This window comes from Diuraphis noxia, unplaced genomic scaffold, assembly GCF_037042655.1.
Source record: "Diuraphis noxia isolate RWA-SAM2 unplaced genomic scaffold, SU_Dnox_SAM2 contig0003, whole genome shotgun sequence".
Taxonomy (NCBI): Eukaryota; Metazoa; Arthropoda; class Insecta; order Hemiptera; family Aphididae; genus Diuraphis; species Diuraphis noxia.
This window is the reverse complement of record NW_028301713.1, coordinates 70,258,252-70,330,340: the sequence shown is the minus strand read 5'-3', so window position 1 is coordinate 70,330,340 and position 72,089 is coordinate 70,258,252. Positions and strand designations below refer to the sequence as shown.

The 72,089-nt window shown below is 28.3% G+C and overlaps 6 protein-coding genes across 12 annotated transcripts; 3 read left to right on the top strand and 3 right to left on the bottom strand.

Annotated features, from left to right (window-relative positions):
- Positions 1-2,161: 2,161 nt before the first annotated feature.
- LOC107164591 (solute carrier family 35 member F3) lies at positions 2,162-15,051 on the bottom strand. Of its 4 annotated transcripts, XM_089222727.1 has the most exons (13): positions 14,732-15,049; positions 14,374-14,533; positions 13,680-13,718; positions 11,591-11,737; positions 11,111-11,214; positions 10,756-10,905; positions 8,535-8,882; positions 6,629-6,763; positions 5,400-5,589; positions 5,244-5,333; positions 4,780-4,909; positions 4,633-4,662; positions 2,162-3,825 (listed from the first exon to the last, which is right to left on the bottom strand). In XM_089222727.1, exons 4-13 carry the CDS (start codon positions 11,724-11,726, stop codon positions 3,714-3,716), a joined length of 1,425 nt encoding a protein of 474 aa, XP_089078853.1. In that variant the 5' UTR covers positions 11,727-11,737; positions 13,680-13,718; positions 14,374-14,533; positions 14,732-15,049; the 3' UTR covers positions 2,162-3,713. The 4 variants fall into 4 exon arrangements, with proteins under 4 accessions (XP_089078853.1, XP_089078854.1, XP_089078852.1 ...); XM_089222728.1 differs by lacking the exon at positions 13,680-13,718 and having other exon boundaries at positions 5,244-5,330; positions 14,732-15,051; XM_089222726.1 differs by lacking the exon at positions 13,680-13,718 and having other exon boundaries at positions 14,732-15,047.
- Positions 15,052-29,194: 14,143 nt separating this feature from the next.
- On the top strand, positions 29,195-32,244 carry LOC107164604 (transmembrane protein 115). The gene is made up of 3 exons (XM_015512478.2): positions 29,195-30,120; positions 30,175-30,351; positions 31,677-32,244. Exons 1-3 carry the CDS (start codon positions 29,414-29,416, stop codon positions 31,846-31,848), a joined length of 1,056 nt encoding a protein of 351 aa, XP_015367964.1. The 5' UTR covers positions 29,195-29,413; the 3' UTR covers positions 31,849-32,244.
- Positions 32,245-32,547: 303 nt separating this feature from the next.
- Positions 32,548-41,234, top strand: LOC107164597 (protein scarlet-like). Of its 2 annotated transcripts, none has more exons than XM_015512468.2 (15): positions 32,548-32,697; positions 32,758-32,956; positions 33,715-33,763; positions 33,841-33,890; positions 37,806-37,939; positions 38,027-38,418; positions 38,479-38,638; positions 39,085-39,116; positions 39,178-39,283; positions 39,362-39,586; positions 39,654-39,777; positions 39,906-40,011; positions 40,256-40,356; positions 40,611-40,832; positions 40,976-41,234. In XM_015512468.2, the coding sequence occupies exons 1-14, from the start codon at positions 32,689-32,691 to the stop codon at positions 40,784-40,786; spliced, it is 1,863 nt and encodes a 620-aa protein (XP_015367954.2). In that variant the 5' UTR covers positions 32,548-32,688; the 3' UTR covers positions 40,787-40,832; positions 40,976-41,234. The 2 variants fall into 2 exon arrangements, with proteins under 2 accessions (XP_015367954.2, XP_015367953.2); XM_015512467.2 differs by having other exon boundaries at positions 40,973-41,234.
- A 925-nt stretch (positions 41,235-42,159) lies between these two features.
- On the bottom strand, positions 42,160-45,407 carry LOC107164598 (uncharacterized). 3 transcript variants are annotated; one of them, XM_015512470.2, is made up of 4 exons: positions 45,265-45,407; positions 45,051-45,169; positions 44,578-44,876; positions 42,160-43,696 (listed from the first exon to the last, which is right to left on the bottom strand). In XM_015512470.2, the coding sequence occupies exons 2-4, from the start codon at positions 45,166-45,168 to the stop codon at positions 43,385-43,387; spliced, it is 729 nt and encodes a 242-aa protein (XP_015367956.2). In that variant the 5' UTR covers position 45,169; positions 45,265-45,407; the 3' UTR covers positions 42,160-43,384. The 3 variants fall into 3 exon arrangements, with proteins under 3 accessions (XP_015367956.2, XP_015367957.2, XP_015367955.2); XM_015512471.2 differs by having other exon boundaries at positions 44,578-44,873; XM_015512469.2 differs by lacking the exon at positions 45,265-45,407 and having other exon boundaries at positions 45,051-45,201.
- LOC107164599 (nicolin-1-like) lies at positions 43,840-44,565 on the top strand. Its single transcript, XM_015512472.2, has 2 exons — positions 43,840-44,148; positions 44,223-44,565. Exons 1-2 carry the CDS (start codon positions 43,840-43,842, stop codon positions 44,412-44,414), a joined length of 501 nt encoding a protein of 166 aa, XP_015367958.1. The 3' UTR covers positions 44,415-44,565.
- A 16,338-nt stretch (positions 45,408-61,745) lies between the features above and the next one.
- On the bottom strand, positions 61,746-67,913 carry LOC149057717 (uncharacterized). The gene is made up of 4 exons (XM_089223479.1): positions 67,781-67,913; positions 63,532-63,716; positions 63,159-63,261; positions 61,746-62,562 (listed from the first exon to the last, which is right to left on the bottom strand). Exons 1-4 carry the CDS (start codon positions 67,911-67,913, stop codon positions 62,222-62,224), a joined length of 762 nt encoding a protein of 253 aa, XP_089079605.1. The 3' UTR covers positions 61,746-62,221.
- Between the last annotated feature and the right edge of the window lie 4,176 nt (positions 67,914-72,089).

The window sequence follows — 72,089 nt, the reverse complement described above, 5'->3', positions numbered from 1 at the left end:
AAAGTAACTCGTTATTTATTAAGTTTATATCAATTAAAATAAATTAAGTTAAAAATTAAGTTTATGAAAATTAAATTTTAAAAAGTTAAGTTAAAAGTTAAAATTAACTTAACTTTTAACTTTTTAACGCGTTTATGCCCAGGCTTGGATAATCGTTCCAATATCCATATCCACGTATTTCTTGATAATATTACTGCTGTTAACATAAATTATAGGTACCTACCTATTGATAATGTATGTTGTATATTTTATCAATTATTTGTATTCCGTTTATAATACTGATTTTGATGATTTTCTTAATACACTTTCTCAAAACTTTTTCTTTAATAGTAGTTGTACTATATCTGTTGATGAGATTATCGATTTTCTTGGTTCATTAAATGATAAAGGTGGTACAGAACCTCATATTACATATTTATTTACCTATCCCACTGTTGTTTTTAAAGTTGTGTCGGTATACTCTTGTCAAGCCTTTAAATTAATTATTTAATTTATCTCTCTCAACTGCAATTTTTCCTCAATACTGGAAAAAATCATATATTTCTCTTATACATAAATCTGATATTGAAGATAATAGCAGAAATTATAGATCAATATCTAAATTATCAATCTTACCTGCAACCTACCTTATCATATAACCTTTCGAAACTATTTTTTCAAAAAAAAAATTTAATTTATCATCTTATATCATAAGTTTGTCACAGCTAGTATGTCCAGTATGAGTTTCTACATAAGCACTTTATCCAAACTAATTTATCAACATTTTATTGTCTATTGTCTTGATCAAGATTTTCAAGTTGACATAATTTATACTAATTTTCAAAAGACATTTGATATAGTCAAATCATTCTTCATTGTTTCTAAAATTAAGGTTCTTAATGGGAACTTTTTACATTTTTTAATTTTATATCTGTCTAATAGAACTCAAATAGTTAAAAATCTTTTCACTATTCTTATGAATTTTTGGCTTCTTCAAGGTCCCACAAGGATCTCATTTATGACCACTTCTCATCATAATTATTATTAATGGTCTTCCTCTTATTTTAGATAGCCCATTGAACATTTCAATGTTAGCTGATAATATTAAAATCGTACATGGCAAATGAATCACAGTTGTTTGTAATACTACCTATAACTTATGAATTATTAATGTATATGAGCCATATAATATGACTAACAAATAACTAACTACACCTAACCACCACGGGAAAAAAAAACGCAGGAAAAATAAAACATTATAATTTAATTTTAACTTGGCTGGTTTAAACATGAAATTCACTCTATAGTTATTCTTATTATAATCACTTTTTTAAACTAAATTAGGTTTTTCTTTTATCACTATAATTTAATCTTTTTTTATTCATCTACTATTATCTCTCTTGTTATTAAATACTAAGTACATTTACGCTACGACATTCTTCCTTAGTGTTAATTAAGAAAGTAACTTCTAGTAATATCGCTCGTGATTTCCTTATACCGTAGATTATTTTTTGTTACTAGATGTAGTGTGGCAAATACTTTAAATATTTTATAAATTAAAAAGAAAAATGTATAGTATTTCACTACGATGATAGTAGTCAGATGTAAATCTAAAAAATCAAAAGATTTTAAAAACCCTTTTGCAATGTTATTTATTTAATCTATTCAACTATCTAGTTGATTGTGATGACTCAAAAGTACTTTTTCAGAAGAGTGATTTTAAAAGAAATGCATAATTTAGTTGTATGTTATTCTAAACCAATTTAAAAGTCCACCAATAAAAAAAAATTAACTTTTTACTGTTGAACTAATATTTATTGCGTTCTTAAATCTAATTGGTTTTATAAAGGGGGAAAAATATTGAACTAGATAGTCATAATGATCTACTTATGGATCTTAGGCATACCTACTCATATAGCTAAAAGTTTGTTATAATACTTGTAAGACAAGGTAACGGTATAGGCACTTCATTATTTCAAACTTTTTAAGCTAAATAAAAAAGCTGTTAGGTAGACAAAAAGTGTATAAAATGTCTTAATTTACTTACTAAGTATACTTATACGAAATTACTAAAATAATTAATTTGAAATATATTATATATGCAAACATTTGTTTTTTTTATAGAGTTATAACTTATAAGAGTGAACTGTAAAGGATGAGGCATTCGAAATAAAAACAAATATTTTAATATAATGGTTTGCTCGTGGACGGATATATTGTCGTCTTTATATAATCCACAAGGTGTTTCCTGCAATCTGTTATAAATTTGCGCCATCATGGAATAAGTATACATTTTGTAATACATTACAAATTACGATTGGAGTGATTAAATAAAACGTATATAAATTATAATATGTATCTATATAATACGAATACGCGAGTTTATTTCATTTTTTTATGTATATTAAACAAGAAACAATAAAAGAAATTTGTAAATTTATATTCAATTCTGTTTTTGGTTGACGAACATTATCTACATACCTAATAATAATGATAATAATAACAATTGTACATTATAATATAGTATATATAATATATATTATACAATATACTCAAAACACGAACATATTTTACAAAAATATCAACGAAAAACATGTAATATTAAAAATTATAATATTACTAGCAGACTAGTAATATTATGCACGGATATGTGTTAAAGTTATGTCTCCTTTAAGGTGTAGTGCTTGAATTGGAAAAATAATAAAATTGAAGAGGGCGCGTTTCTTGATTACCTACGTATAAAGTTTAAATAATGGGTGTTCAAAAAAAAAATTACCTATTTCACGCCAAACACATTATCTTATATTATATAATAATATGATTTTCTTATTAGTTAATGATGAAACAATCGAATCAGCAGTGCTCGACTTGACAAAATTAAAGTAGGGAGACTCTGTTAACTTTTAAAAAAAGAGCGTCCCCACCACTTGTCAAACGTTACAAAGCCGTGGGGGCTATGCCCCCACACCCCCTTATACACCTCTTTGAATCATATAGGAAATATTTATGAATAATTAAATAAAAAAAAAAAAATTATGTAAATATTATATTTTTAACTTATAAAATCAAATACAACAAACTCAAGAACAATTGAAACAAAACAAAAAAAAAAAACTATTTATTTATATATGTTATCACTTAACACGTACATTTTGATAAAAATTAAAAATTCAGAATGATGGCAATGATGGCATGATTTAGCGTCCCATGCGTTACCCTTAAAAATAAAAGTAGGGGTACGCTGAAATTTCTGAATAATTAGTTAGGGTACTCCGTTCCCCTGCGCCCCCCCCCCCCAAGTCGAGCACTGCGAATCAGGTATTTTAGTAATTAATATAACACCAAGTTAAAGTAAATTTTTTTGGTTCCCGCACAGCCTATATAGGACCTGAGTTTAGGAAGGACAGAAGGTTATGTAGAATAATATAAATTTATAATCTCTCTGATAATCACAATGAAATTATAAGATACGTGTTTTGACCATTGGCTTTTGAAAAAAAATAAGTGGTAGTTTGCCCCTCCTCTCCCCTATTCATTCAAGCACTGTCTCTAAGGAATATTATTTACATATATAATAAAGAAGTAAAACGGCTAAGAAATGAAATCGTAATATTCGCAATACGACGACAGTTATTATTATTATTATCATTATCATTGATAATACAACGTTTGTCGATCGCGACGAATAACGATGTCGACGTCCGTGGTGCGTGAGCGGCAATGGCAGTAGTCGGTCACCTGACCCGACCGGACGGAGATCGCAAATGCGACCTGATGTACCCGGTCCGGTAGTCAATTTCCACTTTTGGTGGGTTGGGTGGCAGTCCCCGGTTCTTCCGGCTCCACCTGTGGGTACAACAACAGACAGAACGTACATATATACGTTACACATCCGGCGGCGCAATCGAAAGGGTTCTAATTACATTTTCAATCGATCTTTTGCACTCGCACCAGTGATCTAAACAATCTTTGGTATATATTTTATTTTTTTACATTTATTTTTACATCACCAAAAACCACATGCAATTACCGTTCTAAATCGCCATGCAAAGTGTATATAATATAATATATATATATAACGCCCACACGGGGTACAAAAAGAAGAGGTTGCGCGTAACAGGATAGAAGCGATCTCGTGATTATATATTATTATCATTATTAATAATATCATCATTACACATATATTCTATAATATGTATTATTTGTACTATATAATATATTTGACTACATTAATCATTAATGTTATTGTATTATAATATAAAAATATACAAATTATTGTTGTCGTTATATTAATATTAATGTATCACACACGCACAAGCATACCAACACGAAACACGCGCCGACCTTCTGCAGTGTAATTTAGGCGTATAATCAAATAAAGGTCGGCCGATTAAATAAATAAACATATAATAATATACGGAATATCGTCTATTTTTTACGCTGTTAGCCAACCGCTTCTTTTCTTTTTTTTTAACCCTACTACTGCAGCATCTATCACAAGGCCTTCCCCGCAAGCTACAATTCATCTTATTAATAGATTATTATTATTAATATTATATTATTATATATTATATTATGTATATATTGGTCCACTCTTTCAACAATTTCCACAAAAAAATTCATGCTTTTTTTTTTGGTTCACGCTACACTCACCTAGCGCTATGACTCAGTAGTATTATATTCCTGAAAATAATTGTTAAAAACATAATAGGTGAGTGTTTCGTCCGATTTGTTTGCCAGCGCTGTAGTAAGTAATGCCTAAATCGCTCGCATTGAATCTTATATTTATGTGCAATTTACCTGAGCAATCGAAAAATGTATTCTGGCCAGTTGTTAGGAAACATGACCAATAAGAAACCGATCGATATAAGTATGATGCCAGCCAGTTTCATACCGTAAAACTGTACATCGTGTATGGTTATGTCAATGGCTGAAACAGTAAAATAGGCCAAGTAAAAATGGCCATGTGAACAAAAAAAAAGTCGTTGTTTACATTTTTTTTTACTAAAAATAATTTTGATAAACTTATAATGTATAATAAAAATATATATACGTATGAATATACATATTATATATATATTTTATTATAAGTAAATCTCGTCAATTACATTATATTGTAGGTACTTCGTGCGTATATTAAAATGTATTTTTAATACAGAATTTAATATGCTTTATAAGCACGAAACATGTCAAACTTGGTGTAATTACTTCTACAAACATTGTATTATAAGTATTTCATGATTTAGTCTGATGGAAAAATTTACCTGCAGACACGGGAACCGCGGTGATTAGTCCGAACGTAATGAAAATGTCGTAAGTGAACGCAACACTCAAATTTCCAAGTAAGTTTGCTACTGAAAATGGAAATGTATATAAAATAATAAGACAACATAACGCAGATACAGATATTTTTTTAGTACCCAATGACAGCGTGCTGGCTGATAATAATATCATCCAAGGTAGTCGATCCCAATGAAGTATTTCTACTTCGGAAAAGTACAAAACTAAACACACTGGCCAGAGGAGCGCCGCGTTTAACAGGCCTATGAGCGAAAAAAATAGCGACACTTGACCGTAAGTGGCGTCGCCGATCATTTTTTTGAACATGACCTGTTAAATACAATAATTATATAATCACTGACTTATTCTAATAATTTCTCGTTTATGTGCATTGTTCATGATTTCGACATTATTTTTGAAAGTTTAGTCGTCAGTCAACATCTTATTTAAATTACAAACGTTTCCTTCACATACCAGCGTTTATTCAACTAATAATTATAACTCAAGTTAGTACCTAATACTATATTTTTTTTTGTTATATACCTAGTTAAATATAACATTTTAACGTAGGTAGCTTAATATTTCACACACCGCAAAAAATAATCTATAACCTGATCAAATGGCCTAGATAAATAGAAATATACACTCATATATATGTATATGTATAAAATACTTAGTCGGGTGGCACTGTTGAGTGCCACAAACCCAAACTCCTGTCAATAACCATTCATAAAATGTACTCATTGCACTTATTGTGTCGTATAGATTGTATAGATTGTTAGTAATATTTTAATAAAATAAAGAAGAAAAAATGATATATATGCATGTATATACCTCCTATAATACATATAAATATATAATACTATCATTTATATTCATGTGGAATAGTAGTACCAGAGCTGGATTAAACGATTAGCAAAAAAGTAAATTGTCTATTGTCCAATATAATATTATTTAGCCTAAAAAATAATATAAAATATTTATGAGGCAACTTTAAAAAAATAAATATTTATATTTATTTTATGCCATTTTTCAATTTGTGTTGTTATACTCTGTCACTAATAATCCAGGTATTATTAGGTATTTTATTACATTGGCCGATTTCTGGTTTCATAATAGTAATCAAGGAAGATGCCTTTTATACAATTTAATCAAATTATATTATCGAAGAAGTATCTAGTGTATTTATAATTTATGTACCCGCCCAACAAATTATATTTCACAAAATCTCAAATTGTTTATATTAGCAATGGTTTAGCTTAATCCAAAAACGTCCGTTGGATTCTATACCTACAGAAATATACAGAATGAACACACGTAGAAGTAGTTTGTTAATTTTAGTAGTAGTGTTTGTGCCAGAGGTACTCACTTTATATACTGCTGACCCGGCGGCCGCTAAAGCCGCTAACAGAACCCCGGTCATGGTTTTCTTTTTGTTCGTAATGCCGGCGTCCATGTAGGCGAGTAAAGCCACCCCTGTGCTGCACAAGATGACAGCCACGATCTGCAAACGATCATTGCTGAAAACGGCACAGGTCGCACGATATTGACGTGGTCCCATAATGTGCGTCGTTTAATACTATATGCTAAAATCCCTGAACTTTTTAAACACTACATATTTTAATATAGCGTTCCAATCAATAAAAGCATTATAATATTGTATCTACGTAATCGCAGTTGATTGCATGCATAACGATATATTTTTGTTAGGTATAGTAGGTAAACGATTATATTTGTAAACAGGTCTGTTTGTTATTAGGAAATTACTGTACACTTAAGAGTTTAGGTACAGGGTAACTCCATTGGTGCAAATAAGTTGGAGTATCGGGAAAAATTCCCGCTTCCCTAATTGATAAAAATGTTAAATCTATTTAATCTAAATCATGCGGATGTGTGCACGCATTACTAAAAAAATAAATGTATAACAACATGTTCATAATATATAATATATAGAATATACAGTATGTACGTCAATGTATAGTGTAAAATACACTTTAAAGTATATTAATGACATTAATTATGATCTAAAATATACATATTATAGCTACTTGAAATAATAATGATAAAATTAATATTATTCAGTCAATTATTATGGATCGACGAAATTATATTTTTATTATTTTGCATCTTGTCATGGATATACTTATTTAAAAGAAGTTGTTTAGCCCAAATAGTAAGTTGTATTTTATATTTTATTGTATTAACCTATCGTTGTTTCAATTAGCCAATTTATGCCAATGAACAGTGACGCAACTAGACCTTTTTTTGCGGAACATGGGACCATAACCCCCCCACTCCCATTGGCTATGCTAGTTCCTACGAGCAGCAATGGTTTCCCTCGTTATTCCATAAAAATATCGAAAACGTGGCCGTGGAGTCCAAATCTTTATATTTAAGAATGTATAAGGACATAATACACCGTTTTATATAATTAGTAGGTACTATATACTGTATTATAATGTTTTTTATAATATAATATATAGTATAAGTTCAGTATACTGTATTCAGCGCTCGAATTGGTTAAGTACATGAAAGAAAATTATCTATATATTTATACTCATAATTAAGTATTATATATGTACAATGTAAAATAAACAATTTATGTATTTTTCGGTTATAGAATTCTTGAATTTTTCTGTTGCCAAGTATAAGTACGAGTACCTACACGAGACATGTAACAGATAATCTAACCTTGTAAGTCCTATAAAGAATTAAAGCTAGTTAAATATTATGCAAGTTTTTTAGGAATGAACTAAAAAATATACCTACATATTGAACATAATATTATGATTAAATATTAAGCTCCTATATATTTTTTCCATTCTAATTTAATCAGGCTCATAATAGTATAGATAAATAAATTATTATGTGCCTAAAGAAGTATCTTAATAAATTTACGTAATATGCCACGTGATTAAAATTTTTTTGTACAATGACATTAGTCCGGACCACCCATTGTAAATAAAACATTTTGTGAACTATTTCCGTATAGAAGACGAGTGGTTTTTCGCCTATCACGTATCTTCGTGAAAATACTGTGGAAACTTATACCAACCTCCTATTTATTTGTTTATCTTTTTACAGTTATTCCTGTGTCGCTATAATATCTACACCTCCCTTAAATGCAGCACCTTGATCACGCAAAACAACGACAACGGTTGTACCTACTACCATCTCCCATCGCCTCCCACCCCATCACTGCTGCCGAATCCCACCAACCCAGACCACCGTGGTTTGCGATAATGGTGGGAGTATGGGAGCCTCGACACACTCACCCGGACGCCGACGAACTGATCGTGGAGTATGACCCATGAGAGCAGGTACACGCAACACACGTTGATGGCGAACAAGGCCAAGGCGTCGGTGGCCACGAGTATGCTGAGCGCGTGTATGTACAGGTAGTTGGTGAACACCCAGAGCATGCAGAACATGCAGCACCGAGTCAGGAAGTGTGCGGCGGTGAACCCGCGGTCCCGAAAGTTTCGGACACTCTCTCCAAGAATGTCGGTGGGTGTCTGGTAGTTGGGGCTACCCAGCTGACAGAAAAAGTACAGCGGGAAGAATAGCACGGTCCAGTTCGTGCAAAACCATGTGGTGAAGAATGGCGCATTGTACGTCATCAGCTGTAACGCGTCCACCCAACGGTACAACGTCATGATATAATATGTGTATAATATTTATTACATAAAAATAATATTTATTATTCTAATAACGTGTAATGATATGAACGTGTATGTGTGCGTATATTAGTATGTTCGTATATAACCGACAGAGGTCATCGATGCTTTTATAGGTACATAGTCAATTTCGATCCAGTGGCATCAAACCATATCTCCCAAGCGAGCACACTCGCATTGCTTCTGGTCTGGCAACACAATATGTGTATTCGAAAAATGTAAAAAGTGCGCAAATGTATTTTCTTAATGCGGGCTTAATAATGACTTTGTGATAAACTGATAAATTATTGATTTTAATAAGTAATACAGAACAAATTAATCCAGTTTATAACTTATGGCTAATAATGAACACGACTACATCTGAATTGGTTCCCATACCTGAAAATTTATATCAAAATCGGTTTCCGTCATTCCAGGTAACACACATCCTAATATTGGTTTCCGATAAAGACTTTCGAAAAGGCAATACTATTTAATATTATTTTAATATATTTACCATAATTATAAATACATATGAAACTGAGAAGTGCAGAAAAACTACAGAACCTTAAGTCTAAAGAAATATTTATAAAACATAAATGGACAAATATAAAAATAATGAAATAAAATATGACTATAAAATTTATAAAAATATCTGTTAATTTTTACATCAATAATACATACAACTTAAAAAAAGATAAATCGACGAATTAAAAAAAAGACACTATTTTTATTTTTATTTATTACGTACATTGTAATTAAAAATAAAAAATAAAAATAGACAAATAAGATATTATTTAGATTATTATTTATTTTACACTTAATAATAAAAAATGAAAATCACATTTAGACAAAAGTTAAAATTTTTAACACCCCGAGAACCAATTCGGACATTTCAGAACCAATTTGGACACACCGATGAACACAGTACTCTACAGTGAGGTGGATATAGTTTTTCATAATAGAATAAACTATAGGATTCCCAATTGCTTTTTTTGCAGGAATTTTGAATAAAAAGGTCACCTACCTAGATTTGGGTAGCAATCCATGTAAACCATCTCAACAAATACCTATATAAAGATTCATTAAACACTTTATGGTCCTAACCGTTTCAGAGTGAGTGCGGGGCATGTGCTCCTTATGGTTTGATTTAAAATAATTATATAATAAATTTGATTCGTATTCTCTATTATCTGAAATCCTCCGGCCCAAAAAGCTATTAATCTTTAAAAACATAATAGGAATAAGTATAATTTACTATCGAATAAAAATAACTGTGATTTTCATGAAAGGTTTTTTCGATTGGTGCCTACGTATTTATAAAAATAACCGTACATTTAAAAATATAACAATATATTTAGGATATTTCATTTCAGTAAACAAATTGTATAAAATCCGTATTAATCGGTTAAATAAAAAAATATATAATATGTCAATGAACAATGATAAACTTGCGGATAAAGTGTGTAGAACAGCACACGCACGCCGCCGCCGCTAAACAATATTATAAAGTCTCGTTTTCGACCGCTCGTGTAATATTCCCATTAAAAATACATTATAATATATGATATAATGGCGTGTAAAATAGTAATTTCCGAATTTCATTCTTCTACCGTCAGCGAGCATTAATCCTGACCTTGTGTATAAACAATACAGTCTAAGAATAATCTAGTTCTTAGACACTTCGTCCTTACGTCCTCGCTTATCCATGTGGCTATATGTAAGTATATAATATGTGTTCGGAACGGCATAATATGCGCGCGCGAGTGAGTGTGTGTGTGTGTGTGTGTGTGTGTGTCAATTTCATGAAATTGATAACATTTGTGTTATATGTACATACCGTTTGTTGGTGTATGGACGAAAAATTAAACCCGCTGCCTGTAAGCACTGGATATTTGGTCGGATGGTACATATACAGGTATTTAATAGCGTGCGTGGCACCAACCCAAGACGCGGTGACGAAAAATGTGACGCACAAACCGTAGTAAACCTGAAGACATACGTAAGTATATTATACACAATACAATATACCTTAAGTAAAGAGAAAATTGGTATGTATTTTTCAATCGGCTTATTTCTACAATCCAGGAAATTGATTATTTTTTGAAATCTAACTACTAATTATAATTTTTGTGTTGCCTGGATTTAAAGAAAAATAAACAAATCGTGCTGTACTATGCGTGCAAAATACAAACCTTCCTCGCATGTTTCGAACAGCATTTGTTCTTCAGCCTCTTGAAAATACCCAACTGCCTCCGCTGGCACTGTTCCACTTGTTCCACATCTTCGGGCTGACACACTAGAAAAACGATACCAAACAAGACCAGAATTTAAGTCATAAACACATATCCACAGTACACACACACACGACATTAAGATAAATGTCGGACGACGGGTTGTATTTTGTTTGAGGCGTGCAGAAATGTTCATTCCTGAAGATGAGGCACATATTATATTGTTTAATTGTTTGTTATCTGCCTCAAACACAGTTGAACACATTAAAGGAACGTACGCGATTTGTTTGTTTAAATTTCACTCGAATAAGCCAAATGATAGGATTTCGCTCCACTGCGTGTTAATCGAATTCTTAGCATATTAATTATTTGTACACCCTGCACACCTCGGCTACCAAATTCACCCGTTGTAAGATCAACACAGCACAATCAGACACGTACGAGACTCGCTTCTGGACAGCACGTGCGAGAAAGGACCATACGGTCTGTGGTCTGACGTCAACACGGCGTTACTTTGCGAAAGTCTTGGCTTCCGTGGGTTGAATATTGTGGGCACATCGCTGTTTTCGACCTTCATCACTCAAATATCTAGAAAATCAATACATTTTGATTTAGTTAGGTCATGAACTGTTAGGTTATGTCCAAGAGATATAATTTATTCATTCGGCTCGGTCATTTTGTAAATTTTTAATATTATGCACAATCGATAGTATACCTAATTCGATTTTAAATCCCAATCCACTAAACAGTCAACGCATCTGCATAATAATCACGATAGTAGTTAATAATTGAAATAAACAGTATTCAACAAGTTGATAAAAATATTGATTACCTACGTCATTTTTACGTCTGAAATGTCGAAATACGAATAATATTTCGCTGAAATTTTGTACTGACAAATAAGTTATTTTTAAATTTAATCCAAAAATCATTTTTAAATTAAATTCTGTTACGAAAAAAGCTTATAATATATTCTAATAACTTCTACCTATTTAAAATTGACATCATATATATGAATTCGTTTTTAAATTTAAGTTTGAAACACAAAGTAACAACAATAAATATAATGGTTTAAACAAATATTTATTGCACTTAAATATTGTACTTGGAGACCGTCCAAACGTATATGTATATTATGCTATACCTACCTACATTAAACATTTCATCTCCATTCCTAAATGAGACCTATCTTACTATCTTTTAAAAACAATATTTCTAACGTTATAACATTGGTCAATTAAATTTGAAAGTTAATTTTTTTTACTAATAATTTTTTTTTACTAACAATGTATTTTTTTGTTATATCATTATTTTTTATTTATTATTAATTATTAAATCTGTGAGATGTTATAGTGATGTTTGTAATACAGTTTTAATTTTCCTTGATCCTAGAAAGGTGGTTTTCTATTTTATTGATTTTTTTTTTATTTTGGTCTTTTTAATTTCTATTGGTAAATGTAAAAATAATTTTCGTAAACAAATATTATGTGACGTAACATTGGCATTGAGGTACTGCACTACTCCTGTTATATTTATTTCTAGGTATTAATTGACTTTATAATAATTATTATAAAATCAATTCTATTAGTTCTATTAGTTATTATTTATTTTAATAGTTATGATTTATCAGTATAAATATTTCTATTTCTATACTTTTTTATATATCTTCACTTTTAAAAATTAGAGAGTATTATTTTTTATTTAATCTTATCATTGTGATAAATTTGGTTATCAATTTTTCGATAGATACACATTATTAAAAAATATTCATGTTTGGTCATGTACTCATGTTTAACTTATTAATTCCTATATCCGCACGGCTTTATAATGTATAAATGTTTTATTTAATTCATTATTGGGTACTGTTTGTAGTCTAAATTTAAGGTTTATGTTTATATGATTCAGAAATATCCTTAAGAGTTATTAAATTGTTCCTATTTAGGTACAATAATTTTATTTATAATTAATATATGATTATACAGGGCATTTTAAAATGACATATTTTATACTCATAAAGTCATAAGTTATAATCTTATAACTTATTGTATGAATATTTTCTTTAATTGTTGTTATTTTACAACTATGTAAAAGTCAGTTTACTAATAATAACACTAGACGATGGTCTTTATAAAATATTGTAAGAATATTGAGAATTTGAGAACCTTAATACATATTATAACTGCAAATAATGTATTCCTAATAATTTACTGCGGAGTACGAAGTATACCTAGTTTCTTACCAACTACTATAAATCAGGAGTGAGTATAAATCAATAATTTGTTAAGATATATAAATATAGATAAATAGTAGTGAAAAAACGCATTTAAAATAAAAACAACGCATATAATAAACTTTAAAAACATGCATTGAGAATGTAAAAAAATGTATTTCATATTTCACACTTCAGGAGTTGTCTTATATAAAAAATATGCCAAAAATATTTTACCACTTGTTATAAAGACGCGTAACGTAAATAACTAAACATTTTATAAATTTGGTAATGAATTTATTCAAAAAATATCAAAATTACCTTTCAAAAAATCGACGAATTTCAAATTAAACGTAATTCCTATATCAAAATAAATCTTAATTATTATAATATCTAATATAATCGTATATTATGATAATTTGTTTATTAAATAGGTATTTACAAAGTTACTAATAATTTCTGAATAAAAAAATTATTAAAAATTATTGTGATTGAATACGACGGTCACTACGATAAATTGGTGTTTAAAAGACCACCTTCATTAAGGTGAACAAATTATTACAAAGTATGAAAAACAGCAAAATATAAATTCAATAAATGTTTTATTTGTATTATTATTGAAGTATCAGGATTCAGGAGATAATATGATGCTCAATTATTAAATTATATTCTAAGATACATTTTGATTGAAACTTAGGTACCTATATACACTTAAATATTAAAAGATTTATGTATCACTGCAAACATTGAAAAAAAATGCATTACCTACTTAATAAAGTGTCGGGCTGCAGACCACTTTATAAAACCGACTTAGTATAAGTGTATATAAGTACAAAAATAACAAATTACTTAAATTGTACCTACACTAGTACATATGCCTACCACCTGGTAACAATCATATTATTGTTATTTCGTATAGGTTTAGATGATAGGCATGTACACATATTAATTATAATATAATAATAGTCACGTGTTTGATGAACCACGTGTATATTAAAATTAATATTTTTCATACCTTTAAACTGGTCGGGGGAACAGCAAGACGACGTCGTACGTTTGAGTTCGAAATCATATTATCGTTGCAGAACTTTCGGGACAATGAGATAAGAGAGAACTGCAGCAGACGTCTCTCATCATCATGACTATAGTGCGGCCAAGATACGATCGATCGTGTACTATGTATTATTATAAAACGTATGATATTAATTGTTGGCAAGTATATCAAATAAATATTTTATGTTATGTAAAAAAAAAAAAAAAATTTGAAGTACAAAAAAACGGTCGTGAAGCCTGGACGGCGTAAGTCTCACACGCGTTCTATACAGCTGGTAGGTAACAATTACGTACAATTATTATTATACTATTATACTTACTAAGACGGAAGGGGCTACTACATGTCGCGCTGCAGTGATACAATACAGGTACCTATCTTGATCACATCGCGTCAAACAATGTTTGATATGACGCGTGCTTAAAAAAATATTATTGTTTGTTAATCGTAATACGTTATCGTCGCGGTGACCCGGTAACTCTGGTCACGTAGTCACGTAGACTCCAAGCCGTACACAAAACTGCAGCAGAGCGAACGCGCGCGTACAGTAGGTGGTGCCTACCACTCGAGCGAGCGGTTATTTCGCCGTTTCCATTGCCGTTTCTCTCTCGTTCTTTCTCTGGCCATCCCGATCGCTGTCCCACACTAGCTGCCTTACTCTCTCTTTCGTACTCCTGGCATGCGACCGCAATTGATTTTTCCACCCGCCGCCGACACGCAGGGACCGACCTCTGGCGGCGCTAATTGGCCGGCGGCGGCGCGCGCGCGTCCCGTTGTGCGACAGCCGCACTGATGCCCGCGGCCGCTGCTCTACCGCACGACTTATGCTATAAGGCCGTCGCCGCCGCTCGCTGGACCCACACCACTGCCCCGCGCGCGATGGTTCCACAACATTATAACAGCTTTATACATATTTTATAATTACGGTACAATTAAAAAGCACGGTCCGCGAATCACAACATGTAGTCAATACCGTACGGGCGGTGGTTTACAGCACAATAATATTGTGTACCATAAACCTATATATCACCTGCTATTACCTTAACTGTGTGTGCTCATATTGTATATTATATCCGGTGGTTAACTCACAGCTACTATATACCATATTTTCATGATATTTAGTACTCGTCAAGTAAACGCGCATGGCACGGCGTTTTTCAATTATAATATAAACATCTAGTTTTTGTCGCATCAGCTGTAATATGATTTTCTAAGTTCATTTTTTTTCTTTCGATTTTTATAACCTAGAGCAGATTAATAGTAATATAAATTATTACTCTTTTCTAAGCACGGTCTATTAATTTTATCGGATAGTGGATACCAAACGAACATATCTATATTAATTCAAAATTTGGATGTTCGTGGTCGGTGAACCGCCTGCACTTTAGCTAAGAACCTATACCCAATGGAAATTAACCTACATCTGGCCAAACATTTTAAGTGTTATACGTATTGCATACTATCTGCAAAAAATTTAATAAACTTCAGTAATTTAAATTCATATAATATTTACATACTAGGTAGGTAGATATTTTCAATGATATATGGAGTATATGGAGGTCAGATGAGAGGGCAACTAACTCCCCAAATATATATCTGATGGGATAAAACTATAATTTTAATCTCCCCGTTCAGTGTTGATCAAATGATTTTTTCATTGGGGCGGGGGATGGCTGATTTCTTAAAATGCACTAATTAATTATTGAAAATATAATTTATGGATATCAGATATTGAAAAAAAAAGACCATGAAGGGAAACCATATCTCCCTATCTCCCTCATTACCCCGTTTGGTCGTCACTGCAGCACTAATATTAAAAGTTGTACCCATTTATTAAGCAATCCGTTATTGAATGCATAATGTATTTGACACTTAGATTTTAGACGCATAACGCATTATTCATGAAATGAGTGTGGAGGTATCATTATTATTATTGATGTTTTGCTTAATAAACTCATGATTCTGCAGTACTTACTTTAATGACCTTTCATATTTTTCATTAGCACCATATGAAAAAAGGTCCTGAAACACTTGTTATTTTAAATTTATATTTAGCTATAAAAATAGACAAAAAACTTTTTTTCCTCTTATAACATATATAACTTATACGCGTAAACATTTGAACCATGATCGAACATTCATGACAATAAACGTCATATGCAAATTATCTGCAACCTTTAAATTACAACAATAATAGTATAACATATTATGATATACATTCAAATTCAATTCATTATTCATCTGAAATTCATATTTTAGAGATAATTGAATAACGATTAATGTTCATAATATATACATTTGTATATATGGATTGTATAAATATATCAAGATTTGGATGACCCAGCAAATATTATACGGATATATATTATTATTCCTTATACAGTTATATATTTATGTATAGTATGATGCAAAAATACAGATGTCGGCGCTTAAAATTGTATTCAAAATAGATTGTCATTGAGATCTTAACATTAAAATTATTATGTAGGTAAATAGATTTTAAATATCGGTACAAATCGATAAAAATCATTGAAGAAATCAAATATGATGAAAGATAATCAAAATTTATTTTAAAATAAAAATAATATAATTCATTAATTTTTACCAAAATGATAATCGTTTAACAATATGCAAATCGATTTAAAGTTTAAAAAAAAAAGTATAAAATTAAACATTATCTTATTGGTATATAGTGTTTATTTTGATAAATAACTAATATCTTATTTTTATAGGCCTGTTACACAGTCGTGCAGGAAACGATGGCATATTATATTTCTTATAGTTAGAAATCAGAATTAAAATCGATATTTAAATTGAAAAAGAAAAAGAAAAATTATGCTCAAAATCTAATCAAAAATCATAATACAACGAAATCAATATTGTGCAATAATAATTATAAAATCAATATATTATTTCGAATTTAAATCAGAAAAAAACAAATATCGATGTATAGAATGGAAATTAAAATCATCAAGAAGTTTAGATTTCAAATCTTGACGCGTATACATAATATAACTACGATGATATTATATAGTTTTATAAGTTCCAAATACATACAACATTATAACATCATGATGGAGTCTGGAGAGTGTACACTACACACTATATACATATTGTATACATTTTTAATATCCATATTATACGTACAATACTACAATGTACATATTATATTAAAGAGGTACGTTATAGTAAACAATGTACTGCAGCTAGCCACCTCACAATTTATAGTAGCTTCCATGCTCCAACTGTGCAAATAAAGAACCCAACAAAAATCGTTATATACTTTTGCCCCTAAGGTTATTATATTATGTGCTCGTGCTGCTGATACAACACCGGGGTCAAGGTCAACTCTGCAGATAGAGATCTAATTGACTGGATTGTTGTAGAATTTAAGGACCACGACTGCTGCCGTTTTGCTTATATATATTATATACAACAACAAGATACATACTTTTTCATAAATACATATTTTTATGACATATCTGTTGTTAATCTGTGGTGACGTCTTTAATATTGGTATATTATTCTTCCCATTTCTATCTACAGTATTTTGTTATTTTATATAAACTTGATTTAAATAACTGAATACTGCATGTTTTAAAAGTTATATACGTAATAATAACGAGATTAAGAGCAAATGAAAAGCCATTATGCTTAATTATTTATTATTTTTGTTTTTTTTTTTTTTAATAAATCCTTTAACATCATCATACCTAACTTACATTTACATTGATTATATACTTAAACTAAATCATAGCTGCATTATACTGAGTATACCTACATTTTTTTAACATATGTTTTACCTACTATAGAAATTATGTCTAGAGCTCTCCACATCCATCAAAAAATAAATGCCAAAAGCAAAATATAAATTGAACTCTATGCTATAATCGATATTATATTATAATACCTACTTGCGTTATTATATGCATACAACTTTTATTTAATGAACTTTTATAAATTTAGGTTAAGCGACTAGATACACAACAATAAACATTTCATAATTTAATATAATCATATAAATGAAACATAGTCTTACCTATACCTAACATATAATACTACTAGTACTATCAATAGTTATAAAGAAAATCCTAATTCTAAGAAACTATTTAAATGTTCTATTAATTCATGTATAGCTTATAGCTATTAAATTATTTAACATATCAAAAAAATCTTTTAATGTTTAAACATTAAAGACATGGGTCAGAGGTGGTAAATTATTTGAACGATACGTGCCAAAAAATTCTTTTTTTTCGAGTGCTATATATATTATAATATATTATAAAAAAAAAATTATCATAATATCCGCTGCCAAAATATATATAATATATGTAATAAAAATATTTAAATTTTTTCCGTGCTCTCGAAATCTCCTCGCGTGTCATAGATTTGCCATCCCTGACATAGATACTTAAAAAAATATGATTTGTAGATTGTAAATATTGTATTTTATTTATTTTCATTTTAAAGGTTTATAAGCTTCAAATGCAAAGCTTATTAGCCAATGTAAACATTGTAAGTTATATTATTGATGTTTATATGATATAAGTATAATATGACGTATACTATACTATTATTAATTAATAGTATTTATTGACTTATTGTACATTGAACCCCAACCATTGCAATTTGCAAGCATGTTATATGGTTTGTATGAATTGTATAATAATCATAACATTTTTTTTTTAGTATTATATGTATGTATGTATTAGTAGTTATAATATAGTGTATATATGTATTAGTGTTATAATAGAATGACCTAAAAATAACTTTTGTTCTAATCAATATTAATTTTTTTTAATTTTATAGACACTTTCGTTACAAGGTTACAACTTACAAGTACAGTATATATATATATATATATATTTTTTTTTAATACTGAAAATTTAGATTTTATTAAACATATTTCGAAAATTTTAAAGTATATTTTTTAGAATAAATTTTTATGGAATAATTATTATTTTAGTCAAGTAGGTACCTAGGTCATTTTCAAAAAAAATTAAATTGTCCATATATTTTTAGATTAAATTATTTTGAAATATAATGTTACTATTACAACAATACATTTACAATTACTAAAAAGCGGGTAAGTCGTGGATGTCGTTCTGCTGTACAGTAGGTTACAAGTGGGTTACTGTAATGGATGGAATTAAATTTGAATCCAATGATATTATATCATTGTATACGAAAAATGATTCTGGGCGAAGACGGTTTATCTGTCTAGGATATATTATAGATTATTAAAAATTTTCAAATCTTAAATTTAAATAGAAAATTTTTTATGAATTTCTAGTTTGAAATAATTTGCGAATTTTCGTGATTTTCGTGATTTTTACATATGTTGTCAAAATTCAAACTTTGAATGCTTGTAAAAAAAAATTGTGACTACGCATTTATTTTTATATTTCAATTGCTATTGTAAAAATATGATAGGAGCTATGTATTAAATTTTCAAATCTTAGATATAAAAGGAAAATTTTTAGCATAAAATAATTTATGAATTTTCGTGATTTTTACGTATATTGTCAAAATTCAAACTGAATCCTTGTAAAAAAAAAATTTGACCATAAATTTATTTTATTTTTCAACTGCTATTGTTAAAATGTGTTAGAAGCCTTGTATTAAATTTTCAAGCTTTTCTACCGAACAAATAAATTTTTATCGATATTTATAGAAAAAAAAACTAAAAAAGTTGAAAAATTAAAATGTCAGTAAACAGCTCAAAACAAATCTAAATATTTTGAAAATTTTATCAAATATAGAAAATGCCTATATAAACATTCAGTGAAAATTTAAAGTATCTGCGGTCATTTGTTTTAGACTTTTAGAGTTACACCAAAATAAGAAAATAATTAAATGTGAAATCCAGTGAAAATCCAGTGTTGTAAAAATTTAAATTTCAAATGCTTTTTCCGTTGGACTTTTTATTTGTGATAAAGATTGAAAAACTTGTAAAGAATCTTGTATTAAATTTTTAAATCTTAGATTTAAAAAGAAATTTTTTTATGAATTTCTAGCTTAAAATATTTTGTGAATTTTCGTGATTTTTACGTGTTTTGTCAAAATTCAAACTTTGAATGCTTATAAAAAGAAATTGTCACTATGAATTTCTTTTATTTTTCAACTGCCATTGTAACAATATGTTAAGAGCCTTGTATTAAATTTTCAACCTTTCTGCCTAACGAATAAATTTAAAAAAAACTAATAATGTTTGAAAATTTAAATTGCCTATGAATAGTTCAACTTAAGTCGAAAATTTTTAAAAATTGCATAGTGGATAGAATATACTTATATAAACATTCGGTGAAAATTAAATTACATTAAAAACCAAAATCGATTTTGTCGAAAAATTAGTGTGCGTAAAATTATCCGCATAATGTTCATAATTGTTTTCATATTTTAACTTTAATATAAATTTTTCATTTATCATTAATTTGTCACCTTCTAAGCTATAGCTTATAGGTTTTCGGTTACACCTATTGTATATTATATATTAAAATGTATACGAAATATTATTTTTTTTAAAGGTTAGTAGGTTAGTAGGTGTCACTGCAAAGATGAACATTTAAATTCAATAATATAGAATAATCATTATTTATTATACACAAAAAACGATTCTGAGCGGACAGCGGAGACAATGTGTCAGCCTATAGGTATCTTCCATTATATTAAGATTGCTTTATGCAGTAAACAGAGATTTAGCTTGGGTAAGGAAGTTTTATAATCACTACATGTTATAAAATAAATACTTTTATATACTTTTCAAGATTAAAGTAACTAAATAAGGGTTGTTTGATACTTCCTACTCCTAGCTAGATCTACGATCCTAATATTGCTATTAGTATATATATAATGACGGGTATGTTAAACTCATTTTTTGCAAAACTTATTGCATTTCATGCCTAGTATTCTAAAAGGACGGTCGGTAATTGGGCCACATTTTATCTACCTGCTTCGTATTAAATATTTGCTTACATTTTACTACCTGGAGATTGGACCACAAATTAAATCTTTATTTTTAAAATGTACCTGGAGATTGGGCCATAAATGTACAGCATACAAATATTATATATAAATAACGTTTATTAACTAATAATTATTTTTATTTTAATGCATGAAATACAATAAATTTTTTTTTAATAATGACATACATAGATTTCACAAATTTATAATACAATATATAAGGTCAATAAAATTAGTCAAATGTAAATACTTTAAATTATCGATGTAAATAATGCAATTCATTGTTCCCAATGGCCGATGTCGCCGAGGGTTTGTTCTTTATAATAAAAAAAAAAAACAATTAGGTAGTCAAATAATAATAATTATAAATATTTTTTTCTATAATATACACTTATCTTTTAAAATTATAAGACATTCAGATTTCACAAATTTATCAATACAATAATTAGTCAAATAATAATATAGTAATAATATTTTTTTTATAAGTACCTAGTACCTACCTACATAAAAATACAATTATTTTTTTTAAATAATATGATACCAATTTTACAAATTCCAATCTATTCTTTTTCCCTTCTTCATAATTTTGAATTTCATTAAAGATATACTTTTTCCGAATCAAAGTTCGTTTTCTTGCTTTTATCGTTCCTGTTATGCTTCTCATTTTAATATATACTTCGGATTGAACCCCCAATAAAACATTTACAAAATTATGAATATTTGGATGAGACATATAAAAATTGTTTTTGAAATGTGAATAAAAGGACTCGATGGCATTTATATTTCGAGTCACAGATTCAAAATGTAACGCCCATATTATATGCGGAGGGAAAATAGCATTGTCGCTACTCACTAATATAAGTGTCAAAAATATAATCTGAAAATGTAGTTAATTTATCGTTCTGTGGCATCTCACTTATGAGATCCATTTCAAAGCAGTTACCTATTTCTCCTGGATTTTAATTCTAAATTATACTTTTAGCTAGATTATAATTCTATATAATTTCATTATCTTTTGATAAGACACACGGTCGCTTCGATTAAAGTTTCATATGCACTTAATATTTATATATGACATATTAGTTTAACAGAGGCCTAATTACCGGATACAATAATAAAAAATAGTTGAAAATAGTGGCCCAATCACCGGTTCTACGTGTTAAAAATGTAAAATTGTAGTGGCCCAATTCCCGGGCGCCCTTCTAAAATGGTCACTGATTTTTTGATAACAATATAAACTATATAAGGAACCCTTTATTACCTTGAAGCCTTAACTATAAAAATTGAAAATATTATGCATTTTAAGTTTTAACTACAAAATAATTTGAGAATTTTCGAGATTTTGACCAAATTTGAACCAATATAAATGCTTATAAAAAAATTGTTCCTATGCATATCTTTAATAAAAATAAATAAATACATGTTGCATAAAGAAAGAAGTAATTATAAACACCCGAGCGTTCACTAATAAAGTAATAAGCAGAATAATTTTATGATTAAAGGAATGTTACTAACATTCTTTGTAAGCAACAATAGAATCACGAAAATAAAATATATATCACAATAAAAACTTCTTATTACCAAAATATGTAGCTATAATTTTAATAATTTTATATAAATAAGCCGTTACCAGGTTCCTCGGAAGAAACATATTTTCGCTGGTAACAAAAATTCGAGTGGTTTGCGTTCACCAAGACTATTTCAGTGGGTTAATCTTAATATGATATATTATGTACATATTTTTTAAGTGCGATAAATTTTCCGCACTAAAATGTTTGCCGTAAGACCATCAGCTGCTTACTCTGCGTGTTGGTCTTATACTCTTATATTATATAAGTATATAAGTTATATATAGGATCTATAGTATAGGCATCATGTAATACTATAACAGGCCTATAGACGCTATAATAGTATTCGATTTTCACTTTAAGTTTTTAAACAAGCTATCTATGGAACAATGGACCAGTAGAGAATAATATTTTTACATTTTAAATTAGGTACCTAATTCTAAAACTAAGCAAATAAGTCAATAATTCAATATAATTAAAAATGTTACTATTACACGCAGTAGTCAGTAATACCTACACAATTAATTTATGTTTCGTTAAATTAACTGTTTTCGAGCCAATAGCCACAACGACGAAATCGTAATAAATCTATAGACGTTACGACATTTTTGTTGTTAACTTTAATCAACACGAATTTCAATATGTCTTTGGCAGTTTATAAAGGTAGATACCGCTGTGTTCATTGTATTTTCCCAATTTATTATTGTCCTGGTTTAATATCAAATAACGAATAACAATAAATATCACGTATATACTTAACATTTTAATCGCATCCAACCTATCATAGTATCATTAAACATTTTTAAGGTCCACATTTGAAAGGCAAAAATCAATTCCTAACCTCTAATATGTTTTCTAAATTTACGTCTGGAATTTTGATTATTTCCTTTTTAATTGCTTTTGTGTATTTGGGATGTAATGTTTGTTATTTTATTGCTCACGCTGATTTCATTGTCAACTATTCTATATATTAATATATTATTGATATCCGCAGAATTTGTTGCGGTGTATCTTGATACATTTTTGGACTCAGTAATTAACCGTTAATTGACTTCCTATAGATATGTCATTAAAAGTTTGCAGATTTTTATATAAATACACGATTTTATTGGATGTAGATTTCTTCATTCAGATTAAAATTAATCTCTTTTATAACAATCCAAGTAAAATAAAACGTGAATTCACTGTACAATATTTTTACACATTTTGAAGTAAATACATTTTCTTAAATATTTTACTTATAAGCTTTAAGAATGTAAATGTTTTGATAAATACTTTGTATTTTTAACAAAAATCATTATTCTGCTAGTAACGACTTAAGATCAATAAAATGAAGTTTGACTTTTGACTACATCCAACATGCATAAAATACTTATCATAAAATTATACTTTATTAAAAAAATAATAATTTTAGAAGATAATGATATAATAATATAATATTAAGTTGTATACATCGTGGATGAAACTCATGGACAATGGCCGCCCTTAGATAATATAAAATTGTATTTAATTATATTGAATACCTAGTGTATATTATTTAGTATTTACTATTAAAATATAACGATCTAAATGACCACCCCTAAGATTTATAGAATATCTATGTCATATAGTAGGTAGATATTAGCACCGTAAATGATTGATGGATGGATTTGTGACTATTAGGACCTGGAGTTCATGCATTAAAAGCTATTAAATAATATGCGCTTAAGATCACTAAAAATGCATTTAATTTACTTTTTTACATTAGGATTATTAAGTTTATGGTAGAAATGGTAATTAAAAGAATGAGAAAAATATAATATTAAATGAACAAAGTTGTAATTATACCTTAGAATTAAGGAAGATAACTAATTCAACCTAAGAACCACAAATACTTACTTAGTACTCGGTTTCAGAAGTTAGAACGTTCTTATATTACATGGAGTTCGACGCGGCGACACTAAAATTTTCGATGTGGAAAAATATAAAATCATTCAAAAAATCGTGAATGATTGGAATTAATGATTGATTCCATAACTAAAATAATATAATACTTCTGCGGATCTGGTGATGTGTTCGAAAATACAACGATTAAGTTTTAAATTTAATTTAACCCGAAGTATTATTATATTAGCCAAGAGATCGAAAGAACGAAATGAAGTTTTATCAAAAATACAAGCACAAAATAATTTATTGGTATTACTAGACTCGCAACAAGAGGACGAAGTTGACGTTTTTTTTAAAAGTATTGCCATGACCGTCAAAAAATTCTCTTCACAGGCAATCAACGAAACTAAACTTCGAGTACTGACAATGGTGAATGAAATGGAAGAAAAATATTTGGTTCCTAATAATTGTACAACAACAATTCGATCTCATTACATTCTGCCTTCAAATAGCAACAACATGACACAGTGCCCATCGCCAGCCAACTCATCCAACACTGCTGCATCGAGTTCTTCGTGTGAATTTATGCAATACAACCATGATGAATATAGGTAGGTGCTTCCATATTTATTTGTTGTGTACCTATTTAAGTATATTTTATAAATAATTAATATTAAAGGTTATTTTTTATTATTTATTACAAATTTAAAGTGATTAATATTATTTGTTTTTATTTTATGTAACTTATGAGTTTAAAAATAAAATCTTAATTCAAGAACATTTTGGTTATTTTTGACTTTTAGTTTTTTATTTTTGCTTTTAGAAGTAACTACTATAAATAAATGAACACACAATATTATCATAATAATAATAATAATAATAATAATCGTTTATTAATACAAAACATATTATGACGTATAATTTACATTTGCCATGGTACGGCTCCCATATTTGCAAAATAATCTTTAAAAATATCTCTTACTCTAACTCCTTCCGTATTAATTAATCCACCTTCTCCAGAAAATGATTTCATGTTATTGTTTTGAGTAGAACATTCCTGATCAAATTGATAGTATACTTTCCCGTTATTTTCCAAGTATGCATCCCGTAACATGTTGTGTAAACAACATGTAACAATGATTAAATCGTCAACCGTTGTTGGAGTAATATTGATTGGCTGATAAAACACTCTGAATATTTGACCTAATAACCCAAAAGCATTTTCGGTTACTCTTCTAGCACGGCTAAGTCTGTAATTAAAAACCGTTTTGTTTTTATCTTCCCTTGCTGATTTTTGAGAAAAGGGCCTCAGAATGTGTTTATGCAACCTAAACGTCTGATCTCCTAGTATAATGTGAGGTACTATTATATTAGTACCTGGAAGAGCACAATCTTCTGGAAATTTGAATACACCATTTAAAATTTGTTGCCCCATGGTAGATTTTAAAAAAATACCGCTATCTCCTTCTCTTCCGTATGATCCGACATCGATTGCTACAAATTTGTAATTTGCATCGACCATTGCCAATAGCACAATCGAAAAATATTCTTTGTAATTGAAAAACAAAGAATCTGAATTATTATTGGGACAACGGATTCTGACATGTTTTCCATCAATTGCGAGAATGCAATTAGGAAAGTTCCACTTTGTCCAAAATTCATCTGCCTTGGTTTTAAAATCAATCATATTTGGATCTGGTAAAAAAATTGGCATTAAATGTTGTTTTAAAACTGCCAATGTTTCTTTTACGATTATACTGATATAACTATAGGATTTACGAAATGCAAATGCCAATGAACGAAAAGATTCCCCGGTAGCTAGATATCTGAAAAAAAAAATAAATTGAAGATTTAATATTTTCAAATCACTCTGTATTCTGCAGGAACACATTGTATACGTATTTAAGAAAAGGTTATTAATAGTATTAAAATAATTATATCAGAATACCTACTATAGTAAATTTAGTATTTTAGGAATATTATTGTATATATTGTTTATATACAATAATATTATTTTATATTATTATAGACGATTGACAACGAAGTCATTTCGGGGACAAAATAAATACCAACACACTGTTCAGAATCTAAAATAAAACTTCTAACTTGTAAATAAAATAACCCTATGCGTATATCAGAGTTGGGCTAAATTTTATCTTGATAATTATTCGAATAATTTTCAAACATAAATCATAATTATATTAATTACTAGTAAAAAATATTTATTTCAGAATGATTATAATTATTTGTTTAACAAATAAATGTCTGTACTAGTATGCAATCGCCAACGTGCATACTGCGTACATAATGAACATGTTACATGATAGGTACTATATAGCCATTAGATATAAATATGACGGACAATAGCGCGACGCGGCCGTAGTGTTGCGGATAAATCAATCCTAATGTACTTAGAAGAAAATATACAAAATATTATAATATTATAAAATATTAAATTAATACAATCAAACATGTTTTTATAAAAATATTACATTATAAATGTAAAAAAAAATTATTTTTTCAATTTGGGAAGTGTATGCTGTGCATACACAGCATACGCACACGCTACACCACTGATTTGTTATAATAATACATTTTCATTTTTGCTCTAATTATTTATTTTCATTGTTGCTATTTATTACGTTTATATGATGGCGTTAAAACGGTTTAAAAAATGTAAACCGTTATAAAAGTTAAAACGCTCGCACTATGTAGTTAAAGAAATGTTTTATTTTTACAATATTTACAAACTGTTCGAAAGAACAATAAGCAAAAATTTGATAATAGATTATATAACATGAGTAGGGAACGGATTTCATTGTAATAAAAAAATCAATATATTATGTATATAATATATATGTACCGATTTTTCTTAAAATATGGAATAAAAAATTCAAAATATGTAAAAATCTAAAATATATATTAGTATTAAACGATTACAAAAAAATCCAGAATTTTTTACAATTACCTGTAGCGGCATGTATGAAATTAGTACGTAAATGCCATTTAGATAACATATAATATTTGGAGGTCGTCAAAATTTTTTGAAAAAACGTATAATATTAATTATTGTCGCCAAAAATCAATAAAAAAAATAAAAAATTGCATAAAATATGTACAAAATATGCACTTTTTTACCAAATATGTAAAAATATGTATTAATACCAAAATATATTAAAATATATAAAATAAATTTGAGTTTATTTCAATTAGAGTGATCTAAATCGTATACATTTTTTATCAGATTTTAGAATATGTATTTACAATAAAATCCGTTCCTTAAATTTGAGTAATATGACGGAAGAAGCCACCCATTGATGGCACTACCTATGTTGAAAATTTAGCTGGGGATATAACACAATTTTATTCGAATAACGCCCAATCCTGCCGTAGGTACACTTATTGACCTATACAAAATAACATTCATATTTTAATATTTACCTCAAAGTAATTGCTAATTTTTCTTCAGCTGTTATTGGTTCATGCCTTCGCATTGTTGGTGTATTTTGTATTTGATTTTTTATCAAAGATAAAACAAAATAAAATTGTCGATGATTTAAACGAAAAAACTCGCGAAATTTAATATCATCAGTAGCAAGATGTCCTTTGATTAATTTTTCGAAAAATCCTTCCGATTTTCTTGTCAAAAATAAATTTGATATTGGTTTTCTTCTCTTATTTATTGTATGCACTAACAATTGATCATCTTCTTCTTCCTCTTTTAACAGCTCCAACATAATTTTATTATTATTCAACATTATTTGGCGATACATTTTAAAAAAATTATTAAAATTAAAATTAAAAAGAAAAACACATTCGCACAGGACCACAGTTGAACTATGAATGATATTACGAGTGTTTTGTCTTTTGTAGGAGTCACGGTGACTGCACGCTACAGAGAAAACGGTTGAGTCTCGGCGTCTGGAAACCGCGTTCGATTGCGTCTGGACGCCGCGACTGAACGCTGCAGAGAAAACGTACCTGTTTGACAGAGCCTTAGAAAAAAATCTTAAAATACCTATGCGAAAATATGCAAACACTAAAATTTATTTTTGAAATCGTTAGGTTGTGATTCAATTAAAATCAATGTTTAAAATATGTACACAGTAAAAATATACTAATGTATAAACTTCAGGGGCCTATTCTTTATAACTTTATAAATCTCTATAATGATATTATCTACTGTAGTACTGTGCCCTGGTCTTTATGTTATGAAAGTCTGTGATAATAAATATTATTATCTAAGTTTATCAGTAACCACAGTTGTCTGATAATGGAATTTAAAAAATAACCGCATGCATGGAGTATTGGAGTATCAAAATACGTATTATCAGTGTTACGTGAAAAAAATATATTGTTATCAATACGTTAATTATTTTTTGATTAAATAATTACTTATTACTAAATTTACTTATGTGTCATTATATATAAAAAAATAAAAATAGTATTATAATAAATTATTATGTACATGTGTGCTTTAGTGAGAGCTGAGTACGATTAATATAGTTAATATTAATATAATTCGAATACCTGTACGATGAAAGTACGTACGTGTGCGATTTGATATTTGTTTTTTGGAGGTTTCGCGTGTCATTTCCAACATCACTATGTTCGTTTTCCACAAAGTACGTAAAAATGTCCCTCACATCAAGCAAAACACCGAACTGCTGTTCAACAACACCGGGCCATGTATCAAAATCATATCGTGCGTGCTGTCTGTGTGTTATTTTTTTTCGTTTTGGTCCAAGGGCTCGACATTGTTCGTTGTGACGCCCGGTTACTTGTTTCCGCCATCGTTCTGGCTATGGACACCATTCACATTCTGTTTCTTCGAAACGCACTTGTGGCAAGTACTACTCGACATCGCCATGGTGGCTGTGTGCAGCAAGCTCATCGAACCCTTGTGGGGTGAACTACAGGTTGTTGTGTTCTTTGCCGTCGTTAATATCGGAGTGGCGTTGGCATGCGCTATGTTTTATTACATGCTTTACATGTGCACCTGGGACCCGGAATTGTTGTTCTCGGTGCATGTGCGTGGCTTGGCGGGATATCTAGCTGGCGTCACCGTTGCTGTAAAACAGATCATGCCCGATAGCACCGTGCTTGACACACCTGCTGGTCGCATCACCAACCGCAATGTACCATTGTACACAATATTTATTTCACTCGTACTATGGTTCATCGGTTTTGTCGATGGCACAAAACCGACAATGGTCATCAGTGGAGTGTTGACGAGTTGGACGTATTTGAGGTTTTATCAGATACATTCAAACGGAACCAGAGGTGATATGGCTGACAATTTTACTTTTGCAAGGTATAATACTACATTACCTATCTATATGCGTTTTTAACTTGATTTTTTTAAAAGTTTTTTTCCAGTTATTGTCCAACCACCGATTTTAGTGTTGTCTAATTCAGTATATAGCATTTTTGTAAAGGCTGGTATATGCAGAAAGACTGTACGTAGAGTTGATATTGCCAGTGCGCCAACTGGTATTACTGTGGCATTGCCTGGCATTCGATCACTTGATATGGACAGAAGAAAGTAAGCGAATTTTAACTATTTCTGTAGTTACCTTAGAAAACCCCCTAGTTTAACTAAATATAAAAATAAAACTTAAAAGATATTTGGTATTTATGTCATATGCGGTCTACCACATACTTAAAAATATAAATGAATACATAAATGTAGAATTACAATATAATATAATATAATTCAAAAAAATACATAAAAATATGTAGATAAACTTAATTAGTATATTTTGTATTAAAAACTAACTGACAAAAAATGTAAAAATGTATAAAAATATGCATTAATTCATTATAATATATGACGCTACCATTGTTCCGCCAAATACAAGGGCAGCAATGATGGAGATGTACCATGCATTTTTTTAATAATTCAAAGTTTTAAATCAAAATAATGACCAAAAAAATATATAGGTACATGGCAATAGACCGCATATGACGTGTAGAAACATAAATGGTAGATGACAAATGTGTGGTAGACCGCATACGACATGAATACCAGATATTTAATATAGGTACCTAACATGAATAACATAATTATTTTTTAGGTATTTATGAATTATTTTATTTATTTTTGTAACAAAACTGGTTGATACTTTATTGAAAATAAAAATCTATGAACTATTAGGTGTAGTAATCAGGTACTATTCATATACATCTAAAACGGTAATAAACTAATAACTGATAAAATACCAAGTATACCACTATCAATATTATTTTCAATCAATCCTTTATTTTTAATAGAATTAATATGGTTTTAAATTATTAACCTTTTCTTTGGCGCTGTAATGCTCTAAAAGGAGCGCAGTGGCTATTCTTATACTATTTAAATGTTTTTTTTTCAAATAAAACAGTAAATGCAGTTAGTACAATATCATTATAATCTTAATGTAATAAATATATTATTGGTAATGTATTAAATAACAAAATCCAAAATAGTATCCAGTAATATGAGGATTTATAAAATCATAAACAATTTTAGATATAATTTGTCTGGGAGAAAGGGGCCTTTAGATCCAGGGGAATCTTTCTTTGTACTCAACACAATACTTACATGTGTCGGGCTATTACTAAAATTTTGGTAAAATATGGAGGAATAAACAACAATAAGTGTTTTAATTTGAGATGAGTATATTCTAAAGAAAAATTTGTGTCAAATCAGATTTTAAATATGCTGCTCATAAGCAATATTGACGCATATGCTAATGTACCAAGTCTTCAAAGCCCTGACATACCTAATGTGATATGATTTTTAAATGATTCTAATACTGAAATTGTAGTTATAGTATACTTTATAATGTTAGCTTATCTTTTTATAACTGATTCTTTGTTTTATTATAGATTGTTAGCCTTAAAGGCTCTTAATAGCCGATTAGTTGATACTACCAAAGATACACCAAGAATGGATAATACAGAATCTGAAAGAAGAGACTCTGTAGTTATATCCATTGGAGATACAGAACAGAATACAAGACTATCACCTACCAATATGGTTTCGAATAAAACAACGTAGTTTACCTAGTTGAATTATTAAATGAGTAATATATAATAATTTATTCATGTATTTTCATAATTGTAATTTACTCTACTATACAAGAGTCTAGAAAGTATAGAAACATTTTACATTGTTTATATGCACATATAAAATATGTTCTGTTTGTTCTAAACACTCAGTATCTATTTTTTACATTATTTATTGATTTGTTGTACATTTGTTAATATTGTAAATAGGTAAACTAGGGTATTTTAATAGCTGATTAATGATTATATAACTATGTATTTTCTGTTATATAAACCTGATTATGGGTTTTCATTATAATTATTTGTATAATTATTAATATTAATAATTAATATAACATAATATTTAATGTATATATAAGCCTGTGATAATAAAATAACTAATAACTAATGATGATTTATTACTAGTACAAAATACTGAGCTATCTTTGAAGGTGAAAGGTTATTACTAATTCCATCATGTACAACTGTGTTCATTACAGATATAGAGTGTGTACTTTGTTAGGAAGTATGTTGTTCAATATGGGAGTATGATTATACCTTTAAAACTTAAATAAGCTAAACTTATATGTGTTAATAGAGTTTCAAAAAAAAGTTAAGTTACTAACATATTGACTGACTATTATACATATTATTATGCAGTTATGTCCAGATAAAAATAGCTCAAAATTTGAAATGTATATTATATATATATATATCCATAAGCTTAAAGATCATATTAAAATCTGAGGTCATCTAGATGATAAGCTTTAGCGATATACCAAAAAAGTATAAACATAATGTGCTTGTAGTTTATTATAATGTATAGCTCTTAGTATTTGCTGTTTGTTTTATCATGGCGACTGTAAGTAACTAATTTTAATTTAATTTCTTCAATAAATTGTTATGAATTTTTTATTAACAGAAAAAAGTATTGGATTTGAGGTACAATGAAATGTGGAAGGCTTGGAATAACACATCTGAAGAAGAGGATGATTATTCTTCACCATTGTTTAAACAGGATTTGGTGCTGTCATGGAAACAATTGAATGTAACGGTTATTAGGAAAATTCCTAAAATATTTGGTAGTAGTGAGGTGGAAACCAAACAAATTTTGAACAATGGTAAGTTAGCAAAAATATACAATATTCAACAATATTGTTTATACTGAATTTTTACCAAACATTTTATTTTTGCTTTGACAGAAATTGCTAGTAAAATTATTGCTATATTTATATGAATGTATAATTTAAAGCTATTTTGAAACCTTATTGTATTCTATATCAAAAGGCACAATACTACTGACCTCTTTAGTCTGTTATTAAGAAAAAACCTTTTAATAAAAAAGACCAATGGATAAAAAGTAAAAAAAAAAAAAAAATGTATTAGCATGGTCTATTATGTGATAACTCTGATTTTGGTAATACACTAGTGAATATTAATACAGTAATAGATTTAAATTAGTTCAACTTTTTTTAGATGATTTTGGTACCCATCCTTAATATTTTTGGGAAGAACTTTCAATTTTCATTCTAATTATTTAATATTGTCTCATAATTATTATTCAAAAAATATCCGATTAAATCATAGTTATTAGTTTGTAGTATACTAATAACAAAGCATATTTATGTATTATTCAAAACAAAAATCTAAACTTAACTACACTATTCATTATTCAAATAATTAAACTCTACCTATAAGTGGTTCTCATAACATTCATACCAGTTCAATTATCTACTTCATAAGTATATTATAAACATATTTTAAATATTTAATTTATGAAAGGTGTATTTTGAAAATATTACAGTTGATCAAAAACATGGTCACCTATTCAATATACTATGATATTGATACTAATAGAATATTCATATAATATTTTCAGTTAGCGGTAATGTTGAATGTGGTACTCTTTTGGGAATTATGGGTCCAAGGTTGGTTATTATAAAATATAATTTTAAACATTAATTATGTATTAACATGAATTTTTATTTTATTATATTTAATATAGTGGTTCGGGAAAGACTACACTAATGGCTACAATAAGTCATCGAACAAAAGGTTAGTTAGTAGTTTACATAAGAGAAAAATAAAATATAATAATTATAATCTGTGCAATAGATATTGTTTATAAATATATCAATTGTATATTTATAACTAGAAGTTTAAAAAAAACTGTATACAGTATTCAATTAACAGCTTTAATTCTTAACTTAATTGTATCTGTTCTGTTAGTAAGGTGAATCTAGTTGCTACTTTTGGGAAGATAAAATGGAAAATTTTCATTAATTTTCAAAAGCATCAGGAAAAATATAAAAAAATTAAGAGAAATCAATTAACTCAAAACCAGTTGAAAAAAAATCATTTGTTTTTATTGATGTGACAAAAAAAATCTCAGATACCTACATGAAATATCCACATAATGCTTATGCCTTTTTATCAGTAATTTCTATGCACCAACCTTTTCAAAATATTCAGGTTAATTTTGTGCTATTTCTTATTTATATTATCCACCTATTCACACTGTTCTATGGTAAAATGGTATGACACATTTGTATACAAATAATAAAATATAGAAATCTTCTAAAATATTTATGTCTAAAATATCAAAATACATTCGATGAAGGCTTGAAATATAGTTGACATAGGCTTGCAGACTATGAAATAACTGTAATTGTTTATCTTAGACAGTGATAGGTATATTATTAAATTTAAAATAAAAACATTAATTACAGTGACGCTTTGAAAACCTGTTGTACAGCAAAGTAGTACTCACTTGTCTGTCCATTCCATTATATATAGGTATATCTATCTATACATTTTTGTTTTTTTAAATACATTAATCTATTATAATATTAAAATATTATAATTCCAAGCCCTAAATACATATTTTAATAAACTGAATGAAAATACTTGAGTATTAACTATTAAAAAAGCGGGTAAGTCGTGGATGTCGCTCTGCTGTACAGTAGGTTACTGTAATGGATGGGATTAAATTTGAATGCAATGATAGGTATCATTTTATACAAAAAACGATTCTGAACGGAGATGATTTGTCAGTCTAGGATATATTATATTTAAATACTGTCATATATTCTATTTTGAAACAAATATTTTATTTTTCAATAAAGATGCATTTTGCATAAGGCATGGTTAATCAATTAGTGTAGTTATCATGTAGTTACAGTCCCTAAAATATTCAAATTTTCGTACTACACTCCTAAGTCCTAGTCCCAAATCAGTCAAATCTAAATTATACATACAATAGTATCTATCAATTAATGATAATATGTATTTACAATAAATAATTTTATTTAAATAAAGTAGTACCTCAAATAAACAAATTTAAAGGTTCTTTTTAAAAAAAAATTGTGAAATAGAATTTTTGTCGAAAAAAAAATTTTTTTGTATATAAACCATTATAAGTGTTCAAAATGCATGAAAATAATAATACATAATATCAGTAAATAAATAAAAATAAATTTAAATTACCTATATTAAGTATGTAAATTATAGTTTTTTTTTTATTCTTTGTGGTCGAAGAACTTTCTGATATCCTGAATTAATATTGTTATATAAAAATTGTATAGAATATTATTATAAGAGTTGTTACAACACACTTTTAAATTTTGTACTACACACTGAATTTTTCGTACTACACAAAGTGTGTCGTACTACACAAAGTGTGTCGTACTACACACAATTTTAGGGACTGTGTAGTTATCATAATTCATAATACCTTATATATACGAATACCTGGTTTGAGGATAAATCGTTATCATTTAAAACTTGAACGCTCAAAACATTTTTCCTATAATGACGCTTCAAATTTTCTCTATAGCTATTTGAAGCAAAACTTGTGGAAAACTTGGTGTTAAATTTTATAACCTTAGATATAAATACAAACAATATTATGAATTTTGAACTACAAAATAATTTGCAATTATTCATGGTTTTGACAAATTTTTGTCAATATTGAAATTCAAATGCTAATAAAAATTTAATTTGAATTTCCGGTGGACATTTTTTTTGTGATAAAGATTGACAAATTTGTTAGGAATCTTGTATTAAATTTTCAAATCTTAGATTTAAAAAGAAAATATTTTATGAATTTCTAGCTTATAATAATTTGCGAATTTTCGTGATTTTTACGTATGTTGTCAAAATTAAAATTTAAATGCTTGTAAAAAAAAAAATGTGACTATACATTTCTTGTATTTTTCAACTGCTATTGTAAAAATATTTTAGGAGCCTTGTATTAAATTTTCAAATCTTAGGTATAAAAGGAAAATTTTTTATGAATTTCTAGAATAAAATAATTTACGAATTTTCGTGATTTTTACGTATGTTGTCAAAATTAAAATTTGAATGCATGTAAAAAAAAAATGTGGCTATATATTTCTTTTATTTTTCAACTGCTATTGCAAAACTATATTATGAGCCTTGTATTAAATTCTCAAATCTTAGAATTAAAAAGAAAAACTTTTATGAATTTTGATCTATGATAATTTGAACATTGCCGTAATTTTTATGTATTTAGTCAAAATTTGAACTGTAAATGCTTATAAAAAAAATATGTGACTATATATTTCTTTTATTTTTCAAATGCTATTGTAAAACTATTTTAGGAGCCTTGTATTAAATTTTCAAATCTTAGGTAAAAAAGGAAATTTTTTTATGAATTTCTAGGATAAAATAATTTACGAATTTTTGTGATTTTTACGTATGTTGTCAAAATTAAAATTTGAATATATGTAAAAAAAAAATTGTGGCCATAAATTTATTTTATTTTTCAACTGCTATTGTAAAAATATATTATGAGCCTTGTATTAAATTCTCAAATCTTAGAATTAAAAATAAAAACTTTTATGAATTTCGATCTAAGATAATTTGAAAATTGCCGTAATTCTTACGTATTAAGTCAATATTTGAACTTCAAATGCTAATAAAAAAAAATCGTGCCTATGTATTCTTATAATTTTTTAATCACTATAAGAATAACTTATGAGGAACTTTGTATTAAATTTTCAAGTATTTTGATAGGGCCAAAAAATTTTTATCGACACTTAAAAGACTACTTGAAGGAAAACTTATGGAAAACTTAGTGTTGTATTTTTAATCCTTAGTTATTAACGCAAACATTTTTATGATTTTTCAACTTCAAAATTACTTGCAAATTTTCGCGTTTTCGACAGATTTCGTAAAATTTTGAACTGTAAACGCTTATTAAAAAAAATTGTCACTTACGATTTTTAATTTTTTTTAGCTACAATAAGAACAACTCATAAGGAACTTTGTATTAAATTTTCAAGTTTTTTCGGTCGTCCAACATTTTTTTACCGACACTTCAAAAAAAAATTCTCAAAAAAATCGAAAATTTCAGTGGTTTATAAATAACTCAAAAAAAGTCGAAAATTTTTGAAAATTAAACTGTATGTAGATATCACTAACATTAACATTTGGTGAAAATTTCAAGTATTTACAGTGATTAGTTTTTGAATTACAACCATATAAAAATATCGATTTGGTCGAAAACTGGTTTTGCGTAAAAATTCACGTTTTTCTGTAATTTTGTTTTTGTTTTTCTCGATTTTTTTGGAAACTGTTGGAAAATGTTTACTTTTGACCTCTATAATGCACCAAGGATCTTCACTTTTACATCGGAAACCACCCCCAAAGTTTGAAATCGAAGCATTATTTCGACTAGTTATGCTGTACACAGACACAAAAAAAAAAAACACATCATTGTAAAATCAATACATTCATCACTTCGTTCAGAATTTAAAAAATTTGTTTGAATAAAAACTATTTTCTACTATAAAACACTTGATGGTTTTAATCAAACAATATATTTAATTAAAATAGGTATTAAACATCAATTATTCTAATGGTAATATAACTCATACAAAATATGTAATCCACTAATAGCTTGAATGTTTATATAAATAACTTCTATTACATATATTATTATTAAAGGAAATTTTAATGGGGAACTTTTACTGAATGGGCGTCCAGTATCTGAAGATGTCATGATAAAAATATCTGGGTTTGTTGCTCAGGAAGATATAAGTTTTGTCCAATTAACTGTTTGGGAACAACTTAAGTTGATGGTGGGTATTTTCTATGTATTTATCAAACCTATTATAATAATAAATAATGCAATAGAATACACTATTGGAAATAATATATTTTTACAGGCTAGATTAAAAATGGACCGGACTACATCCGACAAAGTAATCAAAGACCGTATAGATTATCTTGCAGCTCATTTAGGTTTGAATAAAATCTTGAACTCACGCTTGTGTTTTCTATCTGGTGGGGAACGAAAAAAAGTAGCTCTAGCTGTTCAACTCATAAATGATCCACCAATTCTATTTTGTGATGAAATAACTACAGGATTAGATAGTTACTCTGCTGCACACATAGTGAACACATTAAGAAGAGTAGCACAAAGTGGAAAAATTGTCATTTGCACTATACACCAACCTGCATCTGGTTTATTTGATCAGTTTCAAGAAGTTATACTTTTAACTAATGGACGATTAGCTTATCAAGGCTCAGTGTCTTTGGTCAATAGTTTTTTTCAAAAGTACAATCATTTATTATACAAGCAATTTTACATTAATTATTTAGTTTAAATTATTATTAGGTATGGTTACATATGTCCTGCCACCTATAACAAAGCTGATTTTATTGTATCAGTTTTGAATTCAGATAGTGTGTTGGATAAAACCAATGTCAACAACATGTGTGAACTATCTTCAAACGTGGCGCAAATGGACATTAAGTTTAATTCATTCAACAAGGATGTATGTTGGATTAATTATTTGTAAAAAACAGATAAGAAGTTGATGACTTTTTCATTTTGTTTAGAATACCTATTAGATCGTGCTTTCCTAAAAAATCTTTTTCAATTACTTATAAATTTAAATAACTAATTTTACTTATTTTTTTTTTTGTAATCTTTAGAGTATTTTTTATATTTTAATTATTTTTTGAGTTATTTTATTCTACTTTCGATTAATTGAGGAAAATTCATGAAATTACAAATCGCCAATTAAATTCAATATCTCGCAAAACTATAATTAAAACATGTTTAGTCTTACTATTTTACTCATGATGGAGCAGACCTCAATAAGAACTTTTATATGTGAAATATTTTTTTTAGTTTATTATTTAATATTTACTTTTTTTGTCTCATCAACTTCTAAGCAAGATTAATAAACTAAATTCATAATACAAATTGTAACTTTAGGTTCAGTCAGAATATGGACATCATTTACAAGCGTAAGTCTTTGTTTTGAAGTTTTTTTTTTTAATTTGTTGAGGTTTTTATTTTGGATCATAGAGAAAAGCTTGGCTGGATAATTCAAGTGTTGCTTCTGCTGTATAGATCTATCACATGTTTCATAAGAAATTACAAGGAAAAGTTATTGGAATTTGGAACGTCAATGGTAAAATTTAAATATTAATATTAATAGTATATACTGCTAAATTTATATGAATATAACAATTTATATTTTATATTATAGTTTTTAGCTGTTATTACTTCTAGTCCATATGCAAATTTACAATTCGATACAAAAGCAGTTCAAAATTGGCAAGGATTTTGGTTATGCTTAGTCATTAACATTGTGTTTCAATTCAGTTATTCGGCCATTGCTATACATCAAATCAAGTTTTCAGTTGTACATCGAGAAGTCAGCAATAATGTATACTCTTTGAGTGCATACTACGTGTCTGAATTAATTATATTAGTATGCACTATGAATAATGTTTATTGAACTTTTAAAACTGATATAATTGTACCTATTTATTTTGTAGTATGTCTGGGTATTTATAAAGACAATACTCTTTTGCATTGTAGTTTTTTGGATTGTTGGTGTCAATTGGGTCTATATGCAATTATTAGTATTTATTATAGTAACATTTGCATCTGTTTCATATGGTAATTGTATTCAATTAATTATTCCATAACTATTTAATATTAAGTAAATTATTAATTAATGAATTATAAATTATGAAAAATCATATTATTAGCTGTACAAAAATATAATAATAATATTATTATTTCAGGAAGTCTGTTGTCAGCATACTTTAGTCGCGTAGAAGAAGCAGTTGTATTTTCAACAGTTTACGAGTACTTAGCATTGCCTCTTAGTGGTGCTTATCTATCATTCAGGTAAGTTGTAGGAATTAAGGTATAGTTCAGGGGGTGCTCCAAAAACTTGTCTAAGAAAAGGAAAGCTAAGTCATAATTAAAAAAAAACTTTTTATTGTAAACCTAATATTTTTCATGATTTTATTTTTAACAATGTATATTTTTTTAGAAATAAAAGCTTAGAGGTGTGGTCCCTAGGCTTTTCTGGAGCTGCCTCTGGTATGGTTTATCGTAATTGTTACTAAATATTATTGTATGTTATCAGGTCATTACCGAAAGTGATATACTCCCTAAGATATCTATCATTATTTTTCCTTGGTTGTGAAACAGTGTCTTCTCTGTTTTGGGAGAGAATTAAAACATTACGTAAGTATATTTAATCATTGATTGAGGATATAGTGGTGTATTTATAGGTATGGTATTTTTTTCAACATTAATCATGATAACAATTTTTATTTTAAATAAAATTATTAAGATTTAGATGCACATTAATAAAGCATTAGAATATTCAGGTGGGGAGGAGGGTACTGTGGGAACCAACCACTTCTCATGTAAATATGCCACTATTGAAAACTAAATACAGAAGATCATAATATTTAATTTAATTTTAACTTTTATAGCATGCATTGATGTTGCTAATTGTTTGGACAACGGCAAAGCCGTTTTGAATAAATACGGTTTTGTAAGCAGTGATTTATACTTTGATATAATGATATTGCTTACATTTTGTTTATTAGCAAATATATTTGGTTATTTTGGTGTACTTAAAAGAATGAAAAAACAACCAGCTTATTGAAACAAAATATTATTTTTACATCACTTTGATACCTACTTATGAAATGGTAAGTTTCATTAACAAAATTGCTTGTTATATAAACATAAAATACTATATAATATATTAATATCACATAAAGTAAAATACTGTACGCCTATTTTTTTTATTTAAAGTAGTAATATATAAATTTTTTTTTGTGACCGTTAGTAGATGGGCCATTTGTTGTATGGGTGGTACGATTGGAACACATGCTTTTATAAAGGAAATAGGTTTATCACCAAAAACAGCCAGCAATGCCATCATACACGTTAGTGGCTGCAGCCAATCACCTCACTACGTCAGGCCAAAAATAGTAATAATTATTATAACTGATAAGATATAATTTGTTGAACCAAAAATACGGTTGAAATTAGTTAAATATTGTTTATTAGTATTATTAAACATTTAATAATAAACATTTTATTTTTTATATTAGCTATTCCATATTAACCTAGCCTGTACCTATCATCTTTAATTTAAAAATTATATTTTTGTTAAATAATTTCATTTTCATATAAATATGATAAAATCATTCTTTAATTATTGTATAGAATCTAATATTTCTGAAGTCATGTGAATGTATATATGACTATACTATTTAATTTATTATATCGTGATTAAATCTTTATAATATTGATGTCGGTTTTTGAAATTTTTTTTAGGTCAACGTTTAGATTCAAATGTTATATTAATTACCTTATTTTTATTTTTATTTTTTTATCAAATTCCACTTAAATATTTGTTATGCATAATTTTCAGTTTTAGAATAATTAGAAATTATGGTGTAGACTGTAGACTCTATAATGTAGAAAAAAGTTACTTTGTAAATTATTATCATTAAAATTGTTTTATTAATATAATATTATCTTAAATATGAATTTTAAGTTATGAATTTCTATCAAAAATAATAACGGTAGTTAAAGACTTAGTAAGTTTTATAACCTTGGCCACAGAATTATTCAATGCCATTAGATTTTAGTTTCTAAGTTTTCAGCATGTTATCAGTTTTCTACATAATAAAAAATGTTTATTTAGATTTTTTTAACACTAATATGATCAAAAAATTGAAAATTGAAGAATACTTGCATAATATTGAATCTACATTAAATCAAAAGGCATCTTAAAAATATATATGTTAGGTAAAGAAAATATTTTTAAATAAAAGTTAAATAATTTTGTTAAACTTAATTGGAATCATTGTAAATAATAACACTAGTACAGCACAATATAATTGAATTATAAAGTGAACATAATTCAAAGTATAATATTCTAACAGAAGAATTATAACATATATCTATTAAATTAAAGCATGTTATAACGAAACATGAGTATGGTAATAATAAAAAAATACAATATAACGTGAGTTTAAATATTTAATAACATAATAGTAATAATAAAACAATAATAGTTATACAATACCATGTATTTTAATATTATGTTTAAAATAACTTATAAACTATTATCAATCTCATAATTTTCCCGAGTCAATAACAAAATAAACAATATAAATAATCAAACATTCAATTAACTATTAAACAGTTTTAAAAACATAATATAATGGTTTATATGTTAGGATACACAAAAATTGATTTTTGGTTGTAAATTATTATTATATAGTATATTGAATATAAAAATATAATTGATTATGTCTTTTCTTTGTATTCAATAACATCTATAAATAAGTTATACAAATTACAATTTTTCAATAGTTGGAAACAACAAACATTTGTTTTAAAATCACAGGTTATGATTAGTATTTAAAACTTAATTACTAATTAACAATATGCAATAATTAAAATAATTAAAAAGTAGAAAAATAAGTTTTTTATTTTAACAGGGTAAAAATTTTAAATTTCTTAGGAAATTATATTAAGCTCATCAATGAATGTTTTTTGGTATCGAGGAATGAATGATTTATCAATTTTGGTTTATTACCATTTTTATAAATATAAAAGTAAAAGAGAGAAGTAGGTATGTAGTGTAAAATAATAAATAAATATGTTACCACACTACACATATAGATAATTTTTGTTTTATAAATTCATAAATAGTCAGTCTAAACTTCCCTTTAGTATAATCAGAATTTTATAAATATTGTGATAAAACATGTTTGAAGCATTCCGTATAGAGCACAATATAATAAATTAAACATTTTTAATATTTTTATATAATATATAAATATGTTAAATGACTGAACCAAGTATTTAGTTTTATGTTATAAATATTGGACTAAAAATTATTTTTCTTGATGTACCATTATTACCAGAGTAATGACAAATGTAAATAAATGTTTTAATGCTAATATGGATGAACTACTGAGTAGACTAGAGCGGGCTGTTCTCTGACTAGAATAAATGTTTCATGATTCTTATGTAATTTTTAAATAAATATAAACTATAAACAACAAATATAACAAACAATAAACAGTACTCATAAAAATGTTTTCACTTATTTTAGAGACACACTTCATAAGTGAAGATTTAAACTTATTTTACCCTACAATTACCTATTGTTTATTATGTAAAATATATTTATTATATTATTTTTGGTTAAACTTAATAACTTTTTTTTCAAATAAAACTATTTTTTTTTTGATTTTTCAATGGCATATCCATTATCCAGGAAACATGAACTTCCCTGTTTAGATGTGTGCACGTCAAGATATGCCTGTCTTGAAAATACACGATGACATGATTGACACTGGTACTTACTAATGTGCACCTTGTTATTGTGTCGCAACAACGATGTTTGGAATTTAAACGTTTTACAACATGCGGCACAATAAAAAGATTTGCGATGATATTTTTCTGTATCAACGGTTAAAGGTTGCTCAAAATTTGATGACTGGGTGTTAGTAAAATCTGATCGCCTGTGGGATACTTTTGCACGTACCTAATAAATATAAAAATGATCATTTATCTATTTTATACTGGTACAAATTATTTATAATAAAATATTATTATCAATTACTTATTGCTATGCATAATATTATGTAAACAACAGTCTAGTGCTTATAGAATTAAACATTTAAAAACATGGACAATAATAATTATGAACTAAATTCTAATTTGAGTATAGTGAGTTCATCAGCGGAGAATAATCATACTTCTATAGAATTTGGAGCTACAGTAATACCAATTTATTTAAACATTAATGACCAGAAAAATCCAGATTATAATTCTAAATGTACTGCGATGATATTAGACTTTGGTTCTACCCCACAAGATGTTGGTGAAATATACTTTAAAAATTACTATTCATACATAATTTCAATTCTAGTTATGAAAATATCAAATGCTGATTCGAAAAGGTTAAAAAAATGGTACATAGCTATAAGACAAAAGGTTGCGCACATATTTAGCAATCATATAACTTCAGTAAAAATGAGAAATTTGTTTGTAATTATCACAAATTTTAGAAATTAATGGATAATGCTCATACAGAATTTCAATCCCAAGATTATATATGCATTAAATCATCTGAAAGTGAAATAGATTGGTCAGATTTGTACAAAATGAAATTGATCTTGCGCCAACCATCGCCTAATTGGAATAATTTTGGCATAGATGATGTGAAAGTTGTTAGCAAAGTTCAGGCAGAAAATGTGTAAATACTATAAACAAACCATCAAAATATATTTTATAACAATAAAATAAATATTAAATTGATTCACTTATTTAAAAACTACATCGGTAACTTATATTAATTTAATGTTTTATTTATTCATATTTCATATTCATTAAGATTTAAAGATAACTCCTACAAATACTAGCCTTATTTTTATTAATCATTTGACGTGGAACATCTGACATAAGAGGATGTGGTGGTAAATTTAATGGATCTATAAATGATGATTCCATTTGATTTCGTTGTCTTTGGTTCAAAAGCAATGGGTGAATGTCATAACCATTCAAGTGTGGATAAAACATAGTCATGGCTGATGTTGTTTTTGAAAATGCTGTTAAATCATATGATAGTCCAGAAGTCGATGGTGATGGATCTGTGTCTGGTTGCTCCAAATCTCCATCACAAAAATCTTCAATAGAAGTTGTGCAATGTACACTTAGACCTACTGAAAATATATATTTTTCAATAAATGTTGGATTTTACAAAATGTTATAAGCACCAACTTCTTTAGTGTAAGCAAATTTAATTTAGCATAATATTATATTATTTACTGTTACCGTTACTAATTTAACCTAGACAATAATTAGGTTTTGTTGGGAAATCAACAAATTTAACTTACACCAGTTATCAAGCATCTGATTCCCAGACATATCAGATTTGGACAAACGGGATGAGCTGTTAGGTGAACAATCTTGGCTTGAAGCCAACGACTCGCCGAGATCTGTTTCGTCGTCCATGCTAAAGACATTGATCATTGAGCATCAATAAATTTAAAGATAAATACGCTTGTAACTGTGATAAAATTAAGTATTCAATGAAGTAGACATCCTTACTAGTGATCTTGTCGTCCAATCGACACCTGTCGGGCTGTTGGGTCATTCGAAGCGGGGTTTTCGATTTAACAGACTGTTCAATGGCGGAAGTTCGACTTACTGTTTTGCGTCTTATCCATCGTTCCGCAACGTCACCGTACGGTAGGCAGTTAAGAGGCGTTGGACCCACAACAGAACTACTCAAATAACAAGAATTAATATTGTTATTATCAACTATTTGGTACATTCAAAATTTGTTGAGAAATCAGCTGCGGCTCGATTTTTATCACAGATATAAATTATATTTTAATAATAATAATAATATGTTATTGGTATTAGATAAACGGGACATTAATGCTCCATGGCACGACTGACGACTGTGACTTGTGAGGCGGTCTACGCGTTAACATAATAACATAGGACGTCGATGTAATTATTGGTTGTTATAATAATATTAATAATAATAATTGACGCGCACGTTCGGTGGACTCGTAACAATCGTCATTATCAGGAAACGAAGACGTGAACAGCAATAAAAACATTCTTAGAACGCATAATAATCTACCCATTCCCGGGCCTCTCGGCGAACCGCAAGCGACACTACAATAGTGTTTTTTAGACGGTTGAGATCGTTGATTTTTTTTTAATAAGCTTTCGTGATAAATGATAATATTGATAATAATATTGCCATTATTTAACGGAAACATAAGGTTATTCCATAGATAATGCATTGTGTATTATCCACGATGTAGAGAAGATAAGGCGACACCACTCTTGTATCTTTCAATGTTACAATATTGACGCAAAAAATCGTGACAGTTTGGTAGTTCAGAATTGATCACCAGAGTACGCTACCATTCGCACGAAGGCCGACTTTTATACGAGTCGTGATGTAAATTATTTATATTTAAATTTTATTTGTTATTCAAATGTCAACAATGTGCATGTCAATATAATACATTTTATGTTATATTGTATAGATTATTAAAATACACAATTGTTTTGGAATCGTGTACCAATTATTATGTAAAATTTTTAATAATTAAATATATGGTATTCACTATTCAGCCATATCGTACAAATATATTGATTTAAATAAAATGTATGATAATTATATATTCATTTATTAATTGATACATATATGTACAAAAATGGAATTAGTAAATAGGTACAATTCAGTACAATAGGTAAAAGGTACTGGTACTAGTGGTACTAGTTCAAACCGCTAATAAAAAGCTCAAATAGGTACTGCTACTACCTACTAACCCAAGTCCCAAGTTACTTGGGCCAGTTGGGTAAAGTAGGTACACCCAAGTCCCAAATATCCAAACAAAAAAATCTTAATTATATTTATGTAGGTACCCGTATTATAATATATAAGAAAAAAAAATTAAATATTAAGTATGATGTAGAGAAGATAGATCTACAATAGAGAATTGAATATATTATCAATTAAAATAATTATATGGTAATATACATAATAATAATTAATAATACTTATAAATTGATAATATTCTCTTTTTAATTCTCATTTAGATACCTAATTGGTTATTTACTTGTACCATCTAAAGAACTTTATGAAATTATTTATCAAGTAGGTAATATAATAATATATAATAATACTTAAATATATAATAAATATAAATAAGCAAACAATTTACATAGGTTATGTATTATGTATCATTTGTATATTAATTAATAATTATTATTATTAGTTTTAGCTCGAAGATGCCATTTGCTCAATTATTGCAAAAACTAAAATACAAAAAAAATATTATTTTTAATATTAGATGAGCTAAGGACACTGTCCTTAGGGTTAGGACAGACAAATTTAATATAAAATTACTCGGGTGTGATGAACATGTAAATGCATTAACCAAAAATATAATAAATTAATAACATTTTATTTACATTTCAGAATGTATTTTGTATGTGAGAAAAAAATAAAAAACAAAAAAACTTAGCTAAGCACTAAGCAGTCTAAACTCGTATTATAACAATGTAACATATAATTGTTAAAATATAATACTTTTATAATAAAACTTCCTTCATAAAATCTATATTAAATTGTACATAATTGAATAGAATAATTACTTATAAATAATTCTTAGTTGGTTAATATCCTAAATTCTTAACTAATAGTATCGAAAACAACAAAAATATATATAATTTTTATTATTTTACATTAAAAACAATGTAATCACAATATAAAACCGGTCATACTGCCGAGAAAATTTGCGACCAGAATATTATGTACAAACGCAGATTATTTTTGGTAACATGTATATATTTTTAAAATTTTGGGTGAGAATTGTAAGAACAAATATTTTAAAATATTTAAAATTTGTACTTTTATACAATCTTCCATGATTTACATTTTTTTTTTTCATTGGTCGATCTAAATTTAATAAATATTATAAGTACCATTATAGTACATTATCAGCGATAGAATAACAGACGTACCTACTTGGAATGTCCTAAAATGATTAGCGATATTATTGTGGATGCACTTGGGCTATTAAAAAGGTAACGATAAACATAAAAGGAGACATACAAGCGATGCTCTAAATATTTACCAAGGTGATGTTTACGGACCGCAGATTTACTTATTGAAGTCTAAATATTTGAAATACTATAAATTTTAAATATAGATAATTATATAAAATCCATGTATTCCACGTACATGCATCTCATTTGTAAAGAACTAAATTAATGTTATAATTTCATGTTTTCGAGAATTCAAGAATTTATTGTCTATTGTTAAAGTGGCGAAAACTTCAAAAACATCTGACTTCTGGTGTAAAGTTAACAGCTTTCATTCAAAAATTAGTATAAAATAAATGGAGGTCCATTGGTAGAAAATGTAAAATTAAGTCGATTGTTCTTACATAAATCATTTACTACTATAGTACCTACTTTCAGCTTACCAAAGCATTTTCCTATTTTGCAGCTATGGTAATGATTTAAATTATGTGGATTCTCCTAACAGCTATATCTAATAACATTTTTATTATTATTATTAATTAAAGCATTCCTAGCTAGAATAGCTATCTAAGCCTACTATCTAAGTCTAATAACTAAAATGCATACAAATACAATCATTGGGCATTGATACAATAAATTATTATACAAACTAAAATTATAAATACGATAACATATGGAACAATATGAGAATAAAATAAAATAATAATAATAATAGCAATAATTTTACATTTAAATAAAATAAAATATTTTAGCTGGGATTTCTTATATATTATTTATTATTTATGTGTCATTTATGAAACAAGATTTTTTTACAACTCGCCGTTTGAATCTAATTGAAGAAATGGATGAATATACAAATATAAAAGAGGTCATTAACTACTTTTTGATATTAATATGTAGGTAATGTATAAAATATTATTATTTAATAAAAAAGTAATAAATAATCCTTAATCATATTATATTATCTTCCAGCATCTGTAGGTATCTTTTTGTCTTTGATCTTGAATGAGAATTTTAAACAATATGTTTACACTTATCAGTAACGCAATATTTTCTAATATATATAAACATTGTTTTACTGTCTGTGATAACATAGAGTTTCTAATTGCTGAACTTAACTTTCAACCCTTCATTGTCATGTTCGTTTTGCTAAAACATTGTCAAGTATAATTAATGTAATAATAGCTGTACTTTAGAACTATAATAATATATTAAGAACAAAAATAAACATTTTACAAAATTTATTAAGAATATATGAAGGAGTAAAACATTTTATACTTGACGGAATGACAGCGACGAACGACTCACTGTCAATGAGTCTCATGAGTCTGCTTGGTGAATCTCACTACTAAGTCAACTGAATAGCGCAAGTCTGCTCGGATGACTCTTGCTAAGTCACAGTACAAATATGAGATACTGAGAATTCGGTCTTGGAGCCTTTTATCCATCAATGGTCCAAAGTCTGCCTGGGTAATACACACTACAAAGTGGTACTTGAACGGAGTGTATAGTATAGAGTGTTTCTCACCTGAATCACACAAGTCTGCCCACGTGGTTCTTGCTACGGAACGGATGAAAAACAAGATACTGAGGATTCGGTCTTGTAGTCTTTTATCCATCGGTGGTACTGAGTCTGTTTCAGTAAGACACACTTCAAAGTAGATAATTGACGGAGTTTAAGAGATTTATCTCATCTGAGTCGCGCAAGTCTGCCCGGGTGGGTCTTGCTACGAAACAGATGAAAAACAAGATAATGAGGATTCCGTCTTGTATTATTTTATCCATCGGTGGTCCTGACTTCCTGAGTCTGCCTGAATAAGACACACTTTAAAGTAGATCATTGACGGAGTTTAGGAGATTTTTCTCACCTGAGTCGCGCAAGTCTGCCCGGGTGGGTCTTGCTACGAAACAGATGAAAGAAGAGATAGGTATTTAGTTATTGGACCTATAAAGCCCTTTATACGGGCTCCGATGATAATATTAAGGTCAAGTGGATGGGAAAAATTACAAAGTGGATCATCAACGGAGTTTAGGAGATGTTTCTCACCTGAGTCGCGCAAGTCTGCCCGGGTGGGTCTTGCTACGAAACAGATGAAAGAAGAGATAGGTATTTAGTTATTGGACCTTTAAAGCCTGTTATAGGGGCTCTGTTGATGATATTAAGGTCAAGTGGATGGGAAAAATTACAAAGTGGATCATGAACGGAGTTTAGGAGATTTTTCTCACCTGAGTCGCGCAAGTCTGCCCGGGTGGGTCTTGCTACGAAACAGATGAAAAACAAGATAATGAGGATTCCGTCTTGTATTATTTTATCCATCGGTGGTCCTGACTTCCTGAGTCTGCCTGAATAAGACACACTTTAAAGTAGATCATTGACGGAGTTTAGGAGATTTTTCTCACCTGAGTCGCGCAAGTCTGCCCGGGTGGGTCTTGCTACGAAACAGATGAAAGAAGAGATAGGTATTTAGTTATTGGACCTATAAAGCCCTTTATACGGGCTCCGATGATAATATTAAGGTCAAGTGGATGGGAAAAATTACAAAGTGGATCATCAACGGAGTTTAGGAGATGTTTCTCACCTGAGTCGCGCAAGTCTGCCCGGGTGGGTCTTGCTACGAAACAGATGAAAAACAAGATATTAAGGATTCCGTCTTGTATTATTTTATCCATCGGTGGCCCTGACTTCCTGAGTCTGCCTGGGTAAGACACAATTTAAAGTAGATCATTGACGGAGTTTAGGAGATTTTTCTCACCTGAGTCGCGCAAGTCTGCCCGGGTGGGTCTTGCTACGAAACAGATGAAAGAAGAGATAGGTATTTAGTTATTGGACCTATAAAGCCCTTTAAACGGGCTCCGTTGATAATATTAAGGTCAAGTGGATGGGAAAAATTACAAAGTGGTTCATGAACGGAGTTTAGGAGATGTTTCTCACCTGAGTCGCGCAAGTCTGCCCGGGTGGGTCTTGCTACGAAACAGATGAAAGAAGAGATAGGTATTTAGTTATTGGACCTTTAAAGCCTGTTATACGGGCTCTGTTGATAATATTACGGTCAAGTGGATGGGAAAAATTACAAAGTGGATCATGAACGGAGTTTAGGAGATGTTTCTCACCTGAGTCGCGCAAGTTTGCCCGGGTGGAGCTTGCTACCAAACCGATGAAAAACAAGATATTGAGGATTCGGTATTTTGGTCTTTTATCCATCGGTGGTCCTGAGTCTGCCTCGGTAAGACACACTTCAAAATAGATCAATGACGGAGTTTAGGAGATTTTTCTCACCTGAGTCGTGCAAGTCTGCCCGGGTGGGTCTTGCTACGAAACAGATGAAAAACAAGATAATGAGGATTCCGTCTTGTATTATTTTATCCATCGGTGGTCCTGACTTCTTGAGTCAGCCTGGGTAAGACACACTTTAAAGTAGATCATTGACGGAGTTTAGGAGATTTTCTCAACTGAGTCGCGCAAGTCTGCCCGGGTGGGTCTTGCTACGAAACAGATGAAAAACAAGATAATGAGGATTCCGTCTTGTATTATTTTATCCATCGGTGGTCCTGACTTCCTGAGTCTTCCTGGGTAAGACACACTTTATAGTAGATTATTGACGGAGTTTAGGAGATTTTTCTCACCTGAGTCGCGCAAGTCTGCCCGGGTGGGTCTTGCTACGAAACAGATGAAAGAAGAGATAGGTATTTAGTTATTTGACCTATAAAGCCCTTTATACGGGCTCCGTTGATAATATTAAGGTCAAGTGGATGGGAAAAATTACAAAGTGGATCATCAACGGAGTTTAGGAGATGTTTCTCACCTGAGTCGCGCAAGTCTGGCCGGGTGGATCTTGCTACGAAACAGATGAAAAACAAGATTTTAAGGATTCCTTCTTGTATTATTTTATCCATCGGTGGCCCTGACTTCCTGAGTCTGCCTGGGTAAGACACAATTTAAAGTAGATCATTGACGGAGTTTAGGAGATTTTTCTCACCTGAGTCGCGCAAGTCTGCCCGGGTGGGTCTTGCTACGAAACAGATGAAAGAAGAGATAGGTATTTAGTTATTGGACCTATAAAGCCTGTTGTACGGGCTCCGTTGATAATATTAAGGTCAAGTGGATGAGAAAAATTACAATCTGGATCATGAACGGAGTTTAGGAGATTTTTCTCACCTGAGTCGCGCAAGTCTGCCCGGGTGGGTCTTGCTACGAAACAGATGAAAGAAGGGATAGGTATTTAGTTATTGGACCTATAAAGCCTGTTATACGGGCTCCGTTGATAATCTTAAGGTCAAGTGGATGGGAAAAATTACAAAGTAGATCATGAACGGAGTTTAGGAGATTTTTCTCACATGAGTCGCGCAAGTCTGCCCGGGTGGGTCTAGCTACGAAACAGATGAAAGACGAGATAGGTGCTTAGTTGTCAGATGTATAAAGTCTTTTATACGTAATCTGTTGATAGTCTTGAAGTCACCAGGGTAAGACACACTTCACAGTGGAGCATGATGGAGCTTGGTGATGTCTCTCACCTGAATTATTGTGCAAATGAAAGACAAATTTGTGATTGGTTGGTGGTATGGCGTTTATACGATCTCCATCAAAGTTTAAACTTCATTGGTCTCGTGTTCTGGGAAAAACTTTGATAAATCAATGCTTTATTCTGTGCCAATAAACCCAAAACAGTGAAAATGCGTTCGCCATTAACCACCATTAACTATAAAATAGTATGTGATACTATATTATGCTCACCAGATAGTATTATAATATAATAATATTAAAGACTGTATAAACGATAATTTTTATTTATTTAGAAAATTGTATGTTAAAAACTGCTTCAATCATATTATATTATCTTCAATCAACTGCAGGTATCTAATTTTTGATGAATGCTGTTCGTGAATGATCATTTAAAACAATACATTTCTAATGACCAGTCATATTATTTTATCTAATATATACCGAAATCATATTATTAGTGAAAGTAACCTAGAGTTTTTAATTTTTGAATCCCTTTTCAGCCTTTTACTACCTCCTTTATGTTATTATTGTCGTGTTTGTTTTGTGAAACTATTGGAGAGTATACATTGTTTAAGATTTATTTTAAATAATTATATTATTCAGATGGCTATAATTGTTCTTGACTGTTTTTTGATATTCATGATTAATAATTAAATTATTATAAAATAACTTGTCCCCTATTTGCCACGCGTGGAGTGAGTTTCTTGATCACCTGAGATGACTGACAGAGAAGAAGGTGTACTCATAAATAACTTCCAATGGATGATTTGCAAGTATAATATAACAAAAGCATTATCATTCTTACATATATTTTGTCAACTTGATAATTTTTGGTATTTTTTTGACACTGAAATAAGTTTAAAATGATTTCAGGAATTGCTGAATTCTTAACATTGAAATAAAGTTTTGAGTTCTAGATAAAACAATAGGTACCTATGTCAGTCTCTATTGAATATAAAAATTAATTTATATAGGTAATATATTAACATTTACATATTTAAATATTTAGTCATCTCACTCCAATATTGATTACATTTAAGCAGTTATTTCCAAAAACTTTTGTTTGCTGAGACGCTAGAATAAATTAAGGTGTTTTGATTGAGTTATCTATTTTATAGTTGAATAATATAATTTCTTTTACCTGATATTCTATATAGAATTAATAATTTTCTATACATATAAATTATAAACGAAAAAAAACTTATATTAAATACAATATTTATTTTATTACTACACAGTCAATACCTATTTACTTATAATAATATTTATTTATTTTACTCGAACGTTTGGTATCTTCTTTGTAACTAGGATTTTGAACAGTTTTATCAAACCTCGATATAAATTAACTTGGCATCTTAATATTTATTTTAAACGCTTAATCAATTAATTTTTATTTACAACAACTATCTAAAATGGTTAAATTAGGTTTTTATTTTTAAATAATAAGACGAAAAAAATCTTGTACCTTACATATTTGTTATTATATTGCATTTATGCAACCAAGATTTAATTATTTAAAAGTTTATTCTTATGCTTGTTATGAGTTATGTTTATACCGTTTTTTGGATAGGTACCTAGTCTTAGTCATTATGTTATATGAAATTTTATAAAATTACTGCTAACTTCAAATAGATAACACTTAATCGAACACTTTAAGACCCGTCTAAAACCGTTTATTACGGATTGTTGGATATTGATCAAATTCATTAAAAATTGCCTCGAACGTCACTCCAACAATCATTCCACGTCCGAAATTTTTCAAAAACTTCAAAAAATATACAAAGTTGTATATTACGGTTTGTAGATTGATTAAATGATGGGAATTTTCGGAAACTGACCAATGAAGTTTAATAAACAGTTTTAGAAATTTTGGAAACATTTGATCTCTGGTGTGAAGTTAACGACATTTTTTCAAAAATTCATACAAAACAAACCGAGATCTGTCAAATGACGGGAACTGTACATTTAAGCTGAGTGAAAAAAGCCGTTAGCAGTGTTGAATCCCAAAATTATCAGCCCTTTATCACTTTTACCAAGTAATCATATTGTCATGTTAGTTCTGAGAAAACATTGTTAGGTATAAATACTATATAAGGCATATTTTAGGACCATAATATAAGATTATTCGGAGAGCTATGAATATCTACGACCATTCATTATATTATATTCACGTTTATATCATTACATGACAATATAATGGCTATTCCCCTATCCATAACCTGGAAACGCGTTATGTTGCCTTGACCTGTAGGCATAGAAGGTGTGTAAATTCATAAATAATTTCCGTTGTTTTAGCGTAGTAGCTTTTAAATTAACTTAAGTGTCAGATATAATTCTAAGGAAGCAATATATATTTTGTCAACTTGATAATTTTTGGTTTTTATTTGACTAGGAAATAAATTTAAAAGATTTTCTCGGAAATTATGAAAAAGTTTGATGTTTTAAAAAAACCAGTTGGTACCTACATAAGTTTATATTGAACATTTTAATCGACGATAACAATGAATACCAGATAAAGAGTACCAGTTGCCAAGATTGTATTATATAATATCTTAACATATATCTTAAACAAAGAATATGATTTAATTGATATACTTAGTGAATAGGTGATTTTATACTTACATATTTAAATATTCAGGTATCTCACTCCAACATTGATTGTTTTTACAATGTTATTTCTACTTGTATAACATTTCGTTTGCTGAAAAGCTATATAAGATTAAAGTTCTCTGATTGAGAATTTTTTTGGTTAGTTTCTTAAAGAAACTTCAGTTGTTGTTTTCGTTGTGTTTATTGCTGTATATATTCTGACATATAAATGATTTATAAGTATGTTTTGATGTGCTATTATAATCGCATAGAATATTATTATTTATTACTGATTTGTCTAAATTGATATATTATGGAGTTAAAATATTTATAAATTTTCTTAAGTTTTCAATGCTCTTGCTAATTATTTCAGTGGTATAACACTGGACCATCCATGCATTTATTGTATTACTAAGAAAATGTAAACTGTATTATTCATAATTAACTATGATATTCTTATCAATAAATAATACCTACCCACTAATAATAGTACTTAAAAAAATTGTTTCATCTAAATTTATGGTTTGTTTGATTTTGTTTTTCCATCCAATCAAAACTTCATTAGTGAACAGTGTTATGTGTGCACCTCCATTAGTCACGAGTTCGTGAAATTTTTTTGATTATGATTCACTTATTGTAAGTTTTCAGTTTGGATGATCTGAAATTCAACATAATATATTTACATTTCATTATTACATAAATATTAAATGAATATAATAGTATAATAGGTATGTAATATGTATGCCGTACGATATTACTAATTTTATAAATAAAATAAGATACCAATTACCATACTGAATAACAGAATAGTTCACTATAGTTCATAATTATATAATACATTTAAAATATGATATTAACAGTAATCAAAATAAACAATTAACACGATATTTAAAATTTAAATATCATAATTTATAAGTATAACTAGGTACCTTTTAAAAAATTGAAATTCATATTGATACTCTAACGTGCTTATGTATATGTTAATTTTATTCGATCTGAAACAATAAATGTCATTAGGTTATATCGTTATATTATGTACTTTATTTAAGTAAAATTATTTTCTTCTGTGCGTTATTTTTTTGTGGTAAGTTATACATATTATACAATTTATTCAATGTATTTTAATTACATAGATACATGATACATTATTTAATTATTACGTATTTTGTTCTGAATGTTCTGATAGTTATATATAAATCAATATCTATCATGTATATATTATACAAACGGAATTCTGTTCATTAGTTCCCGCATCAATATTTAGACTGACTTGTCTAGTTAGATTTTTTTTTAAATTTTTGTAAAATGGCCTGGATGAGATGCTTACAAAAGGATTTAGATATTGACGTCGGAAATTGAAATTTGTTTTTCTGTTTATTCATGGTTCCCATCATTGGTTACTCGAGAACACGAGGTTAAAGCAGCATATTCATCGAATTTATGGATCGGTTTATTCGAATTTAGTAGACTCAAAAGCTACTGAACCGTTTGAATATAAGTTATATCAATTGATTCCTTGAGACTTGGAGAGTCCATGGACTTATGGCTTATTTTAATAACTTCTAAAAAGAAGAAATTATTCATTTATATAATTTAAGTCTAAAAATTCTAAGAGAAATCCTGATAGCAAAATTTAAGATGAATGGAATTCAAAATCACATTAATATATGCATATTATATACTCTGGAACGACTGGAACTAATACAAAAAAAAAAAATTATTTAAATATAATGCAATAATATCATATAGACATTATAATAATATTAATAATCATTCATATTAGTTATTGCCTATTGGCCTATTGCTCTATAGTTTGTGGTTTGCAAGATGAAATTCTAGCTGTGAGAAAAAATTACTAGATATTTAAAAAAAACCATCTGTACCTAATTATTGTTAGTTTACAACAGGCTACACCCGTGGAGTTCAGTAGTTCACGCAGCGGCCCCTTCAACTAGTTAGTCCGTTCCTGCATGTTAATCATATTAATTAATAGTCAGAATTTTTATAATATAGGCACCTATTTGAAATATGATTTTTAAAGCAAACCAAATTTACACTTAACTCATTATTGGATAATAATTTATTACTTTTTTTAATTGTCGAAGAATCGAATTTCAAAAATTCCAAATTCATAACATTATAGCAAAGGTTTTCAGTAATCCAATGCTTAATATTTTTCACTAACTGTAATTTCCATTTGAATTAAAGCTACCAGCTAAATCAATTTGATTAGATCATACTTATTGGCTAGTTATTTTATAACTCTTGTTTCGGATTACTTTTTGGACAACTGCATAGTTTCCAGTATCTTATATAATTCTATTAAGAAAGTATCTTCTGTATAAAGTAAAAAAGAAAAATACTTATTAAATTGTATTTTAATTAATGGTTATAATATAATCACACAGACAACATCTACTTACGTATACAATATACATGTAGACCTTTACTCGAATGTTTATGACTTATAATTTATAAATGGTATTATTGATCTGATGTAATATTTTTAGTACTAGATAGTTAGTGACATTTCTGCTGCGGTTATTATACTTCATACCTGAAAAAGAGAAGTATTTTAGTAAAGATATTCATTTAAATTTATACTTAGATATTGATTTTACTCATTACATTATAATATAAATGATCAATTTATTATTGATCATTCAAGGTGCCTGATACCCGTTACGCTGGATCTTTAATTTTATTTATGGAGATCCATATTCAATTTTTTCTTGCTACTTACTTGAATTTTTAACAGTTTTATTGAATCACAACCTAAATATATGATTACTGAATCAATTGATTTAATGTTATTGTGTTTATTGTTATGATTATAGAACAAAACACCATGTAGGTCCTACGTATAGGTATCTATTACAACATTTATCTTAATAATTGGCAATTGCATTTGTAAGTCTATACTAAGGTATTTAAAATTATCTGTATGTGAGTTCTAAAATACATCTTTATATTTGATAAAGATTTATTGGGATACGGTTTTCGATAGTCTGTATATATGTCAAGTGTTTTAAATATTTACTTACTTTCAGGCGAAGACAAAATATTAGCGACTTACGTCTTTTTAGTTTTTATACACATTTGAGTATTTATTACTTATTAATTTAATGTACCAGTAAGATTTCTAATAATAATTGCAATTCTTAAATCTCGTAATTTCTGAATTACAATCAATTTTATTTATTCATAATCTCTTCGTAATTAATACATATTAATTTGAATTATCTCAATAAGGCATAGGTACCAACAAAACGCTATTTTAAATAAAAACAAAATGTATATTAGGTATATATATTATATTATATTTTATTATGTATATTATATTAACTACATGTAGTATTATATGTATCTATATTTTTTTAAATTAACAGAAATCACATAAAATAGTTTTAGTTATGTATACTTATATAATGTATGGCTATAGACTGTAACGATTATAATATTCAATATAATATAGGTAGAACATAAGTAGGTAATACTAAATTATATTTTTTGATAATATATTTTGTAAACTAAAAATGTTTAAACAGTAGTTAAGAGTTAACAGTATCGTATCTATCCAGCTATATAGTATATTCATTTAATTAATACAATATAATATTTGTTTAAATCTTCAAAAATCTGATATTACAATCTACAGAAAAGCATTTAGATGAGTGAATCTCATTTACAACATTTACTTGTAATAATTTTATTAGTAAATTCTTATTCAATAATTAATTCAATAGGTATATGTTGTATACAAATCAATTAAAAATATTAAATATTAAAATAAATATTGTTTTATTTCCTTTTATACCTACGTCTGCAGCTAACACAATTCATTAGCAATGTCTATGAAATCATTTTAAAAAACATTTATAGCGAATACATTTAATAATAATTATAGAATTCAAAAATAAAATAATATCATAATATGAATAGGTATGGTTTATGATGCTTATGACTCTAACCGAAAATCAATAAAAATCGTCAGTTTTAAAAAAATAAATAAAGTTGTTTGTCCCAAGTATATAATATATACATGTAACATACGTCTTAATCATAAATGCAAAACACAACTATTAAAATAAGCGAGGTATTTGGCTTTATCTTAATGTAAGCCTGCTTAAATTGGAGGGAGGGAATAGAAGAGGGATACGTAACTATAAATAACATTTTCTTAAATGAATATTAAAATTTCTTTTTGATTATTTAGAATCTAGGATATAATTAGACGGAGTACTGTAAAATAATTTAAAAAGAAGCGGTACTCCGCCCCCGCATCTCTCTCTATTTCAAGCACTGAAATTAAAAAGTTGGCAATAAATTATAATAATTATCTATTCTACTGGTTCATAGAAGATTCTCTCCAGATATGGATTTGAACTCTTCTATATGATTTGGTGTTCATTTTTTACATTAAGTATCTTAATGTTATTTATTTCTAAATTTATATAATTTAAAAGTATAGCTAAATTTCTTAATCTAGGTACTTATTAACTATAGATATTTTTATTTTTTATAATAAATATTATTAACTTATTTCGCGTATACTTTCGACATAACTGATAGACGATAAGCAAATTTTATATAACCATCAGAGTTTTAACGTTGATAATATACTTATACTTAATTAATATAAATTGAACGATTTTAAATCATGATCAAAATATATTTTAATATTAGAAAATCCACATTAAATCATTTAAAATCATAATAATATTTTTTAAATGTTAATGTATATTAAATTACATTATTTACTAAATTATAACTTTAAACAATGTATTATATACAACTAAAATAAGTAATTTGCTTAGGTAACTACAGCATATTATATTACTTATGTTCTAATTTAGAATATTTCTAACGCTCTAGTGTTCTCGATTTTTTCTTTTGAAACAAATCAAGTCACGATATAATTTCGATTAAGTAATAATTAATATTGTGAAATTTAAAACTGTTGATTTTATCAAATACGTGCTTTTTAAGTATAAATGTCCATCATTAAATAATTGTCATGAAACATTGCGTTAAAAAATTATTTGATGATCAGATCAGAGGTTAGTTTTTTTATATTATATTATAATAACGTATGTATTTATAGTACATTTTATATATTATATATTTTGTATATTTTTAATATTTTTAAAATTTACTTTAAAAATCAAAAATATGTAGGTGTGTAATGTATATAGTCTATATATATATATGGATTTCTGTCTATTTGTCATTCATGCATTTTTAAACGGCTGGGATATTTTTATAGAGGGTTTCCATATTCCATGTTCCAAACGAGACTCCAAAAGTTTTCTGTTTCTAGTTCAAGTTAAATTCCCATTGTTTCGAGGTTCTGTTAGAATATTTACAACAATTTGCTTTTAACAAGGATGTATTGTTAGTCCATCTCTGGACCGCCAGAGGACCAGTTTGGGTCAACTAATCTGTTGTCTATAGTCTACTTAAGACAGTCCGTAGCTCGGGGACCCGGGTCCGCAAAGCCCGTAACACTAAGTAATTATAGTGTCCCCCTGAAGGGTACTCTTATAGATATATTTTTATTTAGTTAAATACCATAATCATCGTGACAAGAATGTTTCAAAAATAAAAATCTTTTTTCAGCTAGTTCAGTTAACTTAACTTAAGTATATTTTAATAATAAAATTATGCATGCATTAAAGTTTTTAAGATTATTATTACTTATTATATAATATACATCTTAAAATACGTCTAGATAATAATATAATGTAGGTATCTATGAAAAGTGTGATTAATTTAGTTTTCCCTTTAAAATTATTAAAGTAAAGTTTTCTAAAAAACTAATTTATAATTTTTTTTTTGATACACTACAAGAGTATAAATTGTAAATTATAAAATTATAATGGACTTATAAATAATAATGAACAATTAATTAATTATTTTAATCATATATGAATAAATATCATAATTTAGTTACTACGTGACAAGTTAACATAATACTGAAGTATAATAGTTACCTACCATATCCAAATATTATAATTTAATTATAAAATTTAATTATACAGGGTGTTTCACGAAGATCTGACATATGGGATCACTTTTGTTGTACTCAATATTTAAAATTTTTTTTCTATATATATAATTATTAAACACTTGCGCTACATTTTTAATATTATTTTTTACTTTTTAATACTTAAAATAAAATAACTTGAAAATTGATAAAAAAAAATGTTTTTTGGATAAATTCAAAATAGCCCTTTTGTGAATCTGATTATATGAACAATTTTAATGGTAAAAAGATTTATCTAATTCTAGTAGTTTATTTTTTAGAATTTTTTTTTAAATTCAATATTTTTTAGGTTAAATTAATTGGGAATGTAATAACTAGGGCTAGGATTTTGTAGCATTTGTATTTTCTTTCATAGTACTCCAGGACATAGCTAATTAAATACAAAATTCGATTCATTCATCACAGAGTTCAAATATGCAATTTTGTTTTTGCTTATTTTGCTTTTTCTTGTGATATTCGTAAATAAATGCTTTATTGGTACTTTTTTGTCAGTTTATTAGCTTTTTAATATTGGTTTTTGTTAATTATACGCATATTTAACATTTACGTATATATTTATCTAAATTATTATTTTTTCATTTATTTTAATCGTATAATTATATATATTTTGTGAATTCATAGTGAAATATTATCGCCTTATCGGAAAATATTTCTGAATATAGATTCTTAGATTTTGTGATGACAGGTACCTAAAATATAATAAAACAGTTTATAATTTATTTTTTTCAATATTTATAAATTGTACTTAGTTGTTCTAAGAATTAATTGGTGAGAACATATAAAAATTATTAATTCCTTTACTGTAGGTTTTTAGTGCTTCATTTTCCTAGCCCTATAGTAATAACTTTAAAAAAAATATGATTTTTGAAAATTTGCTGACGTGTATATTTCTTGAATTATTTACTCATCATATACGTAATATTAACAGTTTTTTGTCATACGTTTAATTAGCGTAATTTTTAATTTTTTTTTTTTTGTCAGGCCTTTCAGTTACACCCTGTATATCTTAAGATAGCGGGAAGCGTTCGCGGCGATGAGCATAATATATGCTATTACCCAATACACGAGTTTATTTATACAAATAATATCTTATATAATATGTACATGTAAAGCGGTCGTTAATAATATTCGGGAACGGACTGACGAATTGAAAAATCAAAAAAATCAATATTATTGTTAGCGATAAAATGTTGTTTTCGGTACATCAACGATAGCGAAAATGTAAGATACCTACGTATAAGCGCGAGTGCACGGGGGACGGCTTTGTGGTCGTCTGGCTCCGGCACCCTTATTGCGTCACAATTCGTCGAGTCAGTGTGGCCGCGGTTCCCGAGCGATTTAACATAAAAGTATAATATTTACATACGCGCGGCCGGTGCGCAAGGCCTTGGTCTGGCCGGCTTGGCCAGCGGATCCGTGACCTGGACGACTACGCGGTGCCACACGTTGGCCGGGATACCATAATAGTACCGCGGTATAATGGTCTGGTGACGTTTTTTGGCGTGCGTTCTCAGCGTGTCGATGCGGCTGTACACGGCGTCGCAGTCCGAGCACTTGTGGTCCCGCGAGTAGTGAGTCTGGAAGTGGTGCCATTTGCTACGCACGTGCTTGGCGCACACCTTGCACACGTACAGTTTGGGGTTGGCCGGGTCCTCGTGGAATATCTGGTCGCAGTTGGGCTTCCGATGGTATTTGATATCTGTGAAACGCGATTCTAGTGTTAATAAAATGTATACATTTAGGCTATGGGTACCATAAAATATAACTACGTTATTTATTTTTTTTTTTTTGTTTTTACCGAGGACTTCGATATGCATTATATTATTATTCTTATAATAATTATGGACCTCTCTAACCGGTATAGTTTATAAATACAAGACTATTAACCAGGTAATTTGGAATCATATTTAAAGTTTAAAAGAGCGAGGCAGTGTTTTAAAATAAAAGTTTTCAAAAATGTAATGGTTGTGACTTTACAGGTTAGTGATTATGTCCAAAAATAAAAATGTTTACAAAAACATTATAGATTGACCGAATACTGCAGCAGATTACTGTTTAGTGTGATAAAGCGATCAGCTTTTACAGAAGCAGTGAATTTAGAATAATGCATAATATAATGCGAGAATATAATATATATCATATAAATATAATAGAAAAACAGACATTTATAGAAATACATAAAATAGAAAATAGGTAAACATATAGATAGTATATTTGTTACTGTTGGCCTTATCTACGTTGGATTGATGAGTTTAAAATCTACGTATAATATTGAATTAAAAAACATATAAATACCGTATACACTCTTTAGTATCATTAACGTTGCTTCGTTTATATTTGGCGGCAACGGAAATGGTAAGTCGGAGTAGCAGGGCTCCAAGTAATTGTGATGTTTAACCTGAAATATTACAAACATTCGTGATTAAACGTTTACCATATTTTTATTATGGAAATGGTCAGCAGTTAGCGATGATGTTGTTTTTTTACTTAATAATATTATAAGTTTTTCAATAACGATTTTATACGAGTGAATCAAAAAAAAAATTGTAATTGTATTACATATTATTTTCAAAAATCTGTTTGTTATGCTATCGTGCTATAATTAGAGTGATAAATATAATAAATGCATTTACGAATACTGATATTATATTATCAAATAGGTCTGTACCTCATCATAACGAGTTTTTTTTACCACGTTTGAACTCCCAACTTTCACACAAGACAAGTCCATTGGTTCAATTTGTTCTGTATCGTTATTTGTCGCTAATGAACATGGATCCTGTGGTCTTATTTGAATGTAATGTCTGCCATCGGCGATATTATCCTGTAATAAAACTAAGTCATTACCTATACCTATTAAATTATATTCAACTAATAATATCGTTGTTATTAGTCAGCTACACGCCTGACTGACTGAGGATGATACGCCCGCATGTTTTGTCTCATATCTTACGAAACTACAAAATACCTAGCAAAATTGCGTTCAGAAAAATTTAGTATGTGTACACCCAGGAAAAAAGTTTTTCTTTCCAATAAAAATGGATCATTAATTATTTAATGATTTACTAATAACTGAAAGTCAATGCTATACATATGCTTTTAAACTATTACCTATAATGTGGTGTTAGTTTAATTGTTATTATAGTGAATTGGACGGATTATCAAATTAAAAGACCAAAATAAGAACATCATCTAGGCCATATCAGGTTTTTAATGATAAATTTTAAAATGTACATAAATTAGTTCAAAATTTAAATTTCGATATAAGCATACGGCATACCTGATAATAATCTTACCTCTAAATTTGATGATATATAGCTATTCCTACTTATAGTTTTCTTTACAATATATTGACTTAGATTAATTCACACTAATACATTGCAATATTTATGATCTAAAATAGATTCTGCTGATCTGCTGACCAAAAATTTGCAATGTTGTACGTTTGTAAGATGGAGACAATTTACGCGGACATATCGTCCTCTTAAAATAAAACCGCTCATTTACTTCTAAACGGACTTTGCTGAATATGGGCATACTGCTAGATATTTATCGTTCAACGATCAAATATTTATGTACACCACAACACTTGGATCATCACAGACAGAACAGCCACAATTCGTATCAGTATTGGTGTGTTTCGTCGGACGTCTTCTACAATGGTAGGTACTTCAGTGTGTAAACCTGAGAAAAAAGCTTTAATTCTTTTTCCAAGTGGAACATTAATTAAGTTTAAAATAAGCATGACTTATTCTTAGAGATTTCTTTTGAAATTAGTTGTGTAACTATTTAAATTATTTTCAAATTTTTATATTTTTAATGTTGTTCCATTTTATTATAAAAATCAAGAACCACGAATAAACTCGCAGTGTATAATGCGATTGTTTTGTATTTTCGAATCTCGAAGGCATTTCTCACATGTATGTAGGTATCTATTTTAACATGAGTTCCGTTTTCATCGGTTAGGTGCTGAGAAAGATTTGTTGAGGTTTATAATTTTTCATTCACAGATTTTCAAAGTATGTACTATTTACCACAATAAACAATTTATGTGCTTTTATTTGACGTATTTATAAAGATTTTCGGTCCTTTAAATAAAGATGCCATTGGCAGTTAAAAAATAAAATTATATTTGACGAGTCCAGACCTGCCTAATCCACTTAAAATAAATGAGACATATTCAATTAAATGTTGAAACAATCATTATCTCAAATATAACATATTTTAGAAATTAATTTGGTTGGAAACTTATTAGGATTAATTATTCCATAGAAAATAATTTGACTATAATTATCTATTTATCCATTAAACCTATTTAAATCAAAGCACTATAATCATTTTTCTAATTAGGTACATGTCACATGTGGTTATTTTATTGTTACATTCTTAGAGAGAATACGTTTAGAGATTATAAGTAAATGTATTGAATAAATTAAAGTTGTATGTAGGTAAATTTTGTATCAAGGACTGTAGTAGGTGAAACACGGAACATCCGATACAGCTACTAATAGACAACTGATGAAAAAAAAACATTTCCAATTTGCAAATTTAGTTTTTCACATTCAAGCTATTCGTAGGTTTTTAAATTTAAAAATTAGCCACTTTAAAAATAAAAATTACATCAATTGCATTTACTGATTAATGTAAAATTAAATGATTTTATATCTACCTATATTATATAATAGGTATATAATACTATAATACTTTAATTATTATTATATATTTTATAGAGATATTAGTCTTTGAGCATTCAGATTTTATAGTTTTCCCTTATTGTTATGGTAGTATGATTTGAAATATTAAAAGTTACCGAATTACGTAGAAGTGAGGAAAAATGTATAAAAGTTATAATATTTAATACCAATCTTTTATGAGACTTTAAAATACCAGTTACCTATTTTTTCTTCGATTGTAAACAAAATACAACGTTTATTAATTATTGTATAATGGCCCATTAAGTTTACATAGATGAATCTTCTAACCCATATACCTAAATATAGAGTTAGTGTTATGGTCATTCAACAAACAGTATAACCCACAAAAATTATCTACGCTATTGAATAACGTTAATAAATTATATAATTATATAATCTATACATTTTATATTTCTAACATTATTATTAAGTATAAAGCCCAAGGTATTAGAATACAAGATGCGAATAAAAAAATAATTAAAAATAAGAATGACAACGTTTAGATGAATGTGTTTAATGTTTATTATAAATAAAAGTATTCTACATCTCTACGTACAATAATTACACACGAGTATCATTATGATAATAAGTAAGAATAATAATATAGTATAATATATGATAGCAATACGAATATAAAACAATATAATAATGTAAGTAACATAATACAATGAAATGCAAAAAATAAAATGTTCAACAATATTTCTAGCATAATGTTGAAAATTATATGAATAATATGTTAAATTAAATATTTGTTAATATTAAAATAGCAATGATAGTGATTACAACGATATTAATGAGTAATAATAATAATAATACCAACTAAAGTAGCGATAATTTTGATAGTATTGATAATAATAATAATCATAATAATAATAACTATTACGATAATAATTATAGTAACAACGATTGTAATAATAAAAAGACAAATTATAGTAATAACAACAACAATTATAGAAATAATTAGCTAAAATGTAAATACGATTAAGATTATTTCTACGAATACATTCTCGTTTAATTTCCAACAGGTTATTCAAATTAAAATTCATGTTTGTTGAACCTAAACTACTAAGTAGATAATATAATTCATTTAAATAAATAAATAAAATATAGGTTGAAGCCTAATAATATATTATATGTAAAATCGTCTTTCACGATAAAAATGTCAAAGTTGGGTTTTGTGTCATTAAGATTGGAAGCTATTTTTATAAGTAAATCAGTTGAAATAATTTTACACCGTCTCATCGGTGATATGTATTATTAGCGATTGAACATAAACCAAAGAACTCTAATAAAGATCCGTTAAACATAATATTATTTTAGCCTCGAACAGCATCCACGGCTCATATGTAGAGCAATATGTAGGTGTGTTCAAAAGTTTAATAATTATTTTCTGTTGTAATTCGCAGTGATTTCATCTTGAAAAATCGGTCTAAATCGTGTTGAGTTAATTGTGTAGATATGAAAATAAGCCCGCCGGTGAACCTGACAAAATATTGTGCATAATGCGTTATTTGTTATTCAAATAAAGTTTTAACTATTTATAAAAAATGACTGTATCTACACACGTATGTATATATTTAATCGTGTTCTATACCTACGTTATAAGTTTACTCAGAATAAATCTGTAAAATTATCTAATACTACACAACACACACAGCACGCTGTCTAGCTATATCACATTTCACACATTCATTTTTTTTTTATGTTTTATATATTTTTTTTTTGTACCTTGGCAGAATATACATTTAGATATAAATAATACAATTTTGAATCATAAGATAGTTGTATTACATGTCTTATACTGTAATTATTATTTTTGTAATTAACTTTCATACATAATATTATTATCTTTTATAACAGCTACCGGTGATTAAATTTCGGGACCTAAATATTGGCTGTAGGTATATTAGGAAATTAAATGGTCTTATATTTTAGAGAAATGCATACTATATAGGATTTCTATATAATACAACTATTCATCGTTATATATAAAAAAAAAAAAAAATGTAATAATAAGAAAAATAATAATTGACAAGTTTTTTTTGTATAATTTAATAATTGTTAGCAATATTATTATATCTAAATACATAATTTGCATTGTAATGTAGGTACACTTCATCCAGTTTTGATTGTTTGTAGATTTTATGATTTATAATAGTATCCTATTCTTGTTCTTTAATCTCCTTAAATAAAAAATCACATTTCGTTTGATCACACTATTACTTGTCATCGGCATATGAGCTTCTCTCATAGCTTCTCTTATTATGTTAACAGAGTCTTTGAATTTGAAAACTACGAATCTAACGTTTTGTAATTGTTGCATGATCGTTATTGGAATTTCCGGAGTACGTGACATTTTTTGTTATCTTCAGCGGTGTCTGTAGATTTGAAGTTTGAACCCTATCGTAATTATTTCACTTTTTTTAAATCTAATTATTTCTGTTTTTTTTTTATATATATATATAATAGATAATATATATTTCTTACTCTACTAAGATTAATTTTTGAATACCTAGTACAAAAGTGATTAAAGTTAATTTATTTTATTTGTTGACGAATATCTTAGTTATATAAATTTATAATATATTATTGATTAGGTAAAAAATGTACCTCTATTGATTCTGTACACAAAATATCAAATCTTTACTGTATAATATTATTAACTTATAAAATACATAAAATATAGCAATTTAACATTTAAACAGTTAAGTAAGCTCATAATTGTCAAGCAGGTTTTTTGTGTGTTTGTTTTCAGTGAATATGACAACCAAGTTAAGTCAAATTATTTTTTTGAATAAGCAAGTATAATCAATATCACATTAATAATGTGTAATGTTTCAAGAAAATACTTTAAAACATCGTATAAATGCCTAGCAACTTCACAGTGTAGGTACATATTTTATTTGCATTTATAATACACACAACATTTTTGCTTACATGGACAATACGAGTTTGAGTGAAATATATTAATAATTATAAAAGAGATTATTATTTATGACGTTTAAGTTGAAAAAGTTTGTGAATATTTTTGAAATATAAAATATTATTTGCTATGTTTAATTTAATAAATTAACAAGTAGGTACCTAGGTAAATAGTTTTTAGTTTTTGTAAAATTGAATCTACTATTATAGATTTATCTAATTTATTATTGATTTGGAATTAAATAGGTGGATTGATATCAATCCACCTTGGTTTTATTTATTTTCATATAATAATGCAAATGTATAAAATGATTTTTAAAAACTTATTAAAACCAAGATATTAGTCAACAGCTGCAAAACTATGCAATTTTATGTTATAATATTGCCAATTATAATATAATAAACAGTTTTCCTCACTTATAGGTAATTAATTAAACTCATGTATTAGGTATATAACTTATCAACCAATATTTTTAAACTTTAATTTTTAATTTTAACTAAGATAATTATTTTGAGTGTAGTTTTAATCGTGATTTTTTTATTAAAAGGATAGGAAAACTTACAAATGTCTCATATAACATGACGAATACTGCCTTCAATAAAAAAAAAAGTGGCAACAAGTTGTCTTCGTTTATAGTTTATTTATCTTATTATTGTGTTGCTATACCTAAGTGCCTATATATATGTTAAGCATTACCTATTCGTAGATTTGACTTTTATATACAATTAATATAACTGAACAACAGACGCCAATCATTACCTGTAGTTAGTCAGACATTATACCCTTGATGTGTTTAAAACTTTAAAATCAAATGTAAAATTGATAATATCAATTACAACACTGTAGAGTAATAATTTATTAACTGAAAAATAGGTAATAACTTATTACCTATTTTTCAGTTGACATTGTCCATCATAAATGTGGTATGCAGTCTGCGGCAACTATTAGTACAATACAAATATCGCTTCTTTTTTTTCAAGATAAATTTAGTGATTTAAAGTGAAGCGATGCTTAAAGCATTCGCAAAAAACGGTAAATTTAATTTTTCTTTGGCTAATCAAATATTGATTGATTTGGCCATACCAAAATAATAATAAGTTTACTAAGATAAAAACAAAATGGCTTAATTTTACTTCAAAATACCTAACCATGACACAAAAAAAAAAAAAAAAAAAATATTAATAATTATAATATATCAATGTCTCTAAATATTGGTAAACCTATTATAATATATTATAATGAATGTGTAAATAATTTGATATGGTACAAACCAAACGCGGTAATCTAAAATGGTCGTTCTCATGGACAACAAATAGTAATGATCTGGCAAGAATAATTAACATGGTTGATAACATAAAGTCATACAAAGAAAGCAATTTTACACTACATTTTTCACAAATAAGTCAAGTGAAAACAACACGCTTAACACTAATCAATCTGTTGGTCGAAAACATGTTCACTCGACGAACGTACAAACAAACCACCAATCAAAAGAACGCAAAGGCCGGTTGATGCGTATAAATAGAGGTGCATTTTACCGACCAAAAATCACACTCGACGTTCAACTGTCCTTACGACCACACGTCTGTCGTCCAACTGGTCCGTCTATTATAGTGACTGTCCGCTTTTTCCCGTCGTCGTCGGGCCACGGCCTGACATCGCCGCGACACGTATTCTCTACGTCTGCCGCGCATCACTGTGGCGTGCAGTCACGTGACAAACTGTTTACTAGTCGGTACGGTGTACCGACCTACCTCTAATTTCAAACACATATAAGCATGGTTGGCCGATGCCGCAACTCCGGCAAAAAACCGAAACGGTCACACACTCCACCATCCATCTCATCGGATAAAACACCGAAAAAGGTGTGCTTGTCCTCTCCCCCACTAGTACCTACTATGGGGAAACAGAGATCGACACCAACCTCCCCCGAGTACGAAGACAGCTAGTCCCTTTCCGGAGAGTCTTACGACTCTTACATTACAACTCCATGTTCCTCATTGCACTCGCGTTCACAAACTCCAATTGCCAATCAACAAACAAACCCTGCCGACCAAAACTCCCAGGATGACAATAATGCGTCCGTAGCACCAAAAAATATAGTACCTCCGCCTTTCTTTCTAACTATTAAACCCGATCATCCTTGGAAAACAATAGCAAAAGAATTATACGGCATTAAAGGCCACGAAGACGTCACCGCAAAAACCACCACTAAGCCTCACGAAATAAAACTTGACTGCCATGACGAGAAAACTTTCAGATCCGTACAATCCTTCCTTTATATCAATCCAAGAAAAAGTTGACTACCACATCCACGCACTACCCGTACAGAGAAACCTGAAAATAGTCATCAAAGGCCTACCCTTAGACTTAACAAATGAGGAAATAACTGAAGAACTAACTAGTCTGTGCTACATACCGATCTTTATTCGCGCTTTCATTAAAAACGAAAAAAGACTTCCTATCCATCAAGTAACCCTTACTGATATAGAATCAGCCAAAGCTATTTATCAAGAACGTCTACTCTTCTATGTCAATGTAAAAATCGAATCGTACAAATCCACAGTTCCTACTCAATGTTTTACTTGCCAGGAATACGGTCACTCGTCTGCCAGATGTGGTCACCCACCGAGATGTGTAAAATGCGGAAGCGACCACGCATCCAACACTTGCATAAAGCCTAAAGAAGTAGCACCAACGTGCTGTAATTGTGGAGAAGAGCATACCGCCAATTACAGAGGATGCCCATACCTGATCAAACTTCAAATGGAAAAGACAAATTCCAAAACTCTTACCAACCATCAAAACCACAAAAACACAAATTTCCCTCCATTACCAACAACTCAAGAAAAACCACAACCTCAAACAGAACCAAACAAGAACATCTCATATGCCAAAGCAACCATCAACACTCAACCAATCATCTCAATTTACAAAACTATGCAAATCATACAAAAACTCCTAGAATCGGCACAAAAATGCACAGACTCCAACACAAAAGACGATATTATCAACACAATACTATCAATCATCACAGAACTCTCCGACATCCAAAATGAATGACCTAAATATTGTATTCTAGAACTGCGATGGAATCCAACACAAACTAAATTAATTAAATACTTTCGTAAAACAAAACAACATTCACATTATCCTTCTTCAAGAAACTCGAATAAACCACAACACTCCCCTTAAACTGCCGAATTACTTCACTTACAGACAAGACAGACCTCCAAAATCAAGGTCACCTCCATCAGGGGGTACTGCAATTCTAGTCAGGAAGAACATTGTTCACAGCCAAGACCCCTTACAAACAGCCATGGACTCAACTTCAATTATCATTCAACTTGGAAACGATAACGTTCGTATTTCATCCTTATACAAAAACCCGAATACGCCACTACAATTAACCGACCTGGAAGCTCTAACTAATCAGAAGCTCAAATTCATTGCAGCTGGAGACCTTAACGCAAAACATCCCTCATGGAACAGCCAAACAACAAACACCTCAGGCAATCTACTTCACAACCACATGGAATCCTCCAACTCATACACCATTTGTGCACCTGACTCGCCAACACATCACTCATATAACCCGAAACACTCACC

Coding starts and splice junctions, on each gene's coding strand:
- LOC107164597 (XM_015512468.2), top strand. Junction 39,117..39,177: donor TATGGACATCATTTACAAGC/GTAAGTCTTTGT, acceptor TTTGGATCATAG/AGAAAAGCTTGGCTGGATAA. Junction 39,587..39,653: donor TGTCTGAATTAATTATATTA/GTATGCACTATG, acceptor TTTATTTTGTAG/TATGTCTGGGTATTTATAAA.
- LOC107164599 (XM_015512472.2), top strand. CDS start 43,840: ATGGACAATAATAATTATGAACTAAATTCTAATTTGAGTATAGTGAGT. Junction 44,149..44,222: donor ACATAGCTATAAGACAAAAG/GTTGCGCACATA, acceptor CACAAATTTTAG/AAATTAATGGATAATGCTCA.
- LOC149057717 (XM_089223479.1), bottom strand. CDS start 67,913: ATGTCACGTACTCCGGAAATTCCAATAACGATCATGCAACAATTACAA. Junction 63,717..67,780: donor AGCTCATATGCCGATGACAA/GTAATAGTGTGA, acceptor ATAATTTAATAG/GTATAGGTAATGACTTAGTT. Junction 63,262..63,531: donor AAAAAACTCGTTATGATGAG/GTACAGACCTAT, acceptor GTAATATTTCAG/GTTAAACATCACAATTACTT.
- LOC107164604 (XM_015512478.2), top strand. CDS start 29,414: ATGTTCGTTTTCCACAAAGTACGTAAAAATGTCCCTCACATCAAGCAA. Junction 30,121..30,174: donor GACAATTTTACTTTTGCAAG/GTATAATACTAC, acceptor TTTTTTTAAAAG/TTTTTTTCCAGTTATTGTCC. Junction 30,352..31,676: donor CTTGATATGGACAGAAGAAA/GTAAGCGAATTT, acceptor GTTTTATTATAG/ATTGTTAGCCTTAAAGGCTC.
- LOC107164591 (XM_089222727.1), bottom strand. CDS start 11,726: ATGAAGGTCGAAAACAGCGATGTGCCCACAATATTCAACCCACGGAAG. Junction 4,663..4,779: donor TACATTTTTCGATTGCTCAG/GTAAATTGCACA, acceptor AATTATTTTCAG/GAATATAATACTACTGAGTC. Junction 3,826..4,632: donor CTACTGAGTCATAGCGCTAG/GTGAGTGTAGCG, acceptor TTGTACCCACAG/GTGGAGCCGGAAGAACCGGG.
- LOC107164598 (XM_015512469.2), bottom strand. CDS start 45,186: ATGATCAATGTCTTTAGCATGGACGACGAAACAGATCTCGGCGAGTCG. Junction 44,877..45,050: donor TCAGATGCTTGATAACTGGT/GTAAGTTAAATT, acceptor ATATATTTTCAG/TAGGTCTAAGTGTACATTGC. Junction 43,697..44,577: donor AAATGATTAATAAAAATAAG/GCTAGTATTTGT, acceptor TATATTTATTAG/GTACGTGCAAAAGTATCCCA.